At 48.2% G+C, this 72,089-nt stretch overlaps 2 pseudogenes; both read left to right on the plus strand.

Moving 5' to 3' along the window:
- Nucleotides 1-1,462: 1,462 nt before the first annotated feature.
- Nucleotides 1,463-21,304, plus strand: LOC120836246 (annotated as a pseudogene).
- Nucleotides 21,305-45,239: 23,935 nt separating this feature from the next.
- On the plus strand, nucleotides 45,240-59,765 carry LOC115318169 (annotated as a pseudogene).
- The last annotated feature ends 12,324 nt before the right edge of the window (nucleotides 59,766-72,089 follow it).

A 72,089-nucleotide genomic window follows, 5' to 3' on the forward strand; every position in this document is an offset into this window, starting at 1 on the left:
TTTACAGGTGGGGAACAAATCTTTTTATCGCATATCCGTTACTGTCTTGCAGCGCAGACGCTGCTGGCAGTTTTTTGCTCTTCTGCGTTCTTGTCTAGAATGACAGCAGACTTCGCTAAATACTGTGAAGACAATAAAACAGAGTTATGGAAAGAACTAAGATACTTCCGTAGTGCTTTCGAGAGAGATATCCGAAAAGAGCTCAGTGAGATAACGGTCAGCCTCGAAAGTTTCAACCAAGGTTTTTCAGAAAATTAAAATTGAGAAAAAAAAAACATGATGGTTCGGGAATCGAAAACGTTCATCTTCGCGAAGAATGTGCAACCTTAAAAAACAAGCTGAATCGAATGAAAGTCGGCTAGCGCTGCAAGAATACTCTCTAAACCACAACATAGAAATCCAGAACGTTCCGGAGTTGTCAAATGAAAATCGATCGGAAGCTGTGAAGAAAATTGTTAAGTTGATTGACAAACCGACTGCTCCGTGCGATATCGACATATGACATCGCGTAACGGCAGGCAATTTGTCGTCATGCCCGCTTGGCATGACATTGCAAAGAAGAAAACTCGGGTGAAAATTTGTGTGGACTGATCTTCGCCTACGATACCGTATAAACATAAATATAACACATTTACAGTAATGCTAAATGCCTTCGACTAACATTTTAGAGGTCGGAGAAGAACTTGGGTAGTTTGCACCAACATAATTGGGACAGTCATGCTGGTGGTTAACCTTCCAACTATTCTCTTAATGTTTCACGCAACGGCAGTACTAGTACATCGAAAACCAGGAGCCATCAGCTTGTGCTTTTTGAAGTAAAAGTACTCCTTTTGGTCTATACATTGAAAGTGCCATTAAAATAGGCTGCGTGCGAGCCATTAGCGCATGCCGCTTTTGAGCAGGTGTTCACGGTTCACACCACCAACTGCTTCGCTCTCTACATTTTGCTTCTTCAGAAAACTCTGTTTGCTTCACTTTCTAACATGCGAATTTTTCGTCACTATCGTGACTTCCCCTAGAGCCAGTGAATGTTCTCCGAGTACCGCACTCCATCGGCCGTGGCTGGGCGCCTCGGCGCTAGAGGAACTAAGCGAGAAATAGAAAACGTGCGCGCACTAGAACTCTGAAAACTTGGTGAGGTACGTCCGATCAGATTTCGATGAGACTCGGAAAGCGATCGGACAAAAAAAGAAAAAAAAAAAAGAAGGCTATTTAAGGTTTGTCTTTTCTGCTCAATCTGATTGCAGAGTGCCACCACATCGTAGCCTCCGACATTCCAGCACTGCTCCGCCGTTCCGAACCGAAGCATGTGAAGTTGGATCATTGGATCCGACTTCATATGCTCTTGGATTATTCAGTGGCTCTATAGGTTCACCGTCGCCACTTTCGGATGTCTGGTGTGATAAGGGCAGGATGGCCGCCTCAATCTGAAGTGCACTGGAAGTGTCGCTGCTATGTCACTATGCAGGGACCCAGAGAAAACAAACCCGAGCCCGGTAGACCGCAAACAGTAAGTTTATCTCTGCCCTTCGACCACGCTGAGGGAGATCTGAACGCCAAGCTGAAGCCTGAACTACACTCGATCTATGCGTCACTCAAGCTGAACAGCGAAGTCACCGGCACCAATGTTGCCATTCTGAACACCCTGTTGGACGACATCTTCGTTCAGATGAAGCAGACGGATCCTCTTTTCCATCTGCTTTTTAAGAGGTGAGGAAGTTGCTCTCTTTAAGTGGGCTTTAGGTAGACGGTGGAACTAGGCAATTTGATATTCAAAGCCTCCCCATTTGCAACCCACAAATATGTAAAAACAAGTGTCTGCTTCCTCGTGTTGAGAAGGCAGAAGCTTTTTCTTTAGAATAGAAGGATAGAACTTGTTTCCTTCGACTCAATACGGTAGTCTTCATAAAACTGTTTCTCCTTAAATAGGGAAGACTCTGGTTCCCATGCCCTTGAAAACGTTGCGTGCTTTATTGAGGACCTTTAACTTTTTTTTCTTTTAATCCTTTCGCAATTCTTTTCCACAAAATGTTTTTTTTTTCTTTTGTTGGGTTTTGTTTTTCAAGGGGAGGACCAAGAAAGAATCATTGTGCAGGTTTTTTTTATATATAATTTAATGTGAGCACAAACAGCACTTGCAAGCTGTTCCAGTTGAGAAGCATCAAATGCGAATATTGCGGAGGAAATGTCGCCTTTCTTTCATTCGATTTCACTTTGACATGCCAGCGTCTGCGAACCTCTGGGGATCTCTGATTCTGAACCGAAGGTACTTTACAAAGCTTCTTCATCGGCTGATAATCTCTCATCATCTGAACTTATATTTGAATAGTGTGAAAAAATCTTAACCTAAATAGCCCGCGCTCCGATTGCCACTATCGTCCGAACAGTTGACATGAGAAGCGACGATTCCGGGCGTATCAGGTGCGCGAATTATCTCGCTTTGAAACTATAAATAGCCACAGCAAAGCAAAACACCGTTCAAGGGGAGGAAGTGGGCTAACGCGTCTCAGCTCGGAGCGTGGAGCGAAAGCTTGCGCTGGGAACCTCCTGGGTTCGATTCCCCACCATCCTCGCCCGTTTTGATCTGGATGAGTTTCGTAACGGCACCCGTTCGTGTAATCACTACTGCGTGATGCTCGTTAAAAATCCCAGGTTAGCGGTTGTACTGCACTGCCTAAATCTCTCATCTACGGCTAAGAGACCGATTACCCGTCGCGGCGTATCTCCATCAAGGCTGTATAAACATGCAGAGCAAACCAATTTTTTTTATAAACACCGTACACCTCTCGGGTTGCACATGGTATGGCGTTTGCGCGGGAAATGTCAAATATGAAATCACCGCCCCATGTACGGCGACAACTGTCAAAGGATTAAAAACAAGTGGGAACCATTGAGTGAGAGCACACTAACATTCTTGTGGACTCATATTTCTATGTGCTGCTTCCCAGGCTCGAATTCACCGGAAGCTACTATGACGGGCTGCGGATCAAAAAGGCCGATGAGTTTGACATTGACCTTGTGCTAAACCTACCTTTCGAGAAGGACGAATTCACCGTAAGTTTTGCAGCTGCACCGGTGACAACCATCGTTTATTATTAACTAATTGTTTACGTATATTGACGGTATCATGAGATTAAAGCAGCGGGGTTGAAGTCATTCGTGGTCATAAGCAACTAAACAGACGGGTTTTTTAATATATATAAAAAGGGGACAATCACTTACTAGTCTGTTTATTGAGTCAACATATTGGCCATCGGCCTGTCCTTTCAAAGGTTTTTTTCCTGTGTGTACAGTTAGGTGTTAGTGCAGGTTACCCTACAGTAATATTTAACCCGTTGTCTCACATTATTGTACCAGTCTGCAGAAAGATACAACATGGCAGTTGACAAATCAAGTGTCGGCTTCACTAGAATCGGTTGTTTTATTTTGTGCGAGTCAGGTTGCTGTTGAATAACCAAGTCGCCCTTCTGAAAGGCTAATTCGAGATAGAAAAGGCACAAGAAAGAACCCAATTCAAGGGCGAGCTACGTGCTTTTAGAGCGCAGCTCTTAGGCCCCAGGTTCCTGGCGACGCGGTGTCGGCCTAACCGCGCTAAATTTAGCAGGAAAATTAAGTTCACGTGACCTCAACAGCAATTCAATTCACATTTAGCGGGGAATTGAACTGCTGTTGCGGTCACCTGGCATTAACTTTGCAGCTAAATTTATTGGGAAACTGTGGGAGGAGCGAAAGTCATGGAGGAGAAAGAGGGGCATACCCTCCCCCCGTACCCTCCCCTCGTCCTCCTCAAGAGCTGCGCTCTAATTTCGCGTTACAGATTTGTAAACTTCCTTCATTGTGGAGCGCAGCTCTTAGGCGCCCGTTTCCGGCTCGAGCGGCGTAGGCGTCGCCGTCGGCGTAACCGAGGTCACCCCAAGGTTACGTGACCCCCAAGGTCACCCCAAGGTCACGTAACCCCCGAGGTCACGTGACCCTCGCAAGGTCACGTGACCCCCAAGGTCACGTGACCCTCCCAAAGTCGCAACAAGGTCACGTGACCCCCCCGTCACGTGAACCCCCAAGGCCACGTGACCTCCCAAGGTCACGTGAGCCCCGAGGTCACGTGTCCCCCCTCCCCCCGAAGTCACGTGTCAACCCCCCCCCCCCGAGGTCACGTCACTCCCTCCCCCCGAGGTCAGGTGACCCCCCGGAGCATATTAAAGGATGAGGGGAGGATGAGGAGAAGGAGGAGGAGGAGGGGTCTACCCTGCCCTCAGTACCTTCACACTCCTCCTGAAGAGCTGCGCCGCAATTCGATGTTACAGGGAGTTGTAAACGGCTTTCACTTTTTTTTAAAAGGAAAGATTGCTTGCCGCAGGATACGTATGACGTCGCTAGCCCTTCATGAACGCTTTGGTGATGATTATGATATGGTCCCTTACAGAGTGAGAACGGCAGGGCATGTTGTTCGAATGCCCAACCTCCAGCACATGCTCCATGCCTTCCACATTGCTTTGGCTGCACGTGCGCGCAAGAAGTGCACAATACGTTGAAGTATTGTAGAAGGTAGAAAGCAGGCGCTGGAGACGAGACAGGCGAAGCTCATCCTTTCCTTTCTCACCTCGTCAGTGGCCGTACCATGCGGAACTACGTACCAGGTACGTCCTCTGAACGACGTCAATCGCACCTTCCAGGCGTCGGACGGATGTCCCGGACACGTCGGCTACGAAGTCAGTCCGGCAGCCGTGGACAGGCTGCACCGGGAAGGGGACGCCAAGTGGGTTCCGCTCCTACTGGATTTGATGGATGGCGAGAGGAGGCTCGTTCCAGAGAGGGTCACACAATGGCTCGAATCGGTTCTCGGCTCTGTTCTCCGCACCTACGTCGTCTCCTCTGGGCCCTGCTGGGCCATTGAAAAGGTGAGGGCTGTCCGCGGAAGTTGTTGTTGGGCCTTCGGATTTCACAAGGCGCGAGTCGGTTTTTCTATGCGCGTTCTGTTTTGCTTCAGACCTCGAAACTTGGTTTCGACGCACCCAATAGACCGTTGTTGCCTTTGCTAAATTCAGTGTAACAGCTTTGATCACTATCATCATCTCGGTGTACGCCAAACTAATGGCGGACTCATTGAGACCGATGAAGAAAGAAGTTGAACAAAGTACTACCAAGTGGAGGACATACGAGGCCTGTACGTGCGAGATTTCAGTATAACAAAGAACACGAATTAAATAAAGTGGCTGCATAACCCTTTTTTTCGGGGTGTGGTCCCACCACTCTCTTGACACATGTTTAGCTCCCTTTGATGGCATAAATTGAATCGAGGGGCTCAAGGATCAGTTCTTGTGTTCGCATGATGGAAACCGAAACAAATCAAGAAATAATTATTCTCACGTGCCACTGACGTGCAAAAGTGACGCAGTTTTATGACCACCATCAGTATGTCGAAAGGGAAACTGCCACTTCCCACCCCACACGTCGCTGCGTTCCTCTGAAAGGTCGTGTGACGCTCGGACGGCATTGGATTGGCTTCAACGGCTCCTAGCATTCTTTGCAGACATGTACAAATTACTAAAAAAAAATGTAAGCCGTTTACAATTAACTGCAACGCCGGTTAGAGCGCAGCTCTTGAGGAGGAAGATGGAAGCGTACTGAGGGATAGGTGACTCCTTGAGGTCTCGTGACCTAAGGGGGCTCGCGTGACGTCAGGGGGTCACGTGGCCTCAGGGGGTCACGTGATCTCAGGCGGGTCACGTGACCTGAGGGGGGACACGTGACCTGAGGGGGGTCACGTGACCTCAAGGGGGTCACGTGGCCTGAGGGGGTCACGTGACCTCGCGGTTACGCCGACGGCGACGCCGACGCCGCTCAAGCCGGAAACGGGCCCCTAAGAGCTACGCTCTAAAAAGGTAGTTAAGTTAAGTTACTGAGTATCGACACCAAAAGTAATTGGTGTAGAGTAGAAATTACGCATTACACTAGTTAGTAAACTACTAACTACTGTAAAAATGTACCGAGTTACTTTGAAGTTACTTTCCAAGTTACTTATTATGTTTTTGCGGTAACAAAATGAACATCGGTTTTGATCCGTGAAAAACCCTGCGAGCCTAAAATAAATGCAGTCATTTTATGACTTCCGAAATAGTTTATTCAGCGTATTCGCTCGCAGAAGCAATTGTCTTTCAAAGTTCTTATCGGAGAGTTTTCCCTTTTCCTTCTGATGACGTCCTCAGTCAAGCTAAACAGACGTTCTACCGTGGCGCTGGATGCAAAGAGCGTTCAATTTCAGAAACAGGCTGTGCAGGGTCGGGTAAGCGAGTGTCGGCATCTTTGGTGCCCATGAAGAAACGTGTGAGGCATGCCTCGGCTAGCGGGTCTTTTATAACAAACTCTATTCCTTTTTTATTTTTAGAGCGCAGCTCTTAGGCGCCCGTTTCCGGCTTGAGCGGCGTCGGCGTCGCCGTCGCCCTCGCCGTCGGCGTTACCGCGCGGTGCATTATGGGTAAATTTTCCCGAAGGAACACGAGGTCCTCCCGAGGTCCTCCCGAAGGAACACGAGGTCCTCCCGAGCTCCTCCCGAAGGAACACGAGGTCCTCCCGAGGTCCTCCCGAAGGAACCCGAGGTCCTTCGGGAGGACCTCGGGTTCCTTCGGTAGGACCTCGGAAGGACCTCGGGTTTTTTCGGGAGGACCTCAAAAGGACCTCGGGTTCCTTCGGGAGGACCTCGGAAGGACCTCGGGAGGACCTCGGGCTCCTTCGGGAGGACCTCGGGAGGACCTCGGGTTCCTTCGGGAGGACCTAGGGGGGGTCACGTGACCTGGGGGGGTCACGTGACGATGACGTCATCAGTGATGATGACGATGACGATGCGGGTGCCAATGACGTCATCGGCATCCGCATCGGCATCGGCATCATCATTGATGACGTCATCGTCACGTGACCCCCAGGTCACGTCACCCCTCCCCGAGGTCACGTTATCTCCCAGCTCAAGTGACCCCCCCCAGTACCCTTCCCTCCTCCTCCTCCTCAAGAGCTGCGCACAAAATCGGCGTTACAGGGAGTGGTAAACAGCTTTCATTTTTAGAGCGCAGCTCTTAGGGGCCCGTCCCCGGCTTGAGCGGCGTCGGCGTCGCTGTCGGCGTCGGCGTAACCAAGGTCACCCCAAGGTCACGTGACCCGCCAAGGTCACCCCAAGGTCACGTGACCCCCCGAAGTCACGTGACACCCCCCCCCCCCCGAGGTCAAGTGAACCCCCCAGTGTCAAGTGACCCCCCGCCGAGGTCACGTGACCTCCCCGATGACGTCATCGTCACTGATGACGTCACCGGTATCCGCATCGTCATCATCATCACTGATGACGTCACCGGCATCCGCATGGTCATCGGCATCATCACTGATGACGTCATCAGTGACGTCACTGACGACGTCACCGGCATCCGCATCGTCATCGTCATCATCACGGCTGACGTCATCAGTGACGTCACTGATGACGTCACTGACATCCGCATCGTCATCGTCATCATCGCTGATGACGTCATCAGTGACGTCACGGATAACGTCATCGGAATCCGCATTGCCATCGTCACTGATGACGTCATCAGTGATGTCACTGATGGCATCATCGGCATCGTCACGTGACCCCCCCCCCCCCCAAGGTCATGTGACCCCCCCCCCAGGTCACTTGAACCCCCCCCCCCCCCCAGTACCCTTCCCTCCTCCTCCTCATGAGCTGCACTCTAATTCGGTGTAACAGGGAGTTGTAAACGGCTTTCACTTTTTTTCTTCGGAAAGTTGAGATTTTTATGTCTGACCATCTTTATTCTCACGACGTTCGTAGAGTACGCCGAGCGAGTGCACCTGACCGTCAATGGATCAAGTCTCGCGCCACGACGATGAGATTATCCGGACGACTGCGCGTCTCGTTGCAGTGCTAGTGCTACGCCTCTAAAACAAACAAAAAATTGCTTGGGTTTAACAGAAAATGTAACGAAGTATACTTCGATCTCCCAAGGGTGACTCGCAATCCTTGCCGGTGACTGCGGTATCCTGACGCGCCTGACACGCCTGACAAGTTAAACGTTTTCAACAAAGAGGAGGTCTCCCTGGCGTGGAAGGTCAGAAGCACGCGAAGGGTTACGTGAGCAAGCATCGGCGCTTGTACAGTTGCTGCTAGGGTGCCTTCATGAAGGCTCCCTAGTTGCAGCTGAAACCGGGAACCTGCTCCAATGAAGGGATTATCCGTGTCTACGTTTGTGCGCGGGGGAGTCCGGCTTTGCAAGGGAGTATGCGCTGACGACGAGGCGACCATGGGAACAGGCGCCCAGCTGCGAGGTCATTCCAGTGCCGCTTGCCGCGGAACCTACCACTTGAGTCAGAACTCACTAGAGGCAGACAACATGAAAACAACAACAACCCTCGGAGTGTCCCCGTATTTGATGGTTGCAGCTGGAGGCACGACGCCTGCGTGCATTACCGGATTAGGTCAATACCCGACCAAGGCTTGTTAGCCTCTGCCTGCGTTCGTGCGCGCCGGTGTTATGTTTTGGCTGCTCGTCGCCACTTTGGCCCAAGGACGTCTGTGATGCAGTTTCTACGGCTGCCGAGTATAAGTGCGTGGGAACGGAATCTGAGGGGGCCCCTTGTTGGGAAATACCACTTCATCTGCAGCGTCTTATTTATTTCTGCACTGAGACTTTTGTGAGGGCATTAGATTTCGAAAGTAGTTAGTAATTTGAGTAGAAGTTACTTGTAAAACGTAGCTAAATTAAACTACAAATTACCCAAATAAATTTTAATTGAAAGTTACCAAGTTACCCGGAAAAGTAGTTAAACTACAGTAGTTTGAGTACAGTAGTTGAACTACGTCCAAGTCTGATTCTTTGCGGTCTGTCCTATGATGAAACGTGGTACAGTGTAATCCACTTATGACCATACCACATTTAACAATATACCGCAGATAACGATCGGTTTTTAGTCCAGATACAACGATTATAACGATTAAAATTTCGGGTTTTCTCATTATCGTTAAAAGTGGGTTGCATTGCATAGGCCAGTGGTTCTCAAATGGGGGTCCGCGAAGGTTTTCTGGTGGTCCGCGAAGCCCTGCCTCATCAGTCAAGCCCGGATTTAAACGTTGTCGTTTCTTCAGATCGAGAAGGAATTTTTACATTTACGGCCTAGTTTTCTCGTCTGTATGTCAACAAAAGAGGTCTACTTCACACTAGCCCTTAGCTACATTCATTTATAATGTCATTATTATATTTAACTTTTACATCCCCCCTCCCCTCACCGCGAACCTCGACCATCTCAGCTGGTCCACAAGGGGTCCGCGAAACATCAATGTTTGAGAACCACTGGTATAGACGCTTTCAGCGCGCGCCAGATTGAGCCACCATAGCCGACCTTCTATTGTCTTACCGAGATGCCGAGGCACTGAACCGGGCGTTGCGAGCCTCCATAAAGGCCTACGCTGGGGAGAAGGACACAGTAACACTTAAAATGGCAATAACCTGTCCTGCTGTGGTAATGATGAAGTGAAGCGAACGGAATACGACGGAACAAAAACTGAAGGTCGGTTATGGCGGCTCCCAAGCACAGCTACCTGAAAGCGTCTATAGAAATGCTAACTTTACAGACATTTATGTTTTGTTGTGCTTTATGGGAAGGATGCAGAGGTGAAAGTTTGTAAAAGCGTAGTTACAACTTATTCAGATAAGGAAAAAGATTTATAATATTTAGCTCAAGTGGCTTTTAAGATTCGGGGCCAACACACAAAGAAATGGGTATAATGTTTACCGCTTCGCCGAACAAATACGCAGATACATAGAAACAGGCAGTGAGAAGTACATGGCGAATTTGAAATAAGCCGAGTGACGGTGTTTTATTAGCGAGTTTTAGTAGACTGTGTTTCCCGCTCCGCTAAGTAATTTGAAATAAGCCTCCGCTGCCCGGAACTCTACAGCAAAGGCCATCGGCGCGCAGCCGCAGTGGCGGTTTCTTCGAAGTGGAGGTCTAGCGGAGGGGGAAACACGGTCTACGAAAACCTTACGGTGTATCGCAGCGGACGCTACGAGCCATCTCGGCCAATCCAACGCTGCGAACAGGTTACGTGACCTCGTGACCCGTGCGTCACTGAGCCCTTTCAGGAAGTCACCACCGACGTGTGTATTGCTAGTCTGAAGGTTCTGCCGGATATGCGAGATCAAATCTAGGCACTACCTATAAAGCCCGACGATATTCACTGGACGCCGTATCTGAGGTCACCGCTCACATCTCATATTTGGGATACATTTTATTTGTGGTCTCCCAAAGAATGCAATATTGATGGTATATTCAATATGTGTGTTGGAAGCGTTGTGGAAGCTGGCCGTCAGCTCATGCTCAACAGCAGCGAGCTTAGCTATGGCTGTCAGTGAATGCCACCCATAGTCACTGATACCGCAGATTAAGGTCACGGCAAATTCGTGTTTCAAAATGCGATGAGCACGCGGGGATTTGCTACGAACTCTTGTGTCGCGGGAAGGGATACCACAGACTGCGAATGCAACACAATCGTGTTTCACGGCGCGATAAACACGCAGAAACCGGCTGCAAACTCGCGAAGGCCAATATCGTGCCCGCGAATCGCGGGGAAAAAGCGCGAACGCCAATCTTGGGCGTTCAGATCACACGGTTGATGTGATTCACTTGGGACATCAAGTGATGTCCTGTGAAAATCGAGGATAAGGCGATGTTTAGGAATTTTAGAGCACAGCTCTTACCGCTCATTCACACTGGAAGCGGATCCGCGTTCGCAAAGCGGTTGCGAACGCGGTTGTATAAGGATCCAGTACAATTGCACGCGCACTTGATGTCATCAGGTGCGCGTGCAATTGTACTGGATCTTTATACAACCGCGTTCGCAACCGCTTTGCGAACGCGGATCCGCTTCCAGTGTGAATGAGCGGTTAGGCGCCCGTTTCCGGCTTGAGCGCCGTCGCCGTCGGCGTAACCAAGGTCACCCCAAGGTCACGTGACCCCCAAGGTCACGTGACCCCCAGGCCAGGTGACCCCTCCCAAGGTCGCCCCAAGGTCAGGTGACTCCTCCCAAGGTCACCTCAAGGTCATGTGACCCCCCGAGGTCACGTGACAGCCTCCCCGAGGTCACGTGACAGCCTCCCCGAGGTCACGTGACCCCCCCTCCCCCGATGTCACGTGACACCCCCCCCCCCCCGAGGTCAGGTGACCCCCCGGAGCATATTAAAGAATGAGGGGAGAAGGAGAAGGAGGAGGAGGGGTCTACCGTCCCCTCAGTACCCTACCCTCCTCCTCCTCAAAAGCTGCACTCCAATTCGGCGGCAATTCGGCAAAACGGCTTTCACTTTTAGAGCGCAGCTCTTAGGCGCCCGTTTCCGGCTTGAGCGGCGCCGCCGTCGCCGTCGGCGTAACCGCGGTCACTCCAAGGTCACGTGACCCCCCCAGGTCACCCCAAGGTCACGTGACCTCCAAGGTCACTTGACCCCCTAAGGTCACGTGACCCCCAAGGTCACCTGATCACCCCAGGTCACGTGACCTCCCAGGTCACGTGACCCCCCGTGATCACGTGGCCTCGGGTTGACGTGAACCCCTCCCCCCCCCCCCAAAGTCATGCGACCCCCCCCGAGGTCACGTGACCCCCCCCCCCCCCCGAGGTGAGGTCACCCCCCGGAGCATATTAAAGAATGAGGGGGGGAGGAGGAGGAGGAGGAGGAGGGGTCTACCCTCCCCTCAGTACCCTTTCCTCCTCCTCCTCAAGAGCTGCGCTCCAATTCGGTGTTACAGGGAGTTGTAAACGGCTTTCACTTTTTTTTATGCTACGGACATTTAGCCAGTAAAACGGGATGGGCGATCTCTCAGGGCCGGGCGCCCTTAGGCCCGCTTCAGTCAAGGCACCTTTCCCAGCAATTACGGTGTTGCTAGCGAGCACTTCCCCTAGCTTTCCCTAGTGCGACACAAATTGCTCAGATCGCGTCCGGTTAGAAACGGAGGAGCAACTCGGACAACTTGGAGACGTTTGAAGGGACAGCAGCCGATTGGGGACGTATTATTTTCACGTTGCGCCCCATGCCGGCGATGATGACAACTAAAGACTTGGTTCTGGTTTGTAATTGATCGTTTTGGGGAATAAGTTGTTTCAGAAAAATTAATTAGCGTCCTCAACGCCTTTTAAAGCCGAACTAAGACTTTTGCAGCGAATAACGGTGCATCTAAATACTGCAAGAAAAATAAAATTGAATGGTGATGATGGTAAATTGCAGCAATTGGTAGCGGCGAGTGAACGCGGAAGGCCCGTGTTGCCGGCGTTGCGACGTCAAGTCTGGGAGAAATTACGCCGTCTCGAGCGGGCCTTACGGGATTTTACTGTAGGCTTCCGTGTTTTTGGGATGTATTTTTTTTTTTTAATCTGCAAGTGTTTTTTTAGGGTTTACTGTTTCTTCCAACATATGTGTTTATTATAAGATCCGAGTCAGAAATCGGGGCATATCTTCAAATCTCTGTCCCCTCCCAGGGACCATGGAACTTACATCCGCTAACTAAATACTCGAAAAAACGTCAATCCTGTACTGACAGCAGGAGACGGTGGTCCCGGGGCGAGGGACGTGGTTCTCAACAAAAACAACAGTCTTAGGGGACATATATTATGGGTTGTGTTTGGGGTCACGAAAAACGATGCTACAGATCCCAGTTTAAAATTATAATGAATTCCAATTTGAATTTCCCTTTGATACCAGTTTTGCTTTGGGACAACCAATTGGTCACTGCCAATTGGAACCAAAGGAAACAATTTGGAACCCATTCAGGTTCCAACTGGAAAACTTATTCCAATCGGTGAGACCCATTGGTTGGCGCGCTTTTCATTGGAACCCACTAAAACCAATTGGTTCCAATTAAAACCAGTTGAAATCCCAAATGGATATAATTGGAATGTTTAGCTCGGACTTCATTCCCCCAAACCAGGGATTTTCCTATTCAAGGGCAGGTCTGAATCAGGGATTTTCGGTTTTCCCCGTACAAAAAAAAAAAAAAAAAAAAAGTGTTTGCGGATTGTTTGTTGGGGCCTAAAAATATTTACGGTAAACACGAAACGCCACATCTAACATTGTAACAATTATGCTGCTTGAATGTCTACCGAAACCAATAGATGGCGTGGCAGCCTCTTATCTTATCGTAAGTGGTCGCACGCGCTTTTAACGAAGTCTATCACACTTGGACGCACATGAATCAACCAGACTTCGGCCCTGCAGGGTTTTCATAACAAACTTGTCTTTTTTTATTTTTTGTGGCTTTGAAATTTTGGTTGAAGTTATGCATGCATGGCAGTTAAATTTCCAGCTGGAACAGGCTCAAAGATTTATTTTCCGAGCGGAGGGTTGGCAATTGAGGCATTAAGGATTTTCCGTTTGTGAAAAAAAGTTGGAGGAAAAAAATTTCTCTTTTTACCTTTCCTTTTTCAGATACGGCTGAGGCAGCACGGCCCTGCCGTGACACTTTATATCAATCTCAAAGATGGCAACCAGATTGACGTGGACCTTGTGCCTGTGATTGAATTTCGCCACCCTAGTTGGCCCACAGGCGTTCAGAAGGAAGGCTGGCTAGCTAATATGTTACCGGAGGTGAGCATTTGGAGAACATTTTGAGTTTAGTCCTGGATGCGTACAGCTTTGTCATTGCACTCGACTGCCGCCCTTATAATAACAATAAAAAAAAATAATAAAAGAAAACAAACACGCGGGTTTGACATCGGGAAGGCATCAAAACGGTCGAGCAACTCCTCTAGTAATCTTTTTTGGGGAGACAGGTGGGATTGATAATGCAAATGAATATAAGGTGCAAGCGATCTGGTCTAAAATGACGATGCTATGGATATTTAGCCAGAAAAACGGGATGGTCGACCTCCTGGAGCAGGGCGACCTTAGGCCCGCTTGAGACAACACAACTTTTCCAGCAATTACGGCGTTGCTGGGGAGCAGTTCCCTTAGCTTTCCCTATTGCGACACGAATTGCTCAGATCGCATCCGGCTCGAAACGGACGAGCAACTCAGACAACACGGAGATGTTCGAACCAGCAGCAGGCGATTTGGGACAGACTATTTTCACATGTCGCCCCGTGACGAATATGATGACAATCAAAAAATTGGTTCTGGTTTAAAACTGATCGTTTCTGGAAATAAGCTGTTTCAGAACGATGAGTTAGTATTCTCAACGCTCTTTAAAGGTATAAAAACACTTTTGTAGCTCATAACTATGTATTGCATTCTGTACTCTTGTCCAGCTCGCTTGCACATTTCCATGTAATTCCATATCGATTACAACCTTAAAAATGCAAGTTGTTCGACCTTCTTGGTGTCAGACAAGTGGCAGTTGATAAAACCTGTTTGCTCTGCTGACGTCTAACTTCTGGTTAGCTCGGTTGGTAGACTGCTTCATTGGAAATGGAGAGGTCCCTGGTGCGATCCAGGAGCTGACGGATTTCTTCGGTCGCGCGCCAGTCACCTAGCTTTGTTTGGAGATTCGTGTTCGTCCTTTGTCCCTCTTGGTTTCTTCCTCGTGGGAATTACTTTCATCATACAGGTGGGAAGCAGCTGCATGTGTGACCAAAACATTAGTCACAGTTCATGCCCATGCATAACCTACCGTTTTCAGAAGTCGCCGGTTTAAAAGTTTTGGTAGAAAGTGTGCGTGATCATGGCATGAGCAAGCTTGAGCTCATTTCTTGAGCGATGAAGCTATATATTGTTGGATCTCGTTGGCAGGAACCTAGATTCACTTTTAAAATAGTCCTTTCGGTGCACATTGTGGCTTATCTTTTGTTCGCAAGTTCGTACAAAGAGGCTGCTTTCTTACCCCTTTAATCTTGCCCTTTTTTATCTAGGAATCCTCAAAGCAAGTCTCCATAAGTTCACCTTTTATAACAAAAGGCCACAGTGCTTTTGAAAATGGTGAATTTCACCCAAAATATTTTTACTTCGCCTTCACAATTCGACTACATCACCATAGCAGTGGTCATGGGTGTTGGAGCGCCGCAAGCTACAAACCTCTTGATGTTCCTAGGTTTTGGATTTTTGGCTGCTGCAAAGCCCCTCTTGTACATATAACTCAATGAAAATCTGTGGGAAAATGCCATCCCGAAATATCCATAACATTCTGGCTTGGAATTCACTTCTATATTCCTTTAACAACCAATCAATCGAATCTGCCTGCATGCACAGGAAAAGAAAAGTGGGAACAGGAGGTCATGCTTGGCAAACCTCCTTGTCATTTTGATAGATCAATCTTCTTACCCGTAGGAGCCAACCTTCCCTGAGATTATGAGTCACACAGAGTCGCACAGAAATGACCAGGGGGCATGAAAGATGGCGCCATGACTAGAGATGATAAGAACATATGACACACGCCATGAAAATGGAACTGTGGAGCTTGTCACTGGCTGAGATTGCAATAGGCCAGCGACCAGTTTACCTAACTTTTCTTTTTAAACGAAACCGACTCTGACATTCTAAGTTCTCTCAGTCTTGATTAAAACGGACGCTTTGTTGTTTTCTCTCATTAACTTTTTTTACCTAAAGTTCCTTGTTATCGCGGTGTTTACTTTTCTATTTTCTTCCCTACGGAAGGATTGCAACTGGTTCCTGATTCCCAAGCCTCCCATGTCCATGCCCAAGTCCCACCTATGGCGGCTGCACTTCCCGAACATAGAAAGGAGGCTCATCGAAGACAAGGGTTGTGTGAAGCCCATAATTCGCTTACTTAAGGTACCGTGAACATTCTGAGATGTATGTGAGAGGACCTCTGTAGACGAAAACTTAGCTGCATGGCCTTGGCAAGGGGACGCCGCCCCCTTTACGGAAAGGCGTTGTCATCTGTTTGGTTTGTATTAGCACTATAACGGGAATAATCACCATTTGAGTAAAGAAATATCCCTATAGAAATGAGAGGCTAAGTGGATCTCGATGTTGTTTTTTTTTGTTTTTGTTGTTGTTGCTGTTGTTGTTTTTGGGGGGTGGGGCATGGGCAAAAAACATTATTTTTCTTTTTTTCGTTTTTGTACACTCTGGATCTTATTTTGCCTAAAGAATGAAGTCGGCGGTCAATCGTTATGCCGCAGTGGTGAACTCGAGACAGTCTGTTGTCTCGAGTCGGCACTTTTAAAATTACGCCTTTATTTGGGAACCCTCCGCGGATCTTTCTGGGTCGTGTTGGTCCGACAGCACAATGTCACGTGGCGTCGCACGGTGTCGCAAGACATCACAGTGCCATGCGACCTTTTGGTGTCACGTGGTACAAAAGGTGTCACATGATATGGTGTGACATGTCATCGGCGTGTCAGTGTCGCATGACACGATGTCACAATCTTCCCGTCAAATTTAGCGGGGAATAGCGCCGTCTCCCATTCATCGCGTTCAACTGCATGTCTAAGCGAGCCGATTTTCAATTGTCAGATCGCAGTGCCAGACTGGCGAACGAAAGTGTGACTGTCAAATTTTTCTCCAGGCCATGAGGGACTCGTACGGCTGGAATCTCTCGTCGTATTCCCTCAAGATGTTTGTCATGAGCCAGGTCGTGGCAAATGACGACGCGCAATATTGGCACCCTGACAACCAAGGGATGCTTTTCGTCAGGGTGAGTGGGCTGTTTCTTTGTAATTCTCCTGAGCGGCTGGTGTCGGCGTGCACAAACGTGCACGGCAACACTGGGCGCATTTTGTTTGGCTCCCTTTCGAATGTTTGACGTCAAGGACGGGGTCTTTGCTTTCCGTCGTGCTTTCGCTGCGCATGCACGCGTGAGGCTCGCGAAATGCCGAAGCACAGTTGAAGACAGAAAGCTCCGCTGGAAAAAAAAGAAAAGAAACTTGATTTACACCAGTGTTGCGGAATGGGAACCTCGCCCCCATCCCATTCCAACCCCATTCCAGAGATTTTCATTCCTCTAATTCCCAAACGTAAGGAAAACGGCCAGCCACTGACAGCCACACTGCCTTACTGGAAAAAAAGGATCATAAAGCTGTTGACATTATCGAACGCCGAGACGAGTGAAAAAGCGTACGAATGGTTCCTCAAAGCGCTGTTTCTACAAAGCCTAAGGGTAATTGCACAAAGCACTTTGGGGCACTTGGTGTCAATGCAAGCATCCATCGCGCAATCTAGCGAAAAAGGCTTGTGAGTGGCAACAAACGCCAAACATTAAAAAACACTCTTTTTTTGCAAGTGTTTTTATACTTTACAGATACATATTTACCGTTTTGTTTGTCTGATAAGACCTTAAAAATGTCTAGTTTGTCCAGGGCTTCGAATACTTGCCCAACAGTACCACTCGTTCGTTCTTCCAAGCCACGCCGCGTATCTGCCAAGAAACTGAGGAAGATGAGAGAAGAGCGCGTGGTGACTTTAGAACGCCGAGTTCTGATTGAAATGATTTGTGATTAGACCTAAAGCTAGCTGCCTGTGTCTTCACTACACTCGTGGAACGCGTCAGAACGCGGAATGCCGACGTCTGGCTTTTAACTTTCGCATTCACACGCGTTCGACGACTGCAGTGAAGACAAGGGCAGCTACAGCTCTTGGTCTACCCACTAATCTCTCCAATCAGAGCTCGGTTTTCAGACGTCCGCGCGCGCTCTCGTCTTCTCCGCTCCCTCAGTTTCAGGGCGCATACCTTTCCCAAATCTCCATGCACTGCGGCAAGAAAAGAAAACCGCTGACAAAGTGCGATCGGTACACAGCGCCAGCACAGGAGAGCGTAGCACCCTATTATGAAGCCTGCCTGAAAACGTGAACGCTTACGTTTGCTGCACGATGCTGGCTATTTCCTAACATATTCCGTCCAATCTTTATTTGTGTTCCATGCAAACACTAGAAGTTCGGATGGGTTAAAAAGCTGAGAGTTCAGTAGCTTTGCATTTTGTTCCGGTTCCGTTCTGATTCAGTGATGCTTTTGAAATAATGGTTCGGTTACCGGTTCAACCCAGCGAAAAAGCGATTCAGACAGGTTCAAGAAACAAAAAAAGTCAACTTCCAGTCAGTGAGAAGAAAAGGTGAATTCAACACCGCGTCGTCTGCATCAAAAAAAAAGTTATTCAGAAGATCAGCTGCAGAAACGACGGAAGGAAAACAAATGTTTGCTTAATTTAGTTTTGTGGTCTTTACATTTTATTGGAAATGCCGTTATTTGAAAATTACGTCATTGTACAGGCATTTGGAAACTCTATTGAAGTACAGTACTCGCATGTGAAGTCAATCATCCAGCACGCACTGTGACACCGTGCGTCGTGACGGTAGTATGCACCGTACTCGCAAACTACCCTGAAAAACAAATTAGTCGTTATAGTTGTTTAAACAACAGGAGTTTCGTCCGTCATACTATCGCGACATTGTTACCCACTGTAGACGAGAAATGTCGAAATGTAGCCAACGCAGTACGATTGCTGAATGTAGGTCTTTAACGGGCATCACGCAGTCGATACACGACCGCACGCCGGCGATGTTCGTCCAGGTTACAACGGCAAATTATATCCACACCGTAGGCTCGAACGACTTGCTCGAACGACTGAGTTGAGCAGAAAGACAGCGAGGTCCAGTCGAGAGACTGTGAAAACAAAAAGGAACATAAACGACAACAGGCGGCTTGTTGTTTCTGGAAAAGCACACAGAAAAAAAACTTTCTTCAAGCAGCGTCCAGGACTTTGGGCGACGTCCCGGCCATCGGCGCCGCAGTAATGCGGCTTCGCCTCTCGGCGCCTACAGATTTTGCCACCGCAGACCGAACGCGCTGAAAGCCGTCAATTTTTTGTTTTATTTTCATGTTGAGACTCGCCTTCTTCTTCCTTGAGGAATATTGCTTAGCAGAAAGTTGTGCACAGGCGCGCACTCCAAAATAATGGCACTTTAACCTCTCGTCAGTCAGATGTACTCACCTCACGATGTACTGCGATGGAAGCTACGAGCTCCACTAGCCAATCAACAGTTTCTAGTTTCGTGACTTAGCGATCCCCACGTCGATCCTCCCAACTATAGTAGGACACGAGACACCCTCCGAGCTATTAATTGGCTCTGGTTACTTGTAGCTACCTTTGCGGCCCGTCCTAAAACAAAGCATAGAAGTGTACGCCACCACATACACTTGCCCAGGCGAGTTCGTGATGCACAAAGAAATGAAATATGCTTATTTTGTTTCATTATTATTGAGCTCTCACCATTTCATTGCTGCCGTTTGTTTTCTCAAACTAAGCCGCTGATGCCACCGTCAGGAATATTTAATTGACTTCGCGTCGCCACCCGCAAGAAGGCGCGGATCACACTTTATTAAGCCAAACCGTTTCCAATGAACCGGTAACTGCCACTTGAGATTACGGTTCCGTTCTATTTATGGTTTAATATCAATTGTTCGATTTCATTTGCAGCTTTGTTCGGGTTCAGTTAAAAGTAACGGTTTTTCTCCGGTTTTTGGTTCGACCCCTTCGTTAAAAGCGACATGAGAATCGCGCGACTACAACAGGCGCTTTGTCGCGTCTCGCGGCACCATAAACGACATATTGTCCGTCTACAACTATTCAGTTTTGTTTGCTCTACTGAGGGTGCTGCCATTTTTATTCTCGAATGATCATTAAACCAGTGAGACAATCAAGCCGTCGGTCACCTCCAATGCAATAACGCTGTTTCAAGAGCCATTCACTATGCGCTAGCAAACTGCGCCATCAGCCGAACCTATTTAATTTCTATTCAGTCCCAGGCAAAATGCATCTAATTGCATTCCCATTCCATTCCCCCCAGTGCTGGCTCCACTTCATTCCTTTCCGTGGTCGCGAAAGTGCGGAATCATTCCAACTCTGGAGTGGCGATTCCGCAGCACTGATTTACACTGCCCATGTCCGGGCAGTAAGGACTGGAATGCGAGATCCCTCAGTGGCTGTATTCGGGGGGCGTCGACGGTCCCAGCTGGAGCCTGGTGGGATGTTGTGCAGGCCTGGTAATCCCGCACGTGGAGACGTGCGGACGCGCTGGGGGGGGGGGGGGGGGGGGGGGGGGTAACTGAAGGACCACCTGCCGTTCTCAACATGTATGTCATTATAGTCTGCACTGACTTAGGGGGCAGTCTATATTAAAATGCATGCTGGAAGAGACTAAAACGGAGTCAAAAGTTAGTAGGATTAGCATGGTGATAGTAATGTTACAAGAAGTGCAAAAACATACTCGGGAGCTAGAACATGCAGTCTCCTATACCCGTTAAGGATTGAACCGAGCACTGGACGAGCTATATGGGTTGGTTCAGCAAGTCCCAGCTGCCGTAAACTTTAAAAGAGACACGGAACAATTTTGTTTTGTTTTGTTTTACTTTTGCCAAACGCAGGTTAAAACGAATCCTTGACATTCATAAGTGGGGTTCAACGTTTTCGATGTACCATAGAAATTAAGATGAAAAAGCAACCGCCGGGTTGATTTTGTCAAAATAGTGACAAAGGCAAAAAAGTTCAAAATTTTCTTGATTAAGTAAAAACACAAGCTTCATGGAGGAAAAAAATTTATTATTTCTTTCGCGTTGAAATGCGCTTATCTCGACGCACTACGGCACTCGACCAAAGAGCCGAAGAAAAAAACTAGATACATTCGATCCCCTCGGCTCGCACCTGGGAGAGGCGACCGTGGGATCTGCTTGAACTCTGGACTCTTGTTTCTTTGTCCCGCTCAAGGTCCTGGATTGCCTGGGACACGCCCTGGCACAACCGGGGCCCGCCATTTCGTTTCTCTTCCACCCGGAAGTGGACCTCACCGAAACGGTCACCAGAGAGACCAGGGATAACATCAGTGGCCAAATCAAAGACATCGTGCGCAAGCTGTGGCTCTTCCCTGACCAGTGCTACGAGCTCGTCTTGATGAACCAGCGAAAGGGCCGGGCTTCGTCAGACATTGTCGTGGGAGACGTCGTGTGAAACAACATTAAAAATGTTGCGTCGAACCATGTCTCACGACATTGTTCGACCCAACTGTTGATGTCTGCTGGTGATGTAGAAACAGACCTAGACCATGATAAGCTTAATGAAACGCTAGTAGCTGTGAAGGAATCTGAGGAATCAAACAAACAGTATATAAAAAAAACATTGGACAAACTAAGGGAAATAAATGCAGGCATAAGGAATATCAACAGCCGAATGGCAAAACTTGAATCTATCAATGAGGTTGCAAAAATAAAAGACCCTCTTGAGGTGAATGCAGACATTCGCGAGGTGAAATCTGAAGTAAACATTATATCTCGTCGAATACGTAAGAGCGTAGGAATACGCAATAGGCGTAAGAGCACGCTTATTCGGTTCATCTTGTGAAATGAACCGAATAAGCGAATGCAACGCAATAACATTGTACGGTCAAATGTTATAAGGAACGTCTCTACTACACTGTTAGCAAAAATAACAAGCCCAGACGTGTAAACCGTTGTCCCATAGCGGACACGTCGAAACGTGTTCGTTTTACACGGAGCCATCTGTGTTTTTCGTCTAGACATGAGGTGCTGTGTAAAGTTAACACGCTACACCGTGTTTGCCTTCCGAGAAGCACGGTTCAACGTGTTCCTTATGAAACATGGCGGCCAGCAGCCGAGAACAGGCGAGGGCCGAGCCCAGCCAGCCGCGCCTTTCAGCCGAACTGAAAGCATACAGGACGCGTTCGTTCTCGTTCGATGTCTTTTATGCACAGTAAACAGTCTCCGAGCGGCGGACGTAGCTACGTGCAAAAGTACCTACGTGCATCGTCGGCGGTCGATGGCGTCGGCAGCTACGACAAAACCGCTAGACAAAAACAAAAACAAAAACGAATATTGAACTTACATGGATAAATAGCTCAAGTAAACTCTTGTAATCGGGCGGTAACTTGCGCCACCTAGTGCGATTTCTAGCAACCAATAAAAAAAAAGCAGAAGTCGGTTAATACGCTGGGAACTATCACGAGTAGACTGCTACTCTCATACATCACAGACAACACGAGCACCACGTAGGACACAGCAGCGACACATACAGAAACACAACACCGACACTCCGCCCGACACTTCCTACTAACAACGGACTCTCCCCGCGGCGTATATATGCTTGACATGTACGGGTGAGCTCTTTGGTCGCTGATCGTTACCGATTTATAGAAGAAGACACAAAACACGGCACAATGGACAGCCGTATGTAAGAACTGTTTGCATTTAAAAAGTATGGAGGCAAAATCTGTAAAATTAGTCCTTTGCGAAAAACAACGATGTACTAACAATAAATCTTAAACCAGCCATGAAAAAGTTCAAATTTTTGTTATTTTCATGCTCGACCAGTGTTATGAGCAGTCCGACTCGCTTGAATCAGATAGAAAAACAAATGATTGGGATTTTATCAGTACGTATTCAATAATCAATGGAAATTATACTTGCGCAAGGCATTTTTTATATATATTATTGTGAAGGACATCCGCCCAACACTTCACTTCCGCTAGTTGTACGCGTACGGGAGCAGACGCCTTCACTTTTGGGGCGTTTTGATGCAGATTGTTGTCGTATGTCGTGTTGGTGCCGAGCGAAGCGGTGAGGCTTGGGAGTTTGTGACCGGTGTTATTCGTGAATATTAATGTGGCGCTGATGCGTTTTTTTTTTTTTTTTATATTTTTATATAGCCACATTGAAAATTCACGAGCCCGTGGCACTGCATTATGCTAAAATCGCGAGCTCCTTCTCTGTTGACGTCGTTTTTCTGGTAGCACTCGTGGATACTGCAAGTGTTTAAACAGTGCACAGTCTCGCCTACATCCGCGGTGACGTAATCGACCTGTTGAAACTTATTGCTTGCGTCATTTTGAAGTACGCAAGGCAATTATCTCGCTGCTCTGGTTTCGGTTATAAAAGCAAGGAAAAACGCTCGTAGTTCCCGCCCTCAGTACACGTTGGACATCTTCCACACTTTGACACTGGATAACTGGATGAACGAGGATTTACATTTACTTCAGAGGTCACACTCGCCGCTTCCTCACCGTCGAGCAGCAGGATCAGCTGGCGACAAGTCGCGTATGAAAGGCTCGAGCATCAACAGCCCAAGTGCACTCGGTGCCGATGCGGGCGATGCGGGTTTCTGTCAACCACTAGCCCAGCACAGACCGTGACCGTTCCAGCTCTTCGTCATGACGCGGTGTTGCAGAAAGCAGCGTATAATACCACTACACGGACCACCGAAGCGAACGCACTGTTATCGTAAATCTTGGCTTGTGATTGCGCCTAAATTTGTAAATAATCTTATTCTTTTTTCTGGAGACGCAAACGAAGGGCATAACAAAATCGTTTGCATATTCCGCATACCTCGCAAAAGCATCAGTCACCTTGCGAGAAGCGCAAAACACGGTTTCCGCACCGTCCTGACTTCCCAGTCTTTTACCTGCTTTAGAGCAGTTTGTACCTGTTAGTAGGTATGTCTACTGAAACTGCAACTTGAAACTTGGGGCAGTGCCAGAGGGAAAAGAGACTAATTCGGGCCTCTTCCCAATGTAAAGAAAAACCACTATGTTCTCTACGTAAAAAATTGGTCTCAGTTCATGCATCTGTGGGCAGGTAGAAAATCTTGCCCTAGTTTATTCACACGGCATGATGAGTGCAACAAACTCTCACGAGTCACACGAGATTTACAGGAAAACATCGGTGGTGACTTAAGTTTCCCTGAAATTCTGTATAACCGGTCGTTTGCGGGACCGAATCATCTACTCGAGCGGTGTCCGTCGCTGTGCGAACACGTCGCTGTGCAAATGCAGTCTAACGACACGAAGCATAGAAACGGCAGATTTAGGGAAACTATCCGAAGTCCCTTGTTCAATTAAAACGACGTAATTTTGTTGAAAACGTCCGCAGCATTTTACTCACGGTATGCGTCGGGAATCTTCCACATTTTGAAACGGAACGAAGGAAGATTTACTTTTAAGAACTTTCGCTGCGTCCTCCCCGACCAGCTGGACCGGATCAGCTGACGACGACGGGGCTAAACCCGTCAAACGCAACCCCACAACAACCAATATGAGCTCCGCGTTAGTGCGGGTTTCTACCTACAAGCACCGCACCACACACCACGAACGTTTCGGCCCTTTCTCGCATCGCCGTGTTGCCCCAAACAGAACGAGATCGCCGAAGAACGCAGCGCTGTCGTGAACCTTGGCTTGTGGTTCCGCACTCGTGGACCCTGTGACTCCCCTCGCTTTCAAAGCACACACGACGAATGGTACTTTCCGTCTTCCGGGAACATCACAGGGGCACTTCTCCGGTCACGTCTTCACTATGTGCTCGCAAACTGCGAAGCTCTATGCGAAGCTTCTCGCGTCCCGTCAAACCAAAACTATAGCGGCTGCCAGAAATTTCTCCGGTCAAACAAAAAGAACGAAAGCCAACCGGCTCTTGCTTCCACCGTACATCGACGTTGCGCTTGCGCCATGGCCAGATCGGCCAGATCGCTTGCAGTTGAAGCAAAAACGAAACCAACTGCAATGTCACGTGTTCACATCGAAGACACGCTTTTTATATCCATTTTAACTGTTTTGAACGAATAATTGGACCCATGACTTTATTTTTGGTGTGTAAGAAACTATTATCAAGAGCCCTAAACTAAATGCAAACATGGGCGACATGAGGGAAGCCGCATTGCCATCGACCAGAAAATGGCGGCAAGCCACGGTAAGCTCGGGTTTCGCCAACGTCCCGCGACATGGCGTAATTGCTTTTGGTGCTTATCTGTTTCCGAGACATGTTTCTTTCCGCGGCATTTGTCTCGACGGTCCTTTCTAAGTGTGTCCCCAAGCATTCCGGTGCTTCGATAGCCGGCAATGCCGCGGTCGTCGTCGGAGGCGATGCGTGTTATCGAGGTCGGCTACACGGTTTTGCGTGTATGACCGAACGAAAACACGTTTTTTACAACCTCGCATGATATCTGAACGTATTATCCGTTACTCATCGTGTAAATTTATGGTAATTTGTGTAAATAGCGTGTTTTTCACCCCTAATATTCACCAAATACACGGCACTTGCTAACAGTGTACGAAAACGCCTATTTAACGTGTGTTCATTATATGTTATTTTTTTTAAATTAAAACAGAACAAAGGACGAGGGACCATATCAAGAAAGGCAGACACAGCGCAGACTCACAACCAAATTTGATTGATATAAACGTTCCATTTTTAATGACTGTTTTCCCTGATCATACTGGAATTGCCCGAGGCAAAAGTGTTGGAGCTTATGGATCTCACATTGTTGCAAAGATGAGTCTCCAGGAACCAATCATGTAAGATTGTAAGCCTATTGTGCAGATTTGAAGATTTTTTTTAGATGGGTTAGTTGTTTGAGTCTGCAGCTACAGTGCCTTAAGCTGTCCACATCTTTCTTAAGATAGTGCCAAAGCCTCAAGAGAAATAGCAACTGTATGATTCTCAGACACTAAGTCGCTGTGTCGAGAATATGGCAACATCTGCCTCCCCTGTCGAAGGTCGACTTGGCCAGCGCAGCAATGACTCCTCACTCATTAGTGATCACAATAATGCCTATCCTTATACAACGACTGAATACCTTGAAACCAGTGGAAGAGAGGTGTATATTTGAATGTGCATTTACTTTTCTTGTTACAACCTGTTGTGTTTCCCGCACTTGCAGGGTCTCTCACTGAAGGACCAGCAGACACCTCTGAATAAGCTTAAAAAAAAAGAGGTACAACTTATGACTACGACGCTAACTTTCTTCAAGTATCATTGCCATGCCGCGGCGTTGTTCTTAACATATGCATACATTGATCCCCGTTCTATAACTAAGGAGATGACAGCTCACCCAAGGCCAGATGACAATTGTTATCCTCTGTATGCATCTACACATATTGCTCAATTTCGTGTCATGGTGTTTCTTTTTTGTTTTGTCTTTTTCTACAGTGTTTCATAGTGAAACAAAAAGTTTTGTTAAGTGATTCTCATTCTGTGCCATCTACAGTTCTCCACATCTACGTGTACAAACGGTTTAAAAGGGAATAAAGAGCGTGAAAGCTTTCAATTGTCATTTCCTTGTTGCACTGTGGCCTGCCATGCTGAACCGGTGTGCTAAACGGCCACAGTCTTGGCTGCAGGGAAAGAGTTCACGGTGTCGCTAACCGCACATAAACTTACGGTACGCCGTTCCAGCTAAAGCCAACCTGTTCGTTGCTTGTCTTGTTGGTGTTTGCTAAAAGGTTAGAGCGTGGATTGCATCCGGGCCCGCCTTGCCCACCGTGAAAAGGGAAAACCGGATGCTGTCGGACCACAATTGCTTGGGCAGGAAGCACTTTGGATTGACTTCACGGATACATGTGGTCATGTTTTTTGTTTTGTTCCAGCATGAACGCGGGAAAAAGTGGCAAGTTGTACGAACCACCTGCGGACTACGTTCAGTGCGTCTTCAACTTCAAACGGCCGCCTGATCGTTCGAACTGCCGTAAGCTCTTTTAAACGGTTCTGCTCGTCGTCTGCTCTTCCTGATGACACCGGCCCGTTGACCAAATGTTGGCCGGGTAATTGCTATGAGAAGTGCAGACCTCGAAAGACTGTTAAGTTTGAAGGTTGGTTGGGGTAAGCAGGCTCGGTGTAAACATTAGATACAAGATGTTTATCATTGTTTCCGGTGGCCACCCGACTTGTTAGGACTGATTCACTTGGTCCGATTTTGCTGGCGATTTTCAGCATCGACCAGACTTGTACCGTACGCATTACAAGTAATCAAATTACTTGTAATCGATTACTTTTTGGAGTAATCTTGTAATCAGTTGATTACTTTTATTAGGCAGAAATCACAAGAGTAATCTGATTACTTTTTGACGTAATAAAAATGACTTCTAACCGTTACTATTTTTCCACAGGACCACCCCCCCCCCTTGCACACACCTTTTTTTTCTGAAATGACAAAAATAAAATTTGCTTCTTTCTTCGAACTGAAAAAAGAAATTTTTTTGCGGAGCAGTAGGAAACAAGGTCAACCCTTTTGCATGTACAGTTTCTGTGGAATGTCCGTTCTTTTTTTGTGAGCTGGGACCGGGGGTGGGAAGCCCCAGGGTAGCCCCAGGGTAGCCCCAGGAAAGCCCCAGTGCGTCACAAAGGCAATTCAGAGCGAAGTTTGAGGGAGCAGAATGTAGCTTTGTAAGTCCTTCGTTCAAACTAGCGCCCTCATGAACACCCACACAGAAATAAAAAAAAAAAAAAAAAAAAAAAACAATCCTGGTTACGCCACCTACTCGCAGCCCATAGGAGAACCAGAACCGAAGAATGTCTAAAGCGGATGCAAAAGATAATAAAGCCAGTTCAAATATTTCCCTATGTCCCCTACGTGGTCTTTGTGACAAACAAGGTTTCGTGTTGAGAAGTGGTTGGGGCGATCTCTTCCGCTAATGGATACTACACATGATGCGTTTCAAATCCTGGAGCTGCTGCTCTTTTGTAAAACATACGAGTTCATCCACATGTGAATAATGAAATGAGCGACGCAAACTTTGAGCGACAACCCTTGCTTGAGCGTAACAAGAACTAGAACCTCCTCCGCTCCCACTCACCCCCCCCCCCCCCCCCCCCCCCCCCCACCAACTGGCGAACGCCCAAACCTTAAAACTTCTCCAAACGAAATCTACGCTTGCGTTCCGCATTGTGAAGGTCCAACGACCATGAAGAGGGAACCCGCTTTTTCTTCTTCAATACTTGTGAAGATGTGAAATTTAGGCTGGAAGTAGTTCATTGTTATGAGCGCTAAAGATGTAAGTCTTCACACAACAAAGTAATCGGAGAAGTAACGGTTACTTCTTAAAGTAATGTCCAATTACTTTTGCTGTCGAGTAATGAAGTAATCTAATCGAATACGTTTTAGCCAAGAGTAATAGTAATTGTAATCGATTACTTTTTTTTAGTAACGTGTACAAGACTGGTATCGACTGGGCGCGTACGTCCTCGCTCCTTTACTCCTACTCTGACGGTCTGAGTTTCATACTCCGAGTGCAGCAACTAAACGGCGCATGGCGTGCGCTACACACCGAAACCATGGACGAGCCGAAGGAGCTCCTCCGACCGCACGGGTATGACGAACGCGGCATCTCGTGGACGCGGGTGCCAGAAGCCGAAATTATTTGGGAGACATATTATTTAGGCCCCCGCGTGGAGCGGCAAAGTCTAAAACAAAAAGACGGCGACGTCATCAAGTTTCTACCAACGTTTTAGAACACCTGGAAGTTTTGAAGACTACCTTCGACCACATATGTGGAATGTTACTCTGTGCCGATCTATTTATTAACCATGTATACCGTTCAGATTTAAAGTAAAGGCAACATTCTAAAACCCTCTTGTCGACGCAGAAAACTCTCAAACCTGTCAGATATTTCGTGCTTCCGTCTTGCAGTGCCAGACAGAAGCCGTCTATGTCCTAGGCCGATACCGGCACACCGTCGTTCAATCGATTGCACGTCAATTCGTTTTCAGGCGAGATGCACGAACAAAACTGATGCTTCGGCTTTCTAATCTAACCTCCCCTTCACCTGCAAATAGCGAGCATTCGGCCCGCGCTCGCCGAGCGGATTCTCGTTCTCCTCGCGAGATATGAGCAATCTCTCCGTGTGCCGCATGGAGATCTGGAGCCGGTTGGGCGTCGGCGAGAGGCTTCGAACAATCCGTAAGAAAGTAGCGGAGCGCGTCGAGCGGACCGAAGTAGTTCTCCGGGCAACTTTTTTCGGGAGGAGGACGATCTGTCTGTCTCTGCTAGATCGCAAACTCAACGATGAAGTTAACTCAATCGGTCGCTGATTGGCTGCCCTTTTGGTCACGTGGTGTGACGTTGGGATTGCGTTTTTCCCTACGGATTTCGATGGACTTCGAGCTGTGCTGTTGAAATATTAAAGTTAGCGGTGACGTCAAAATGTTGTCACGATTCAGTTTGGCGATTGAGATAACTTTGGAGTAGTATGGCAGGCAAAATTCTGCTCCGTGGGACCAGCTTCGAATCAACGAACGGAAGATGGGCTCGCATTCTTGGAGCGACCAACCGACCCGGGCCAGACGGTCGGCCGTTAGAAATGGCCGCAGCTCGAACTTGAGAAGCCGACCGACGCCTCAGCCGATTCATCTTTCCGACGACCGGTGACAACTGCCACTGCTTAGCTGCAGAAATAACACGCGACGCGGGCCGGGCGAAATTATGCGTACCACGGAGCCCATGGCAGAGAACACGACCGCGTTCGGCAACCGTCACCTTGCGGCCGCCTCGAAACGACGGAGCACGCGCACAGCGATTGCCATCGGTAGAGCTGAGATTGCTGATACGACTTTAATAAACACAAAAAGGAAACTAACCATCACTTGCACAGTCGTTGCCTAATCTGTTCTTGCTTTATTTCACGTAAAAACGCCGGCTGCGAGCAGTGTAAAAAAGTAAACAATCAGTGGCGGCAAAATGAACAGGCCTAACCTTGCGTCTGTGTCCTTTTTGCTGTCTGTCGTTCTTCTTCTCGTTCTTCCTCTCACGATGACAGAGGTCAGCGCTTGCAATTTGCCACGCTCCAGTCCCGGCGTTGCATCCCTTATCTACGCGAGATACAAGCGTTCGAGCCGTCACAATCCCGCGATAACAACCGACGCATCCGAACAGATCCAACTTGACGGCCCGGCCGATATGGCCAATACGGCGACCTTGCCAACCTCGTTTATTTCGCCTTGCCTATTTTCGCTTCAACACGAAAATTACAACACGCGGCATACCAGAAAAAGCAAGAGCCAAAGCCCCACCGACCGCTGCCGGAGCGCTGCGGTAGCGCTCCCGTATAGATCCGCGATCCCACCGCTGACACCAGCTGTTGCGTTCGGCCGAGCGGGACTCCAGGCCACGGCAAGACGACGACTCCGGAAGGAGAGCAGACGGAGTCGTCGTCTTGCAAGCAGGCTCACCGAGAGACGAACTCCGAAGTACGGTACAAACCCGGCGGAGGCGCGACCGACTTTTATCGGCTGCTGCCAAGAACAACGAAAGAAAAATTGCCCTGCCGAAGATAGCGTTTCGGCGCGGCAGCTATCAACAGTTCTGGGCCTGCGTGCGCTTCGCCAATGTGTCAAGAAGCGGACACATGAGATATGAAAACGGCCGTTTTCATCGGCTTAGTTTGGATTCGGTGCTGCGTGCATCTCAAATGCTCTCGTGATAACGTTCTAGTGGTTTGCGAAATGATTCGAACTTCCGAGGTGACACGGAAGGTGTTGTGAAATCACCATCTCAACTAGCAACAGCCGGGTCTTCACGAACAACAACGACGGTGCCGAGAAGCGGCAGTATGACTCCGAGCGAGATTGGTTTGGTCTTGGTGGTTTGAGTTCAGGGTGGGGAATCCGTTTGCCGGAATGTTACTGCCACAGCTGATGAGGGGAGTTAACACGAGGGGAGTAGAAAATATGCCGAGACGGTGCACTTTGTACCGGACAGACCTTTGGCGTCGTCAGGTTTGTCGAGCCAGCCATTCGATGCCGCCGAGAGACGAAAAAACGTGTTGTGTGTTTCGGAATTGCTTGCAAAACGGTATGCACTGATCGCAACTGCAACGACAATCAAATAACAACACGCGCATAAACGAAGAAAGAGCAGTTTATTTAGCAGTCTCACTCGCCACTCAGCGGATCGCGCGCGTTTGAAGCGCATCTGGCAAGCGGAAAAAAAAGGCGTTTAGCTACTCGAACTACGTCGAAAAAGGTTACTGTTTCTCCTTACAAACTGAGTTGTCAGAATTTCTTACCTTGATAAGTGATCATTAAAATGTGCGCAAACAAGTTATGATAGCAGAGCAAGCCCACTAACAAAAACAAAAATAGCGAGAAATATGACCGTGCAAACGCTTTCTAAACTTTGCAGGAAAGATTGGGTCTCCATCCCAAACGAAAATAAAAAGAAATGGGGAACAGTCACGAACAGCGGCAAATAAAACAGTTAGCAGACGATACAACCGATCACCCAGCAAAGAAACTCCTTCAACGACGACGATCGTTGCGCAGGTGGTGGACGCCGTCGGTGTTGATTCCACAACAAAGAGGAAGCAACACGACGAAAGTAATAATAAAAAAAGGCTAACATTTTTTTTTAGCCGTTCGTGACGCGTTCGTTTATTTTCTTTCGCTGCGTTGCCAGGAATTTAAAACAAAACAGGGGAAAGAAATAACGTAGTCCAGCTGACACTGCACGGTAATTAAGAATCGCACGCTGCAATCTGGTACGTGCAACCAATATGTGACCTTTTTTGCTTTCGCATTTCTTTTCCCAGTGACTTTGACAGGTTTTTCGTTTGCTCGCTTGACGAAGCAATTCAAAAGTACATTCAAGTACTTTTTGGCTTACGTGTCCAGGCAATCTTAGCACCCCGTGCCTTTGTTTCGAGTGTCGATCAGTGACCTCAAGTCCGCCTTCAACTGAACTCTTGTCTGGTGCAATAAATCAGTGAAATCTGTGTCGAAGGCACGGCAGCTGTTACCGGCAAGATGACGAGCTAAGTCGGAAAATGGTGTCCTTTTCGCATGCGAATATTTCGACAGAATGTCTTTCGAGGTGTTCAAAGTTTCTGATCGCAACTGGAGTTGGCAAGCATGATGACAGATGTGACTGGCTGCCTGCTCGGCTGCATGAAAATTGGCCGCACCCCCCCCCCCCCCCCCCGCAAATCTCCCATATAGCTGGAACCTCCCCTCTCCTCTCCTCTCCTCTCCTCTCCTCTCCTCATACAGCATTTTGTCATGGGCGTCCCCCTTCCCCTCTCGCTGAGGCCGTTGCTGCTCTTGGGCAGAGCTGGGCAAATTACTCATATTTTGTAATTAAATTACATTACTAATTACTTTGCTGAAAATTGCTGAAATGTAATTAAATTACATTACAAATTACCACAGCCAGAAAGTAATTAATTACCATTACAAATTACTTTTAAAAGTAATGACATTACTTTCGCATTACTTTTGTATACTTTTAAATATAAAGGAGCTATTGATAACTTCCTTTTACAGATAACTTTATTTACATGATTTACACAGTTCATGGCACGTAGCTAGAACTCTCTGTTGCATGTTTACCGATGGACAGAGGAACGCACGCGACTGATCCGTTTCCCACCCCAACCCGGACAACTATTTTTGGAAATGACTGAGGACCCTACGCGGATTATCTCTGGGAGGGGGGAGAACAATTGTCATTGTTCGCAAAATCGCGTCGAGGGCCGTTCCACCAGGGGCCTTAGTTCGATATACTTCCCCTCCTTCGTTTCCCGAGAATGTCCAGCAGAAAAGCTCGAATGGAAGGCACTTACCAGCCCTATTTCTCACAGTGGAAGATAACACAGAGAGGCTGCGCAGTATGCGTCAGAAAATGTAAGCGGAAACTTTCAAGAGGGGCCAGAAAACGTCGAATGCAAAACCGCAAAACATAGGTAGAGAATCGCACTGAGCGGGTTTTCACAGTTCAAGAAAGTGGCAGAAAATGTCTAGCTGATAGCGGGCGCGAGAGTCGCACCAGCCGCATTAGCATCAGCAACATAGCGGCGGCCAAAGAGCGTTTTTTGGAAAGGTGTAGAGGAAAAAGAAAAAGTAAAATAAAAAGAAAAGCGCTCTTGTGTATTGTGGACACAAAAAATATGCCTGGTGCGAAAAAGTAACTAGGTAATTTAATTACAATTACCGTCGCTGGAGTAATTCATTATATTACTAAATTACCTGCTACAAAAAGTAATGAATTACATTACTAATTACTAGAAAATGTAATTAAATTACTGTAATTTCATTACTGTAATTACATTACTGCCAGCTCTGCTCTTGAATGACCCCGTCCTTCAGGGCGAACGGCAGCGGGCGCGGCTGGAAGAACCGAGGCCGGGCTCCCTCGGGTACGTGGATGGCGACCGTCGGGCCGGCGAAGGTGCCCACCCCCGGCTGGAACAGGGACTGGAAGTCGGTCAGGAGGCTCGGGTTGTCTTTCACGACGTGCAGGGCAGCTTCTTGGTACTCCGGCAGTCGAACACCTAGCGCGTGAATCCAGTTCTGGCCTAGCAGCGTCGGCGCCGTAGATCCGCGATCCCACCAGCTGTTGCGTTCGGCCGAGCGGGGCTCCATGCCACGGCAAGAAGACGACCCCGGAAGCAGAGCAGACGGACTTTTTAACCCCAAGCAGGCTCGCCTAGAGACGAACTCCGAAGTGCAAAACCGGCGGCCGCGCGGCCGACTTTTACGGGCTGCTGCCAAGGACAACGAAAGAAAAAGTGCCATGCCGAAGATACCGCTTTCGGCGCGGCAGCTATCAACAGTTGTGCGCCTGCTTGCGCTTCGACAGTGTATCAAGAAGGGGATACGTGATATAAAAACGACCGTTTTCATCGGTTTAGTTTGTGTTCGGTGCAGTGTGCGTTTCAAACGTTCTCGTGACAACGTTCTAGTTGTTTGCGAAATTATTCGAACTCCCAGTGGTGACACGGCAGGTATTGTAAAATCACCATCTCAACTAACAACAGCCGGGTCGTCACGAAAAACAACGACGGTGCCGAGAAGCGGCGGTATGACTCCGAGCGAGATTGGTTTGGTCTTGGTGGTTTGAGTTCAGGGTGGGGAATCTGTTTGCAGGAATGTTACTGCCACAGCTCATGAGGGGCGTTAACGCGAGTTAACTCCCCTCATCAAGTAAGGTGGCACAGATGGTGAAATTTTATTGGTGTGCCACGCGTCGCAAATCTGCGGCTCCTCGGCCACGACGTGGACCCGGGCGAATCACGACGTGGAAGAGGGACACGTTGTTCTATCTATCCAGGCTGGGATGGGCGTCAAGTAACCACGAAACGCCAGACGATGTGCCCAGAAGTCGTGGCGGCAAGCCCGCCGCTCGAGAAGACCAACGCGACGCTGAACAAACAAGCGCGCCGAACAGGAGGCCTCGAGCGCCGATGCTCTGCGCCTGTGCTATCGCGTCGAAGACCGAAGAACAAAGAGTGGACGGGAGTCGGCACGCGGGCCGCAGGGCGCAGAGCGTAATCACGTAATCAACACGTGATCTGGGAGAGGAGTTCTGTGAAGTAAAGGCGGTGGAGGGCGAGCAAGGCGATAACGCGCTTTTGCAGCGCCCAGGGCAACCGAAAGAGGGGAGTGAAGCCTCTCGATGTGTTCGCGTTGGTATTGCAAGTAGCGTCGAATGCGCCAGTGCGCGAGGCCCGTGTCTCGAGCGGTACTTGGAAGTACAATGTTCTTGGAAGCGAATGGCGGTGGAGCACCCGCCCATGGCACGTGTCTCGCGCGTTTCCATGAGAACAATTGGCTTGCTTGATGGTGGTACGCCTCAACCAGTGATCGGTGTCTTCGCGGTAGATGGAAAGTTTAGCCAATGCAGTACAACCGCTAACCTGGAGTTTTTAGCGTGCATCACGCAGTAGTGATTACACGAACGCGTGCCGGTACGAAACTCATACAGATCTAAGCGGGCGGGGGCGGCGGAGATCGAACCCAGGAAGTTCCCAGCGCAAGTTTTCGCTCCACGCTTCGAGCTGAGACTTCAGCCCGCTCGGCCACTTCCTCCCCAACGCGTTTCCACCGACAATGGTTGTCGGTACTTGTAAAAAAACGCGTCAAGGGGCAACTGGAGGGGAGCGACCGTGCAGCCACCTGGCGAGCGACAGGAACACCACTCGCCCCGCCACCGCGACAGCGTGTCAGTGCAAATAGCGGAGCGTCAGAGGCGCGGAAAGAAAAAACGCTGTGTTATGTTCGTCCCCTTCTGTGTTCCTGTTTCTCGGGTCGGGCTACTAAAACAGACCGTTCAGTCACTCCCGCTGCGCTATCCGCTACCAGCTCCGCTATATGTAACGTAGCGGAAACACCATTTTAAGTTTTAGTAAACGTTCGCAACCCGCTGCGGATTCCAGCGGTGCGAGAGCTAACACAATGCCACTAGCAGCTCTTTCGGACACCAAGGCCTGCATACAACAGATCTGTAAAGCAATTCTTCGCAATTTGTTTATTGAAGTCGTTATCTTAATAGAATATTTTTCTTCTTATTTGAAAAACGGGCTAATTGTTGCTTGTTTTGTAAGTAAATGACTATTATGTTTGCAACTGAATACAACTGACGGCCAATCTGTCCAAGCCAATACGGGGGCGGATCCAAGGGGGGAGCGACTGGGACGCACCCCCCCCCCCCCCCCCAGAAAAAAAAAAAACAAAAAAAAAACGGAGTTCTGGATCCGCCCCTGAGCCAATCTGATATGAGTGAAGCGCCAAAGCCAGCTGTTGAGTCGTTGTTCACCGAACGCCACGGAAATCCCTCATATCCGCCGACTTGCTCGCTTCCTTGGTCGATCTTGTCCTCACCACAAAGCGCCCGAGCAGGCCGCACCCTTCGCTCGCAACACCACAAAGTGCAAATATTTTTTTTTTTTTTTTTTTTTGTAGCGTGAGCTACACACTTTGGCCGAGGTTGAGCACTTTCGCGTGGCTAGCATAATGAGCCGTGCTCCGTGCTGCGCATGCGCGAGGAGCAGTGACGTCATACGGCGCAGAGCTGGCGCGCCGGAGCCGCCGCCGCCGCGACCGCCTCGCAGGTCTGCGCATTCCAGAGGAGGGACGGCAGACGTACCTGCGCCGCCGCGTGCCCAGCTGTGCGCCTCCGTTGCGCAGTAGCCAAGTCTGACGGTGCACCGGAGCCGCTTGATAGCGCCCCTAATATTCTGCGCTTTAGCTCACGCTACGTATATCCTGGCATAACCGAGCTAAGCCACCGCTATTTTTTTTCCGTTCCCGTATTTAGCATGTCCGCCATAAATCGCTACCTGTTGCAGTCGTGGAACGTTTTTGTCGCGGCTACGTCTCGCAGCAGCACGATATTGAGGAGTTTAAGCGAATATAGAGGACGCTCCGATCGATCCAACATGGCGGACAAGAGGAGGATAGATTTGCGACGCCCGTAGACCGGTAGCGTCTAAATAGAACAAAGCGTGTCGTTCTCTGTTTGTTGCCGTGTGCGAGACGATCATCATTTCAACCAAGACCTACCTTGATGCTACAGATATAGGGTGGTGGGGCCTCGTCAGGTAAATCTGTTTACCTTTTGCCCCTCCACCTGAGACTCAAGGAGTCCAAATGAAGATTATTATTAAGACGAAAAAAAAAAAGTGTTCAAGCCAGTCGAAGGCAAGAAATCTTGCCATAATCAAAATATCTGTGCAAGTGTTCGACATGAGCTCTCACGCTGGTCCGGCTGTCATCAAGTTGAACCGAATGTACGCGGGTCCAAAGAAAGATACATATCAACAATGTTCGCGCGTTGAAACTATGACGCCTACTTTACCTAATACTCAACTTATCGGTCTGCGGCTACGAACATTTCCGTTGACGTTGCTCAGATGATGTAACCGTTCAGGCCTCACATTAAAAGGTGTTGCGAACTCTTCGGTTGTTCTAATTAATTGGGCTAAAAAGTGGTCGGATGGAAAGTATGACAACTACAGCATACAAGGGACGATTGAGGTCTTTATCCTGCGTTCTATCTATCGAAACATCGGTATCCTTGGTGTTATATTGCGATCAGCTGGTCGCCGACCGTCCTGTTTTTACGCATAATGTAAACAAGCCCCGGAAGCGCAAATCTCATTTTGATGTGCTTGTGCACCCCTACAAGCCTCGTTTTGGCTCTTGCGGAAACCTTTATTGTAATAGCAATAGTCTCATCGGTCATTCGAGTTGTATGTGCCACGGTGATATCTGCTCTGTGTGATCTGCTGACAAGCAAGTCTGTATTAAATGCGAGGAGGAGAACGAAGGTAAAGCTTTTTTAACTGTTTTCTTTTTACAAAACAGGGCAAAGCTTCTAAAACAAGAGCAACCTAAGCTGATATTTGAGTGTGCTCAAGAATGAATTGCACAAGGTGCTTATGCTAAGTGGTAGATGTATGCAGGGGATTTTCTGTTTGTTTTTGCATTGTAAATTGGAAGATATGTATCAGCAGAAGACATGTGTCCTTTTCAAAATGTCTTTTATTAGGGCAAATAGGTTTTCATACACAACCGAAGAGTTCGCAACACCATTTAACTCGAGGCCTGAATGGTTACATCATCTAAGCAACGTCAACGAAAAAGTTTGTAGCCGCAGATCGATAAATTTAGGTTTAGATAAGTATGCGTCATAGTTTCAGCCTCAAACACGCAAACATTGTTGACATGTACCTTTCTTGATGACAACTGCACCAACGTGAGAGAGCCCACGTCGTCGAACACTAGCACACATATCTTGACTATGGTATGGCAAGATTTCTTGCTTGAAGTGAAGATTATCTCGCTACGACTAGCTACGACTACCCACCGCAGCGATGCAGGCATCGAAGGGACGCAACGCAGTCAGTCGCCGTCACCGGACGCTGCTCGTTTGGCATTCACGGCTTTCCGCCCAGGTGCTTCGTTTGTATTTGGCACCGAGTGTTATTTTCTGTGCTTGTGTGTGCTCAGTGGCTGGATATGGGCCTCCAAGAGCAGTTCTTCAGGCTCAATACCGTTCGCCGAAGAACTTCTAAAGAAAATGCTACCCAGAAAAAAAAGCACGAAGACGCAACGCACCAGCTTGGCGGACTATGCACTGGGCGCGGAAATCGGGCCCTGCGAATTATACACCAAATGCAAACTATCCAAACAAAACAAAAACATTTTTAGGCTCAAATTGGCTTCTGCGGACTATACGCCTCGACACTGCTGCCTGTTATTATGCATTGTATATTCACTGCTGTTTGTTGTGGCTTGAGACTGCCTTCGTGTAATGATGCAGAAGGGTTCACTGAACCTTGAAACAAAGATATTTAAGCACATCTAGGTGCAATGTCCCTTGAAGCCAGATGGTCAGGGAAAAGGTGTGCCATTACCTAATTTGCCAACAGCACACCAATGGTCACGATAAAAACTCGCCGAGTTAATGGGCAGTTTTCCACCACAATATTTATTGCCGTGTAATCACCAATTTGGTCCCTTAAAAGTCTTGAGCCTGTAGCCTATAGCACATCCATTCTGGATCTGCAAAGGTTATGCTGTTGACATGCATCATCACATGAGCAAGTTTCTTACGAATCTTAAACGTAAAACGCTAGTTATGCAACGACATTCCCATATCATCACATGTTTAGCAAATTGAATGGTCCCACCTTTCATAGTGTTAGCTTTGGAAGTAAACCAATTCACAATACCATCAGTAGCATACATCGTGCCATGCATTAGTGCCACATGGGGCACAAAAATGCCAAAACTAGGGAAGCAAACTTAATCGATCGTGTTGATTAAAGCACTCAAGTACGGGCGAAATTATCAATCAAAGAAGGTCACTCGAAAGGGAAGTTTTCTCGCTGAACGAATATGACTTTTTATTGGGCGTTCCGCAATGTAAGACCGAAGACATTCACTCCCTGATCGGTACAGAAGCATTTTCAATCGGTCGTGCGTGCTAAAAACAACAAAAAAAACAAAGGTTGATTAGAAACACGATAGATTCGCCTTTGCACGGAGTACTTACACTCAAAATCGTGTCAACATAAAGCGACTATGCCCCACCTGGCTAGCAGCAACCTTAAAATTGATACGTGTAGTCGTCGCACCCGTGCACCAACCGAAAGCGTTGCTGCAAGCCCCTCCGCCGTCAACTTTGAGTCGCTGTCGAGTCTGAAGAACTCTGCTCTATGAGGTCCATATCCGGCCACTGAGCACATACACAAGCACAGGGAATAATACTCGGTGCCAAGTACAAGCGAAGAACCGGGGGCAGAAAGCCCTGAATGCCAAACGACCTACGTCGGGCGACGGCGACAGACTGCGTAATACACAGGTGGCGCTCCTTCGACGCCTGCATCGCTGCGGCGGGTGGTCGTAGCTAGTCGTAGCAGTTCATGTCATCTCTGTTGCTCGTACAGGAACACTAGAGCCGCGTAATATTCTTGCTCCCGAAGTTTACAAGCCTACGTTCGCGGCCAACGCATTTACACAAAGCCAACGCCCAGCCAACCTATCCCCCTCGTTCTCTTTCGGTGACCGGCCGCCAGGGCGGTGACATCGAGGCTGAAACTCCTATATAATCCACCCCTCAGAACCACGACGATAGCGAAGCACCTCCGAAGTCACTTCCCCTGACGACTGGAACCCGATACGTGTGCGTCTCACTCGACTCACTCGGTCATGACAGCAGCGGCGCAACGCCTGCTCGCTCGCTTCACTCGCCTCGCCTCGCTCGCCTGCTCGCTCGCCCTCCCGCTCGCCCCCCCTCGCTTCGCTCGCTCGCTCGCCCAACCGCTCGCCCCGTCTCGCTTCGCTCGCTCGCTCGCTCGACACGGCCGGCATGGCTCCGCCCGCTGCGCAGCTACGTTCGGCCCCTCGCTCGCACGCTCGCTCGCCCGCTCGCTCGCTCGACACGGCCGGCATAACTCCGCCAGCTACGCAGCTACGCTCGCTCGCTCGACACGGCCGGCATGGCTTCGCCAGCCACGCAGCTACGCTCGCTCGCTCGCTCGACACGGCCGGCACGGCTCCGCCAGCTCCGCAGCTACGCTCGCTACCTCGCTCGCTCGCCCGCCCGCTCGCTCGACACGGCCGGCATTGCTCCGCCAGCTACGCAGCTACGCTCACTCGCTCGCTCGACATGGCCGGCATTAGGGAGTTTTCGTAGATCGTTTTCGCCGTCCCGCAAGGCCCTCCGCAACCCGCTACGATAGCGGGATCTCCACAGTCTAGGCTATCGGCGCGCCGGCGCAGTAGCAACTTCTTCGTTGCGGAAGGCTTAGCGGAGGGGGCAACGCGGTCTACGAAAACTCCCTATTGCTCCGTCAGCTACGCAGCTACGCTCGCTCGCTCGCCCGCCCGCTCCCTCGATATGGCCGGCATGGCTCCGCCAGCTACGCAGCAGGAGACAAGGCTTAGCGGACAGCCGCTCGACAGCCCACCCCCCCACACGTCCCTCCCGTCGCCGCCTCCACTCGACTTTGCGAGCTCCAGCACTTGGGAACATTGGATTACAGTCTTCGAAGACATCCGCTTCACTTCGGGACTACACCACGCCGCCGACGAAGTCCATGTACGGACTCTTCTCCACCTCACGGGCTCCCACGAGACTCGGCGCGTACTCGAGACATTCGGCCTGTCTTCGGAAGTGCTACTGTCCTTCGACGCCGTCAAAGAAGCTTTCACACGCCACTTCGTGCATCCTACCAACGAGGTATACGCAGGCGTCGTGTTTCATCGTCGCATCCAAAAACCCGGCGAAAGCGTGGACGCGTTTTTCACGGGGCTCCGGTCCCTCGTCAAGAAATGCGGTTACGCGTCGACAGTAGTTGAAGACCGACTCGCAAGGGACCGCTTCGTCGTGGGGCTTCGCGAGAAGGGCAATCGTCGACAAACTTTGCCGAAATCCCAAGCTATCGCTGGACGAAGCCCGCCTCCAGGCTCGTGTCTTCAAGGACGCCGGGCGTGCACGTGACACGCTCTTCGCAGAGTGTGTTCCCGTCCACGTGGTCGCCGAGACACGCAAGCACGACTCCGACGGTCGACAACGCTCCGGGGAAAAAAAAAGCGCAAGAACACACGCACTGGCAAGCAAGCGGCCCGCGACAAGCACGGCAGCGACAACCCCTGCCGTTACTGCGACCGCACCGCTCACCCCCGTGCGAACTGCCCGGCACGGGACGCCATATGGAACCGCCGCAACCGGAAAGGTCACTACGCAGCCGTTTGCGAACAGCGGGACCGACTTGGCTCTCTTCAGCTGCATGCGGTGATGCCGCGCCCCTTAGCCAAGTTCACGCAAGTCTCCGTCGACGGTCACTCCGTGAACGTCAAGATCGACACCGGCGCCGAAGTAACAGCCGGACCCGAGACTTTTCCAGGCCTCCCTCCACAACTTCAACTGGCAGAAGGCCAGCTCACGGGACCTTTGGATTACGGCCCGAAAACTGTCGACGGGCCCCACGAGGTCCTTCCGACCGCACGGGTATGACGAACACGGCTTCTCCTGGATACGGGTGGCAGAAGCCGAAATTATTTCGAAGATAAATTAATTAGGCCCGTGTGGAGCGGCAGAGCATAAAGCAAAAGAGACGGCGACGTTGTAAAGTCGCTTCGAACGTTTTAATATTTCCAAAAGGTTTGAAGGCTCGCTTCGGGCGCACATATGGAAAGCTAACTGCGCCGATCTATTTATTGACTATGCATGCTTGTCCGACTGAAATTAAAGACGACATTCTTGAACCCGCTTGTCGACGCAGGAAATTCTCAAATTTGTCAGAAATTCCGTGGTTCCGACTCGCAGCGCGAAACGGAAGCTTCGCCGATACCGGCACACTGTCATTCGATAGCACGTCAGTTCGTTTTGAGGCGGTATGCACAAACAAAGCTTTCCCGCAACACTTCACTCCTATGTTTCGGCTTTCCAATCAAAGTATCTTGATTCGCTGGGCTAAGCAGCAGCGTTCCGACTGTCTTCTCATCTGAACAAATTTTCTGTCCTTGTGCGGTCGGCACGCTACCGTTCGATGGATGAATTTGTTTTCAGCCGAGATAAATGAACAAAGCTTTCCCGCAACGCCAACTGATGCTTCGGCTTTCCAATCTCTGGTTCAGACATCTGCAACGAGCGCGTTATCTACGACTGCCCGACCGTTTCGGATCGGCGCCCTCGGGCGCCTTCGCGTTTGCGCCTCCTTTATGCGGCTGCGCGATGCTGCGATTAGCGTCGCGGAAAAGGTTTGTTCATGCTTCTCGCCTGAAAACGAACTGCCGTACTGTGTATTGAATGACGATGTGCCGGTATCGGCCACATCGACAGCTTCCGTCTCGTGCTTTTAGACGGAACTACGAAATACCCGACAAGTCTGAGGATTTCCTCCGTAGACAAGCGGGTTCAAATATGTTGATATCTTAAATTTATATCTGAACAGCATGCACGGTCACTAGGTAGGTCGGCCGAGGTAACTTTTCACCAATGTGCTGGAAGAGAGTCCTGAAACGTTTCAGAAATATTAAAACGTTCGTAGAAACTTCATAACGTCACCGTCTCTTACTCTGCCGCTCCACACAGGCCTAATTAATTTTTCGCTTCGAAATCATTTCGGCTTCTGCCAGCCGCATCCACGAGATGGCGGGTTCGCCATAACCGTGCGGTCGGCAGGAGCTCGTTCGGCTCGTCCCTAGTTTCGTTATTTTGCGCTCCTGTACGCCATGCGTCGTGTAGTTGCAGCGCTCGGAATGTGAAACTCGGAGCGGTCAGATAAAGGTAAAGGAGGGCCGAATTCACGCGCCTAAGGATTGCGCTTTTCCCGCTGAACGATGAGCTTCCACTACGCCGACCACGTCGACGATCACCACCGACGCTATGTGTGCCGATAACAGGAAAAGCGACCGGCACCACCGGCATGCAACGCGCTGACCTGTGATTAGGGAGTTTTCGTAGACCGCGTTGCCCCCTCCGCTAAGCGTTCCGTAACGAAGAAGTTGCTACTGCGCCTGCGCGCCGATAGCCTTGACTGTGGAGTTCCCGCTATCGTAGCGGGTTGCGGAGGGCCTTGCGGGACGGCGAAAACGATCTACGAAAACTCCCTATTGTCTGTCGGTGTGGTCGCTCCCTTCGTTCCCGAACCCGCCTGTGTTACGTCACGGCGCGGTGGTGGCGCGTCGGACGCACTTCCGGTCTGAGGCTGTGGGCGGAAGCGGCCATGGGGCGCGTGCATTATTGCGTTACTTCGGAAGAAACCGGACAAAACTTGCCTTCTTGTCAAAACGCCGCGACTGAGCCTTTACCAAAAGAGTCGGGAAAGGTTTGAAGGTCAGTTTTCATGCGTTTTCTGCCTGCTCGGTTCGTCCGAAAACGTGAACAGGGGCCGCGAAAAAGGAAAAACAGACGCCGTCGGACCACGATTGCTTGGGCGGAAAGCACTTAGGATTGAATTCACGGATACTTGTGATCGTCAGATTTATTTGTATTGTTCCAGAATGAACGCGGGAAAACCGCCAACTTGCACCGTAGTGCTGCTTGGTTGCCATTAATGCAGGGACTGTGGGCTCGTCAAACTGCTAAACGCAGCGTTTTTTTTTTTTTTTTTCCACAGCCCCTCCATTTGTATTTTTACAAGGTGGAAAAATAAACACATAAACACAAACGGCCGCCTCATCGTTCGAGCTGTCGTCTACTCACTCAAACATTTCTGCTTGTCGTCTGCTCGTCCAAACGACAGCGGCCCGTAGACCAAGCGTTGAACCGGTAATTCCGATAAGAAGTGCAGACCTCAAAAAACGTTTAAGTTTGAAGGTTGCTTCGGGTAAGTAGGTCCGGTGTAAACTGTAGTTAAAGGGATATCTTGATAATTGTTACCAGTGGCCGTCACCGATTGTTATGCCTGATTTAATCTGTCTGATTCTGCTTGCAATTTTTAGTATCGACGTCGACATCTCAGTTACGGTTCAGCCTTTTGCAGCCCGAGCGACGTTATGACTGAAAATAACGAGCAGAACCTCACCATGTGAATAAGGCTGTATCGTCCATTCTGCGGCGTCCAAGCGGAATGAATTGCCGCATGTTACAATATTCACGCCATGTTTTGCGGTGTAACGAGACTCGTTATTTTCGCTTGGGCCGCTCAAGTAGTCAGACATTGCCAGGAAGACGCAAAACCAACAATTCCAACGCGAAAAAGAGCGCGGGGACTCACACCGACGCCGACAACATCCTATTCTAGTGGTTTGTTTATGGGCGACAGCGAGCTTCTTGCCAACACTCCCATCGTGCATGCGCGGCGCCGGAGGCGTCCGCCAGGGGCGCTCCGGTTCGCTTGTGAACATGAGTTAGGAAAACATTCAGCCCGGCTCAACTCCTTGCGTTGCGAACGAACACGAACGAAACGGCAGTTTGGCACTTCGCTGGTATGGAAACTCGTCGTTCCAACCGGTCGCATTCGTTCCTAAGCGTAGTGGTCGCTCCGAACGCCAGTGTGTGAACGGGCCCACTCCTGTCCGTTGAGTGAAAGGAGCGCCAAACTCTGGCGCTCTGGAGCACGGACTTAACGCGCCTATTATTCACGCGAAGTTCTGCTGTGTAACGAGCCTCGGTAATTTCGCTGAGGCCGCTCAACTAGTCAGACATTGCCAGGAACATCTGGAATCAACAGTTCGAACGCGAAGAAGAGCACGGGGACTCACACCCACGTCGACACAAGCGTCGCTATTCACCTCCTGTAGAAGATCGTAGTAGATTAACCCGTCCTTCAAAATTCTTACAAGGACAGCTTCCCTCTCCTCCTCTTACATTGTGGTCAAAGGTATGAGATGTGACGTCAGTGCAAGCCATGTATATAAAGGGCACCGCCACGGTACAGACATTGGGATTTATTCAGCATCCATCCATCTATCTGAGCCCATGGCGCGCTTTTTCCATTTCGCTGCTCCTCTATTTCGCGCCCTCTTTGACCGCGGCTACGCTAAAAATCGTCTAGCACTTCAAGATTTCTGCCATCAACGGTTGTTCAACTGGCATATGAACGATCGACGACGAGCGGGAGCGACGTAAGTACAGTTTTATTCTTTATTGCGCTGCCTATGAGTCGAGATCTGTGAGGTCCCTTTTCGAGCTCGTACTTTTGAAGCAATAAGCACTACTCCATGCACGTGATTGGCTTTTCACTGAATTTGTTTCGTCTTTACAGCATACATTTCCTTAAGTTGTCGCACGGTGATCAGCCAATGTCTCGCATCTGACCTCTAAATTTGGTGACGGCTTCTTGGCGCTCTGTCATGATATATTTAGGAAGGTTAGCGGCAGGTAGATGTTGGACACCACTTGATGAAGCAGTGTGCACAATGGAGTGCACATTTTACACTAAAAGCTTACTGGGCATGATTAGATACAAGATTTCTTTGGCAGCGGCGGCAGCGGAAGGTTGCAGAAGACTCCCGTTCTCCTGTTTACAGACTCATCTACAATCCTGTCCCGAACGAACCGTCATCTTTTTGGGATAAGCTGCCATGGATTAAACCAAGACAGGCTGGCAGAAAAATGTCAGCACCACAAGCAGCTGAAGGGAGCCTTCGAGAGGCGACACTTTCTTTGTCAGCGGCGGCAGCGAAAAGTTGCAGGAAACTCGTGCCGTACTCCTGTTTACAGGTTGGGAACAAATCTTTTTATCGCATATCCGTTTGTCTCTTGTAGCGCGGACGCTGCTGCCACTTAGTGTTTTGCTCTTCTGCGTTCTTGTTTAGTAAGTTGTACAATGACAGCAGACTTCGCTAAATTCTGTGAAAACATTAAAACAGAGTTATGGCAAGAACTAAGAGGCTTTCGTTGTGCTTTCGAGAGAGAAATGCGAAAAGAACTCGGAGTGATAAAGGTCAGTCTCCAAAGTTTCAACCAAGTTTTTTTTCAGAAAATACGGGTTAAGAAGAAAAAAGAAAAAAAAAACATGATAGTTTGGGAACCGAAAACGCTCATCTTCGCGAAGAATGTGCAACCTTAAAAAACAAGCTAAACCGAATGCAAGTCGGCTAGCGCTGCAAGCAATACTCTCTAAACCACAACATAGAAATCCAGAACGTTCCGCCGGTGACGAATGAAAATCGATCGGAAGCTGCGAAGAAAATTGATAAGTTGGTTGACGAACCGACTGCTCCGTGCGATATCGACATATGTAATCGCGTAACGGCAGGCAATTCGTCGTCATGCCCGCTTGGCATGACACTTGCAAAGAAGAAAACTCGGGTGAAAATTTGTGTGGACAGAGCTTCGCCTATGGTACCATATAAACATAGATATGACACGTTTACAGCAAACCTAAATGCCTTCGACTAATATTTTAGAGGTTGGAAAAGAACTTGGGTAAGTTTGTTCCAACATAGTTGGGAAAGCCACGCTTGTGGTCAACCCCACTATTCTCTTGATGTTTCAGGCAACGGAAGTGCTAGTACTTCCAAAAACCACGAGCCATTAGCTGGTGGTTTTTGAAGTAAGAGTACTCCTTTTTGTCTATACATTGAAAGCGCCATTGAAATAGGCTGCGTGCGAGCCATTAGCGCATGCCGTTTTTGAGCAGGTGTTCACGGTTCACGCCACCCAACTGCTTCGCCCTCTACATTTTGCTTCTTCAGAAAACTCTGTTTGCTTCACTTTCTAACATGCGGAGTTTTCGTCCCTCACGTGACTTCCCCTAGAGCCAGTGAATGTTCTCCGAGTTCCGCACGACATCGGCCGTGGCTGGGCGCCTCGGCGCTCTAGAGGAACTAAGCGAGATATAAAGAAACGTGCGCGTACTAGAACTCTGGAAACGTGGTGAGGTACAGTACATTTATTCAGAGTTCGACGAAACTCGGAAGGCGATCGGACAAAAAAGAAGAAGGCTATTTATGGTTTGTCTGCCCTACTGAATCTGATTGCAGAGTGCCACCACACCGTAGCCGTCGATATTCAAGCACTGCTCCGCCGTTCCGAACAGAAGCATGTGAGGTTCTTCTACTCTTGGATCATTCAGTGGCTCTAGGTTTACCGTGGCCAATTTCGGATGTCTGGTGCGCCAAGGGCAGGATGGCCGCCTCAATTTGAAGTGCGCTGAAATTGTCTCTGCTATGTCACTGTGCAGGGAACCAGAGAAAACGAACCCAATTCTGGTAGACCGCTAACAGTAAGTTTATCTCTGCCATTCGACCACGCTGAGAGCGATCTGAACGCCAAGCTGAAGCCTCAGCTTCAGTCGATCTATGCGTCGCTCAAGCTGAACAGCGAAGTCACCGCCACCAATGTTACCATTCTGAACAGCCTGTTGGACGACATCTTAGTTCAGATGAAGCGGAAGGATCCTCTCTTCCATCTGCTTTTCAAGACGTGAGGGAATTGCTCTTCTTTAGTGGGCTTTAAATTGGCGGTGGAACTAGGCAATTTTATAATCAAAGCCTCCTCATTTGCAAGCTAAAATATGCAAAAATAAGTGTCTGCTTTCTCGTGTTGAGAAGGCAGAAGCATTCTCTTTAGAAGAGAAGGATAGAACTTCTTTCCTTCGACTCAATACGGTAGTCTTCATAAAACTGCTTGTCCTTAAATAGGGAACACTCTGGTTCCCATGCCCTTGAAAACGTTGCGTGCGTTATTGAGGACCTTTTAACTTTTTATTTTTCTTAAATTCCTTTCGCGATTCTTTTCTACAAGATTTTGTAGAAATCTTGTAGAAAAGATTTTTGTTTTTCAAGGGGAGGACCAAGAAAGAATCAATGTGCAGGATTTTTTTATATCTTATTTTATGGGAGCACAAACAGCACTTGCAAGCTGTTCCAGTTGAGAAGCATCAAATGCGAATATTGAGGAGGAAATGTCGCCTTTCTTTCATTCGATTTCACTTTGACATGTCAGCGTCTGCGACCCTCTGGGGATCTCTGATTCTGAACCGAAGGTACTCTACAAATCTTCTTCATCGGCTGATAATCTCTCATCATCTGAACTTATATTTGAATAGTGTGAAAAAATCTTAACCTAAATAGCCGGCGCTCCGATTGCCACTATCGTCCGAACAGTTGACATGAGAAGCGACAATTCCGGGCGTATCAGGTGCGCGAATTATTTTGCTTTGAAACTATAAATAGCCACAGCAAAGCAAAACACCGTACAAGGGGATCAAGTGGGATAACGCGTCTTAGCTCGGAGTGTGAAGCGAACGCTTGCGCTGGGAACCTCCTGGGTTCGATTCCCCACCGCCCCCGCCCGTTTCGATCTGGATGAGTTTCGTACCGGTACGCGTTCATGTAATCACTAGTGCGTGATGCACGTTAAAAATCCCAGGTTAGCGGTTGTACCGCACTGGCTAAATTTCTCATCTACAGCTAAGAGACCGATTACCCGTCGTGGCGTATCTCCATCAAGGCTGTATAAACATACAGAGCAAACCAATCTTTTTTTTTTTTTTTTAACACCGTACACCTGTCGGGTTGCACATTGTATGGCGTTTGTGCGGGAAATTTCAAGTATGAAATCACCGCCTCATGTACGGCGACAACTGTAAAAGGACTAAAATCAAGTGGGAACCATTGATTGAGAGCACACAAACATTCGTAAGGACTCATACTTCTATGTGCTGCTTCCCAGGCTCGAATTCACCGGAAGCTACAATGACGGGCTGTGGATCAAAAAGGCAGACGAGTTTGACATTGACCTTGTGCTGAACCTACCTTTCGAGAAGGACGAATTCACCGTAAGTTTTGCAGCTGCACCGGTGACAACCATCGTTTATTATTAACTAATTTTTTACGTATATTGACGGTATCATCGGATTAAAGCAGCGGGGTGAAGTCATTCGTGGTCATACGCAAATAAACAGACGGGTTTTTTAATATATATGTGAGGGGACAATCACTTACTAGCGTGTTTATTGAGTCAACATATTGACCATAGGCCTGTCCTTTCAAAGTTTTTTTTTTGTGTGTGCAGTTAGGTGTTAGTGCAGGTTACCCTACAGTAATATTTAACCCGTTGTCTCACATTATTGTACTAGTCTGCAGAAAGATACAACATGGCAGTTGACAAATCAAGTGTCGGCTTCACTAGAATCGGTTGTCTCATTTTGTGCGAGTCAGGTTGCTGTTGAATGACCAAGTCGCCTTTCTGAAAGGCTATTTCGAGATAGGAAAGGCACAAGAAAGAACCCAATTCAAGGGCGAGCTACGTGCTTTTAGAGCGCAGCTCTTAGGCGCCAGGTTCCGGGCGACGCGGTGTCGGCCTAACCGCGCTAAATTTAGCAGGAAAATTAAGTTCACGTGACCTCAACAGCAATTCAATTCACATTTAGCGGGGAATTGAATTGCTGTTGCGGTCACCTGGCATCAACTTTTCAGCTAAATTTGGCGGGGAAACTGTGGGAGGAGGGAAAGTCATCGAGGAGAAAGAGGGGCATACCCTCCCCCCCGTACCCTCCCCCCTCCTCCTCAAGAGCTGCGCTCTAATTTCGCGTTACAGAGATTTGTAAACGTCCTTCAATTTAGAGCGCAGCTCTTAGGCGCCCGTTTCCGGCTTGAGCGGCGTCGGCGTCGCCGTCGCCGTCGTCGTAACCAAGGTCACCCCAAGTTCACGCGACCCCCCGAGGTCACCTCAAGGTCACGTGACCCCCACGCCACGTGACCTCCCAAGGTCACGTGACCCCCGAAGTCACGTGACAATCCCCCCCCCCCCCCCCCGAGGTCACGTCACCCCCCTCCCCCCGAGGTCAGGTGACCTCCCGGAGCATATTAAAGAATGAGGGGAGGAGGAGGAGAAGGAGGAGCAGGAGGAGTCTACCCTTCCCTCAGTACCTTCCTCCCCTCCTCAAGAGCTGCACCGCAATTCGGCGTTACAGGGAGTCGTAAACGGCTTTCACTTTTTTTAACGGAAAGATTGCATACCGCAGGATACGTATGACGCCGCTAGTCCTTCACGAGCGCTTTGGTGATGATTATGATTGAGTCCCTTACAAAGCGAGAACGGCAGGCCATGTCGTTCGAATGCCCAGCCTCCAGCACATGCTCCATGTCTTCCACAGTGCTTTGGCTGCGCGTGCGCGCTCGAAGTGCACAATACGTTGAAGCATTGTTGAAGGTAGGAAGCAGGCACTGGAGACGAGACAGGCGAAGCTCATCCCTTCTTTTCTCACCTCGTCAGTGGCCGTACCCTGCGGAACTACGTACCAGGTACGTCCTCTGAACGACGTCAATCGCACCTTCCAGGCGTCGCACGGATGTCCCGGCCACGTCGGCTACGAAGTCAGTCCGGCAGCCGTGGACAGGCTGCACCGGGAGGGGGACGCCAAGTGGGTTCCGCTCCTGCTGGATTGGATGGATGGCGAGAGGAGGCTCGTTCCAGACAGGGTCACGCGGTGGCTCGAATCGGTTCTCGGCTCTGTTCTCGGGACCTACGTCGTCTCCTCTGGGCCCTGCTCGGCCATTGAAAAGGTGAGGGCTGTCCGCGGTAGTTGTGGTTGGGCATTCGAATTCCACCATTCGCGAGTCGGTTTTTCTATGCGCGTTCTGTTTTGCTTCGGAGCTCGAAACTTGGTTTCGACGCACCCAATAGACCCTTTTTGCCTTTGCTAAATTCAGTGTAGCAACTTTGATCACTATCACCATCTCGGTGTATGCCAGCCCCTAATGGCGGACTCATTGAGACCGACGAAGAAAGAAGTTGAAGAAAGTACTACCAAGTGTAGGACATACGAGGCCTGTACGTGCGAGATATCAGTATAACAAAAAGCACGAATTGAATAAAATGACTGCTTAAGTGTTTCTTTCGGGGTCTGGTCCTACCAATCTCTCGGCACAAGTTTGGTCTCCTTTGATGACATAAATTGAATCGAGGGGCTCATGGATCAGTTCTTGTGTTTGCATAATGGAAACCGAAACAAATCAAGAATGGATTATTCTCGCGTGCTACTGACGTGCGAAGGTGACGGTGCCCGATAAACTGCAGTTTTATGACCACCATCAGTATGTCGAAAGTGAAACTGCTTTCTAAACCCCCAGATGGCACTGAATTTCGAAAAGATTCTATTTAACGAAACTTTACCTCATTCCGAGACTTCGCACCCCACACGTCACTGCGTTCCTCTGAAAGGTCGTGTGACGCTCGCACGCCATTGGATTGCCTTCAACGGCTTGCAGCATTCGTTGCGGTCTGTCCTAAGATGAAACGTGGTACAGTGCAATCCATTTATGACCTTACCACATTTAACGATATACCGCCGATAACGATCAGTTTCTAGTCCAGATACAACGATTACGACGATTAAAATTTCGGGTTTTCTCATTATCGTTACAAGTGGGTTGCATTGTATAGACGCTCTCAGCGCGCGCCAGATTGAGCCGCCATAGCCGACCTTCTCTTGTCTTACCGAGATGCCGAGGCACTCAAGCGGGAGTTGCGAGCCTCCACAAAGGCCTACGCCGGGGAGAAGGACACAGTAAAACTTACAATGGCAATGACCTGAAATATTGGCTGAAGTTGTGCATGTTTAAATTAAGTTAAATTTCCAGCTGGGACAGGCTCAAAGTTTTATTTCCCGAGAGGAAGGTGGTCTATTGAGCCATTAAGGACTTTCCGTTTGTGAAAAAAAAAAAAAAAAGATGGAGGGAGAGGATTGTTTTTTACGTTTTTCTTTTTTTTTCAGATACGGCTGAGGCAGCACGGCCCTGCCGTGACACTTCATATCAAACTCAAAAATGGCAACCAGATTGACGTAGACCTCGTGCCTGTGATAGAATTTCGCCACCCTAGTTGGCCCACAGGCGTCCAGAAGAAAGGCTGGATGGCTAATATGTTACCAGAGGTGAGCATTTGTAGAGCATTCGGAGTTTAGTCTTGGATGCGTACAGCTTTGTCATTGCTCTCGACTGCCGCCCTTATAATAATAATAACATAATAATAATAATCAAAAAACAGACATGCGAGCTTGACATCGGAAAGGCGTCAAAACGGTCGAGCGACTCTTGTAGTAAACTTCTTTGGGGAGACAGGTGGTATTGATAATGCAAATGAATGTAAGGTGCAAGCGATCTGGTCTAAAGTGACGATGCTATGAATATTTACCAAGAGAAACGGGATGGGTGACCTCCGGGGCAGGGCGCCCTTAGGCCCGCTTCAGACAAGAAAACTTTCCCAGCAATTCCGGCGTTGCTGGCGAGCAGTTCCTCTGGCTATCCCATGTACAAGACGAATTGCTCAGATCGCGTCCGGCTCGAAACGGACGAGCAACTCAGACAACTCGGAGATGTTTGAACCAGCAGCAGGCGATTAAGGACACAACATTTTCACGTGACACCCCGTGCCGGTGATGATGACGATCAAAGAATTGGTTCTGGTTTAAAATTGATCGGTTTTGGGAATAAGCTCTTTCAGAAATATGAGTTAGGATTCTCAACGCTCTTTAGAGGTATAAAAACACTTTTGTAGCTCATAACTATGTATTGCATTCTGCACTATTGTCCAGCTCGCTTGCACCTTTCCATTTAATTGCATATTAATTAATACCTTAAAAATGCAAGTCGTTCGCCCTGATTGGTGTTAGTCTAGTGGCAGTTGATAAAACCCGTTTGCTCTGCTGACGTCTAACTTCTGGTTAGCTCGGCTGGCAGACTGCTTCATTGGAAATGGAGAGGTCCCTGGTGCGATCCAGGAGCTGGCGGATTTCTTCGGTCGCGCGCCAGTCACCTAGCTTTGTTTGGAGATTCGTGTTCGTCCTTTGTCCCTCTTGTTTTCTTCCTCGTGGGAATTACTTTCATCATACTGGTGGGAAGCAGCTGCATGTGTGACCAAAACATAAGTCACAGTTCATGCCCATACATAAGCTACCATTTTCAGAAGTCGCCGGTTTAAAAGTTTTGGTAGAAAGTGTGCGTGATCATGGCATGAGCAAGCTTGAGCTCATCTCTTGAGCGATGAAGCTATATATTGTTGGATCTCGTTGGCAGGAACCTAGATTCACTTCTAAAATAGTCCTTCCTGTGCACAATGTGGCTTATCTTTTGTTCCCAAGTTCGTTCAAAGATGCTGGTTTCTTACCCCTTTAATCTTGCCCTTTTTATCTAGGAATCCTCAAAGCAAGTCCCCATAAGTTCACCCTTTCTAACAAAAGGCCACAGTTCTTTTGAAAATCGTGAATTTCACCCAAAATATTTTTACTTCGCCTTCACAATTTGACTACATCGCCATAGCAGTGGTCATGGGTGTTGGAGCGCCGCAAGCTACAAACTTCTTGATGTTCCTAGGTTTTGGATTTTTGGCTGCTGCAAAGCCCCTCTTGTACATATAACTCAATGAAAATCTGTGGGAAAATGCAATCCCAAAATATCTATTACATTCTGGCTTGGAATTCACTTCAATGTTCCTTTAACGACCAATCAATCGAATCTGGCTACATGCACAGGAAAACAAAAGTGGGAAAAGGGGCCGCGTACACAACTAGCAGGGAGGTCATGCTTGCTTAGCCTCCTTGTCATTTTGATAAATCAATCTTCTTACCTGTAGGAGCCAACCTTCCCTGAGATTACGAGTCACACAGAATCACACAGAAATGACCAGGGGTATGGAAGATGACGCCATGACTAGAGATGATAAGAATATATGACACACGCCATGCAATTGGAACTGTGGAGCTTATCACTGGCTGAGACTGCAAGAGCCCAGCGACCAGATTACCTAACTCACTCTTGATTAGGTATGAAGTTGACTAACGTGGAAGTTTCGGGCTAGTTGGTATTTCATGACTAAAAATTAAAACAGCGCGAGGACACGGAGGAGAACAAGAAGGTAGATGAACAAGGCGCTTGTTCGTCTACAAGAACAATAAGGTAGACGAACAACGCGCCTTGTTCGCCTACCTTCTTGTGCTTGTCCGTGTCCTCGCGCTGTTTTAATTTTTAATCTTGATTAGGACTGACGGTTTGTTGTTTTCTCTTATTAAATTTTAGAGCGCAGCTCTTAGGCGCCCGTTTCCGGCTTGAGCGGCGTCGGCGTCGCCGTCGCCGTCGGCGTAACCGCGAGGTCCCGTGACCCCACCCCCCCCCAAGGCCACCCCAAGGCCACGGGACCCACCAAGGTCACGTGACCCCTAAGTTCACGTGACCCCCAGCGACCCTCCAAGGTCACCCCAAGGTCATGTAACCCCAAGGTCACGTGACCCCCAAGGTCACGGCTCCCCAAGTCACGTGACCCCCTCCCCGAGGTCACGTAACCCCCCTCCCCCCGGTCACGTGACACCCCTCCCCCGAGGTCACGTGACCCCTCCCCCCGAAGTAAGGTGAACCCCCGGAGCATATTCAAGAATGAGGGGACGAGGTGGAGAAGGAGGAGGAGGAGGAGGGGTCTACTCTCCCCTTAGTACCCTTCCCTCCTCCTCCTCAAGAGCTGCGCTCCAATTCGGCGTTGCAGGGAGTTGTAAACGGCTTTCCTTTTTTTTTTATCTAGAGCTCCTTGTTATTGCAGTGTTTACTTTTCTATCTTCTTTCCTACTGAAGGACTGCAACTGGTTCCTGATTCCCAAGCCTCCCATGTCCATGCCCAAGTCCCACCTATGGCGGCTGCACTTCCCGAATATGGAAAAGAGGCTCATCGAAGACAAGGGTTGTGTGAAGCCCATCATTCGCTTACTCAAGGTACCGTGAACATTCCGAGATGTACATGAGAGGACCTCCGTAGACGAAAACGTAGCTGCCATGGTTTTGGCAAGGGGACGCTGCCCCCTCTATTGAAAGGCGTTGCCATCTGTTTGGTGTGTATTAACACTATAAGGGGAATCAGCACCATTTGAGTAAAGAAATATCCCTATAAAAATGAAAGGCTAAATAAACCTAGATTGTGTTTTGTTTCCTTTTTTTTTCGGGGGGGGGGGGGGGGGGTTCATGGACAAAAAACATTATTTTTTTTTTCTTTTTACACTTTAGATTATAGTTTGCCTAAAGAATGAAGTCGGCGGTCAATCGTTATGTCGCAGTGGTGAACTCGAGACAGTCTGTTGTCTCGAGTCGGCTTTTTTAAAATTACGCCTGTATTTGGGAACCCTTCGCGGATCTTTCTGGGTCGTGTTGGTCCGACAGCACATTCTCACGTGGCGTCGCACGGTGTCGCAAGACATCACAGTGCCATGCGACCTTTTGGTGTCACGTGGCACAAAGGTGTCACATGATATGGTGTGACATGTCATCGGGGTGTCTGTACCGCACGACACGATGTCACAATTTTCCCGTAAAATTTGGCGGGGAATAGCGCCATCTCCCATTCTTCGCGTTCGACTGCACGTCTAAGCGAGCCAATTTTCAACTGTCAGATCGCAGTGCCAGACTGGCGAACGAAAGTGTGACTGCCGAATTTTTCTCCAGGCCATGAGGGACTCGTACGGCTGGAATCTCTCGTCGTATTCCCTCAAGACGTTTGTCATGAGCCAGGTCCTGGAAAATGACGACGCGCAATATTGGCACCCTGACAACCAAGGGATGCTTTTCGTCAGGGTGAGCGGGCTGTTTCTTTGTACTTCCCCCGAGCGGCTGGTGTCGGCGCGCACAAACGTGCACGGCAACACTGGGTGCATTTCGTTTGGTTCCCTTCCGAATGTTCGACCTCCAGGACGGGCCCTCTGCTTTCCGTCGTGCTTTGGCTGCGCAAGCACGCGTGAGGCTCGCGAAATGCCGAAGCACTGTTGAAGACAAAAAACTTCCGCTGGAGAGAGAAAAAAAAAGTTTATTTACACCGGTGTTGCGGAATGGAAACCTCCCCATTTTATTCCAACTCCATTCCAGAGAGTTTCATTCCTCTGATCCCCAAACGTAAGGAAAACGGCAAGCCACTGACAGCCACCGTGCGTTTCTGGAAAAAAAGGATCATAAAGCTGTTAACGTTAGAGAACGCGGAGACGAGTGAAAAAGCGTACGAATGCTTCCTCAAAGCGCTATTTCTACAAAGCCGAAGGGTTGTCGCACAAAGCACTTTGGGGCACTTCGTGTCACTGCAAACATCGATCGCGCGATCTAGCGCAAAAGGCTTGTGAGTGGCAACAAACGCCAAACATAAAAAAAACACTTTTTTTACGAGCGTTAGTTATACTTTACAGATACATATTTAGCGTTTTGTTTGTCTGATAAGGCCTTAAAAATGTCTGTAGTTTGTCCAGGGCTTCGAATACTTGCACAACAGTACCGCTCGTTCGTTCTTAGAATCGACGCCGCTTACCTGCCGAGAAACTGAGGAAGATGAGAGAAGAGCGCGTGGTGACTTTAGAACGCCAAGTTCTGGTTGAAATGATTTGTGATTAGACCTAAAGCTAGCTGCCTGTGTCTTAACTACACTCGTGGAATGCATCAGAACGCAGAATGCCGGCGTCTGGCTTTTAGCTTTCGCATTCAGACGGGTTCGACGACTGCAGTGAAGACGAGGGCAGCAGCTCTAGGTCTACCCTCTAATCTCTCCAATCAGAGCTCGGTGTTCAGACGTCCCCCCGCGCTCTCGTCTTCTCCGCTCCCTCAGTTTCAGGGCGCATACCTTTCCCAAATCTCCATGCACTGCGGCCAGAACAGACAACCGCTGACAAAGTGCAATCGGTAGAGGGCGCCAGCACAGGAGACTGTAGCACCCTATTATGAAGCGCGCCTGAAAACGTGAACGTTTACGTTTGCTGCACGGTGCTTGCTATTTCCTAACATATTCCGTCCAATTCTTTATTTGTGTTCCATACAAACACTAGAAGATAGGATGGGTTAAAAAAAGCGGGGAGTCGAAACGGTCATTAGTCTGGTTCGGTTTGCGTTCCAGTTCAGTAGCTTTGCATTTTGTTCCGGTTCCGTTCTGGTTCAGTGATGCTTTTCAAATAATGGTTCGGTTACCGGTTCCACCCAGCGCGAACCAATTCAAACCGGTTCAAGAAACAAAAAAAGTAAACTTTCAGTCAGTGAGAAGAAAAGGTGAATTCAACACCGCGTCATCTGCATTAAAAAAAAATAGTTCATCGGAAGATCTGCTGCAGAAACGAGGGAAGGAAAAAAAATGTGTGCTTAATTTAGTTTTGTGGTCTTTACCTTTTAATGGAAATGCCGTTATATGAAAATTACGTCATTGTACAGGCACTTGGAAACCCTATCAAAGTACAGTACTCGCATGTGATGTCAATCATCCAGCACGCACTGTGACACCGTGAGTCGTGACGGTAGCATGCACCGTACTCGCAAACTACCCTGAAAAACAAATTAGTCGTATAGTTGTTTAAACAACAGGAGTTTCGTCCGTCATACTATGGCGACATTGTTACCCACTGTAGACGAGAACTTTAGCCAACGCAGTACGATTGCTGAGTGTAGGTCTTTTAACGGGCATCACGCAGTCGATACACTACCGCACGCCGGCGATATTCGTTCAGGTTTAAACGGCAAACTATACCCACACCGTACGCCCGAAAGACTTGCTCGAACGACTGAGTTGAAGAGCAGAAAGACAGCGAGGTCCGGTCGAGAGACTGTGAAAACAAAAAGGAACATAAACGACAACAGGCCGCTTGTTGTTTCTGGAAACGCACACAGAAAAAACCTTTCTTCAAGCAGCGTCCAGGGCTTTGGACGACGTCCCGGCCATCGGCGCCGCAGTAATGCGGCTTCGCCTCTCGGCGCCTACAGATTTTGCCACCGCAGACCAAACGCGCTGACAGCCGCCAATTTTTTGTTTTATTTTCATGTTGAGGCTCGCCTTCTTCTTCCTTGAGAAATATTGCTTAGCAGAAAGTTGTGCACACGCGCGCACTCCAAAATAATGGCACTTTAGCCCCTCGTCAGTCAGATGTACTGTTTCATCTAACGATGTACTGCGATGGACGCTGCGAGCTACACTAGCCAATTAACACTTTCTAGTGTCGTGACTTGGCGATCCCCACGTCGATCCTCTCACCTATTTGGACACGATACACCCTCCGAGCTATGAATTGGCTCTGTTGACTTGTAGCATCCTTTGCGGTCCGTCCTAGAACAAAGCATAAAGTGTACGCCACCACTTATACTAACTAGCCCAGGTGAGTTCGTGATGCACATTGAAATGAAATATGCTTATTTTGTTTCATTATTATTGAGCTCTCACCATTGCTGCCGTTTGTTTTGTCAAACTAAGCCGCTGATGCCACCGTCAGGAATATTTAATTGACTTCGCGTCGCCACCCGCAAGAAGGCGTGGATCACACTTTATTAAACCAAACCGTTTCCAATGAACCGGTAACTGCCACATGAGATTACGGTTCCGTTCTATTTGTGGTTTAATATCAAATGTTCGATTTCATTTGCAGTTTTGTTCTGGTTCAGTTAAAAGTAACGGTTTTTCTCCGGTTTTTGGTTCGACCCCTTCGCTAAAAGCGACATGAGAATCGCGCGACTACAACAGGCGCTTTGTCGCGTCTCGCGGCACCAGGAACGACATATTCTCCGTCTACAACTATTCAGTTTTGTTTGCTCTACTGAGGGCGCTGCCATTTTCATCCTCGAATGATCATTAAACCAGTGAGACAATCAAGCCGTCGTTCACTTCCAATGCAATAATGCTGTTTCAAGAGCCATTTCTATGAGCTAGCAAACTGTGCCATCAGCCGAACCTATTCAATTTCTATTCAGTCCCGGGCAAAATGCATCTAATTGCATTCCCATTCCATTCCCCCCAGTGCTGCCCCCACTTCATTCCTTTCCGTGGTCGCGAATGTGCGGAATCATTCCAAATCTGGAGTGGCGATTCCGCAGCACTGATTTACACTGCCCATGTCCGGGCAGTAAGGACTGGAATGTGAGATCCCTCAGGGCTGTATCCGGGGAGTGTCGATGGTCAAAGCTGGAGCCTGGTGGGATGTTGTGCAGGCCCGGGAATACCGCACGTGGAGACGTGCAGACGCGCTGGGTGGGGGTAACTGAAGGACCACCTGCCGTTCTCAACATGTCAGTCATTATAGTCTGCACTGACTTAGGGGGCAGTCTATATTAAAATGCATGCTGGAAGAGACTAAAACGGCGTCAAAAGTTAGTAGGATTAACATGGTGATAGTAATGTTACAAGTAGTGTAAAAACATACTCGGAAGCTAGAACATGCAGTCTCCTATACCCGTTAAGGATTGTACCGAGGACTGGACGAGCTATATGGGTTGGTTCAGCGAGTCCCAGCTGCCGTAAACTTTAAAAGAGACACGGAACAATTTTGTTCTGTTTTGTTTTTACTTTTGCCAAACGCAGGTTAAAACGAATCCTTGACATTCATAAGTGGGGTTCAACGTTTTCAATGTACCATAGAGATTAAGCTGAAATAGCAACCGCCGGGTTGATTTTGTCAAAATAGGGACAAAGGCGAAAAAGTTCAAAATTTCCTTGATTAAGTAAAAACGCAAGCTTCAAGCAGAAAAAATAACATTATTTCTTTCGCGTTGAAATGCGCTTATCTCGACGGACTGCGACACTCGACGAAAAAGCCGAAGAAAAAAACTAGATACATTCGATCCCCTCGGCTCGCACCTGGGAGAGGCGACCGTGGGATCTGCTTGAACTCTGGACTCTTGTTTCTTTGTCCCGCCCAAGGCCCCGGATTGCCTGGGACACGCCCCACAACCGGGGCCCGCCATTTCGTTCATCTTCCACCCGGAAATGGACCTCACCGAGACGGTCACCAGAAAGACCAGAGATAACATCAGTGGCCAAATCAAAGGCATCGTGCTCAAGCTTTGGCTCTTCCCTGACCAGTGCTACGAGCTCGTCTTGGTGAACCAGCGAAAGGGCCGGGCTTTGTCAGACATTGTCGTGGGAGACGTCGTGTGGAACAACATTAAAAATGTTGCGTCGAACGATGTCTCACGACATTGTTCGACCCAACTGTTGATGTCTGCTGGTGATGTAGAAACAGACCTAGGCCCTAAGAAGCTTAATGAAATACTAGTAGCTGTGAAGGAATCTGGGGAATCAAGCAAACAGTATATAAAAAAAAACAATGGACAAACTAAGGGAAATAAATGCAGGCATAATGAATATCAACAGCCGAGTGGCAAAACTTGAATCTATCAATGAGGTTGTAAAAATAAAAGAAGACCCTCTTGGGGCATATGCAGCTATTCCCGATGTAAAAACTAAAGGAAACATTTTATGTCGTCAAATACTTAAGTGCGTAGGAATACGTAATAAGCGTAAGAATAAGCTTATTCGGTCCATCTTCTCACATGAACCGAATAAACGAATGCGACGGAATAACATTGTATGGTCAAATGTTATAACGAACGTCTCTACTACGAAAACGCCGCTTTAACATGTGTTCAATCTGCTTTTTTTTAAATTAAAACAGGGCAAAGGACGAGGGACCAGATCAAGAAAGGCAGACGCAGCGCCGACTCAGCTAAATTTTATTGATCTAAATCTTCTATTTTTAATGCCTGTTTTCCTGACCATGCTGCATGTGTTAGTTTGGCATGTAAATTGTTTGAGGCAAAGTTGTTAGAGATTATGCATTCCACATTGCTGCAAACATGTCTATTGACCCCAGAAATCAATAATGTAAGATTGCAAAGCCGTTTGTGCAGATTTTGAATTTTTGTTTTCTAGACGAGTCGTTGAGGCTGCAGTGCCAAAGCGTCAAGTAAAATAGCAACTGTATAGTTCTTACACACTAGGTTGCTGTCTCGAGAATATTGCAACTTCTGTCTCCCCTGTCGAAGGTCCACTTGACCAGCGTAGCAATGACTTCTCAGTAGTGATCAATATAATTCCTGTCCTTATACAACGATTGGTCATATTGAAATCAGTGAAAGTGACGTGTACCTTTGAATGTGCATTTAGTTTTCTTGTTACAACCTGTTGTATTTGCCACACTTGCAAAGACTCTCACCGAAGGACCAGCAGACACCTCTGAATAAGCTTTTAAAAAAGGTGTAACTTATGACTACAGTGAAAACTTTCCCTCTGTATCATTTCCATGCCGTGGCGTTGTTCTTGAAAATGTTAACACATGCATACCTTGATCCCCGTTCTATAACTGCAATAACAAGGAGATGATAGGTTATGTACGGCCAGGTGACAAATCTTATCCTCTGGAGGCCTCTACACATATTGCTAAATTTTGTGTCATGGTGTTTTTGTGTTTTTTTTCTGTGGTGTTACATAGTGAAACAAATGCTTTGTTCAGTGATTATCATTCTGTGCCATTTTCAATTGTCCACATGTACGTGTACAAACGGTTTAAAAGGGAGTAAAGAGCGTGAGAGCTTTCAATGGTCATTTCCTTCTTGCACTGTTGGCCTTCCATGCTGAACCGGTGCTGAACGGCCATGTGTCTTGGCTGCAGAAAAAGAGTTCACGCTGTCGCTAACCACACATAAACTTACCGAACGCCGTTCCAGCTAAAGCCAACCTTTTCGTTGCTGGCCCTGTTGACTAAAAAGTTAACAGGTCTTGGCCAATAAAAGAGGACTGAATATTTGATGATTCATTTAAAATACATTGAATCTAGAAAAGCTGAGTCAACTTTCTAAGGGGAGAGGGGGCCGGTCGGTCAGGATGGTGACGACCGATGATGATGTTCACCCGATGCAAGTCCCCCGGGAAGTCAAAAAAGAAAAAAAAAACACTAAAAGTTGTTTGATCCCGCTGGACACATTACGATGTTGGTTGGTTTACGATGGCCAGTGTGGCCACGTTTATTTCAGAACAAAACGACAACAAGTCAACAGTTATTTACAGGACAAAACTCCCAAAATTAAAACCCATACTTTAGTCCCCCAGTCTCAAGAGCCGAATCTGCCTGATCTCAAAAGACGAATCCCCGAGAATCCTCCCGGCAGACCTTCTCTAGACTCGTAGGGGACTCCTTTCCCTCCAGAGACGGACCAATCACTTCAAATGTACCCGTTGTCACGTGGTACACTCATACCCAATGATCAGCGAGCTGTAAACGTGACCCCCTTCCGACACCTCAACGGTCAAACCCAAATTCTTTGTAGAGTCACTGCATGCTTTCTTCGCTGTCTGACTGGCGCCACCAAGTTAAGTTATTGCGTCGATTAAAAGCGAAGTTTCAACACTAAGCGGCGAAATACGCCGGACACAATCACACCCACTTAAAAGCCACAAGTGCGAACAGAAGCCTAAAAAAGGGGGGTTCCGGCGCTCCAAACTGAAACCCAATCCGTTTGTTAACGACCGGGGTCCGACTCTTCTCAACCGAGCCCCGCGGCTGCTTCAAGCCCCCCGCGCCACTCTAAGAAAAGAGGGGAGTTTGAAGGAGTTAGACGGCGTGACAACACCCACAGCGTGCGCTAGCACCCCTTCGGAAGGAATATCCTCTCTCAAATAGAAGGAGCGAGCAAGGGAAAAGAGAATGGGGTGCTACATGAGTCCCCTGGGGATTCGAAAGGATTATGGGAAGGGGAAGCCTGCCCTCGGGCCAGGCTTCCTTTGCGAAGGGGTAAGTGGATGTCTGGCCTTGTGAAAGTTAAATCCGACCCTGGAGTTTATGCTTTTAATTTACTTCTTTTTTCTTTTTTGCTTCACGGATTCTTTGAAACTGCTGACGTTCCATTTGCTCTCGTGTTCTTCTTTACGTGTTCTTAATAGACCCTTTTCAAAAGTCAGAGTCCTCTTGTGGCAGTCCGAAAAGCTCCAATATTGCCGCTCTAAGGGCTCATTCACACTGGAAGCGGATCCGCGTTCGCAAAGCGGTTGCGAACGCGGTTGTATAAGGATTCAGTACAATTGCACGCGCACACGATGACATCAAATGCGCGTGCAATTGCACTGGATATTTATACAACCGCTTTCGCAACCGCTTCGCGAACGCGGATCCGCTTCCAGTGTGAATGGGGGGTAATGGCGGTGATAGGAGATCATGCGCGGCTAAATCAAGCACCCTCGATTTCGTGCATCGAAGGGGACGTGAAACGACCAACATCTTTTCCTTTTTCTGCTGTATGCTTTCGAAGCCGTTCGATTTTTCTGGTGTGGAGAAACAGTGTAGTTCCGCCATTAGAGCGTCGGGTCTGGCTCTGCACAAGGTGGTTAGACTGACTTTCGCAAAGGGTCTATTACTTCCAAGTTCGAGAAGTTACCTTACTGTTTCATGGAGGGCGCTGGAAGGCAGGTCGACACAGAGCCGTATATTGGGAGAGTTTGGCCTGTGGGTGTGGCGACGAAGGCGCCGTAGAGGAGAAAAGTAAATGAAAGGGAGGAGAGCGCCGAAGGAGCGAGAGAGAAAGAAGGGAGCAGAGAGGAGACGACCGCCATTTTTGAGCAACGCTGTCGGAGACTGGTCGGAGAAGAGCGCTGCTGAGGCTACGCGTCGTCTGCTACGGGCCGGCTTCTTTTTCGCCTGAATAAAAGTTTGTGGCCATAGGCCGAAAAATCTTCATTTATTAGCTTGTTAACCCACCGAGGAATAACAGAATGTCATTTTCTTGCCAGAGCAAGCGATATAAAAGGCAATAATCGAGATTTAGATGCCGATCCCACGCATTCCGCCGGGAGAATGATCGAAGATGGCGGCCCTCCCCACTCAGCTGCGAGCAGCCGGGAGTTCGCGCGCATGCGCTCATGCCTCTCGCTCTGCGCCGCGTGCTGATTGGCTCGCTCGGGAGGAGAGCGTTACGGCGGCGAGATCATAGACTGACCAAACTCTCCCCATATACGGCTCTGGGTCGACAGACCGACACACCATGCCGTGGCTTACATTTTGCGAGATCGAGTTTTTACAAGCTTACAGTTGAGCATGTAACCTTCAAAGGAGGTTCGGATCGGTCTTGTTTACGCTTCTGATACAAATGTCATTGTCGCAGGTCTGATCTGGTCAAATAGCGGACCCAAACCAATGTGCGACAATCTGGGTAGCTAAAATGATAATAAAAATATCTCGCCATTAATTTGTTTAGCGGTGGGAGACACTGAAAGGTGCATTCCGGTGACAACCAATTTAGTCAGCTGCTCGCGCTGGCGACTGAAAAACTTTTAGCTTAGGCAATATGTAGCAAAAAGATAAAAGCGTGGAGAAAGCGTGAAAACAGCATTTATTGTAGATTTGAAGTTCCGTGGGGACGACGTTTTTGCGAACTCTCAAAGCTTACCCAATATTAAATTTATGCCGCGTTTTATATATCTTACAAATAAATTGCGAAATAAAAAGCCCGTGAACATACTAATTCAGGGCACAACTTTTCATAAAGTTTTTGTTACTCAGCGCCCTAACTCGCCCAACCGAAGTTATTAGTCCTGAGGAGTCAGGACGTCGTCGGAATTTTTCACTTGGTATGATGACCCTCTCTGTTCGCGTTTGGATATTTTAGGGTCAAAACTTCTGGGAGCCATTTTTTTTTTTTTTTTTTTTTCATTTTGTCAGTTTGAGAAGTTCCTTGACTGCTTCATGTACGGCGCTGACGCACTGCCAGATGGGCCGAGACGCCATTCCGTAAATTACATTTTGTGTGTTCCAGTTACGACAAGCTTACGGCCCTGGCGTAAACTGCGAGCGGAGTTTAGGTCGTTTTACTTTATTATGTCCCTGTTATACGGGAGATCCGACCGAATAGAGGTAACAATACAACGTGAGACGGGCTGGGTGGTGGATCGAAAACAATAATATTTAAAGGGGCGGTGCAACAATTTGCGGACTTTGGCTAATTAATTGCGGGAATTGATCCCGGCCACATATAAAACGAAGGACCGAAAACTATTCTTTCCTGCTTGCCCTAGTTTTTATTAAAAAAATAAAAGAAATTGGTATCTCTGGCACCCCTTAACTCAACATTGAAGCGGCACCAGCTTCGCCTGTGACGTCATTCGGAGTGGCGTTGGTTTCCGGTTGAGTGTTTCCGGCTTCAGTTTCCCCAGCGCTCGCCGGCTGGTCAGGCTCGCCGCTCTCCCGTCGATTCCCGGCCAACATGGCGGCATGGGCGGACGGCCTGAGCGACGTCGAGCGCAAGATGCTTGTGTATAGTAAGTCAGTTGGACTTGTGCGGCGGGCAGTCGACGCGGCCGGCAGCTGAAGTCGAGGTCGAGACACCAGGAACAATAACGATACCACGATACTACGGACCACGACCAACGCACTCCGTCGAGCGAGGGAAAGACAAAACGTCCGGATTGCTCGTGTAGCCGCCGTAGGCGCCTCGGGCGTCGACGGATGACGGCGACGGAAGGTTTGGTTGACTTGCGGTAGATGGCGCCACAAATCTTTTAGCGGCAATATTAGACTTTTGAAGCGTTTCTGCATGCCTAAACAACAATATTTTTTTTTAAACTTAACCTTAAATCAAGCTTACAATTGCCTAACACTGTCACTTACAAAAAACACTCCGAATGACGTCACACCACAGGTTCCATTTGCGGCCACCATGTGGCCGCAGGTTGTGAAAAAAAAGCGTTTTTTATTTGGCGATTACGCAGCGAAATAGAGGTATTTTGGGGTGTTATGGCACTTTTTCTCTTACTTATGCCGAAGTAAACAATTTAAAAAATACAAGCTGCACATTCGTTCAGTGTTAAAATCATTGCACCGCCCCTTGAAAGGGGCGATGCAATGATTTTAATGCTCAAGGAATTTGCAGCTTGTACTTTTTGTATCGTTTATCTTAAAAAAAAAGGTAGAAATCACCTCTATTTTTTATCCTTCTGTGTGACGGATATTTGAGTAAATCTGGGTGAGTTTTCGTGACGCCATCTGCATGAGGCGCACAAAACCGTTCCCTATGATGCTGTGGTGAAAGAATGCGAACACACACACGTTCAGACACAAAAAGGAAGATGAAAGGGGGCTTGACCCTAAAAAGACTATTTACAGAACCCAGACACACAGGTTAAACCTGTGCTCCTGTTTTTATGCGAATGACATTGGTGTAGATACCTGTGTCTATTGCGGTTTTCAAGTAAAACAGGATGACGCCATTCCACGCGGGTACGAACGAGCGCAAAAGGCTCATCTTGAAACGTCAGTTTGCTGGAACAGTGTCGTGTAATGTAGCTTGTGGGTCTACGCATGTAGGTCAAACATAAAGACGCATTAACGACAGAATAAATGAGCATAAAAGGAATGTCAAGACCAATACAACGACCTCTGAAATAGCTCCACGTTTTCACGAGCAACTCTGAAGTTGTGGTTGGGGCTTTTTTTTTTTTAGAGAATAAAATGTCCAAAATGCAAAACATTACTTTTTTTTTCTGCAGGGTTGTTTTTACGTTTTGCTTCACAATTCTGGGGTCTGTTAGGGCTTGTCTCTCTAAGTTTTCGATGTGTCTCGGCTAGTAAATAGGCTTACAACGTGTTGTACTAGGTTTAGGGTTTAATGACGCAAGTTATCGAGAAGGGGCGCGGCATGCAGCACAGGGAGGGCGCTCCTCAACGATAGAAGGTGGCCTGCGGGCGAACAATCGCCAAGAAAAACAAAGGGCCCGAGCCCCGCAAGTTCACTTTTCCCCGCTTCTCTGGCGTTCATGTCCGCCCACCGTCTTTTCTGCCTCCCGTTCAATATTATAGCGTTAACAGAACGCCCTTCCTCATCGATACGGGGAGCAAGCTGCTCATGAATAATCCCCAAGTGATATTAACTAGGAACCCATTACTAAGTTTGGCCTCGACCACGGGCAACCTCTTTGCTGTGGTGCTGCAACCAAGATAAGAAATATGATTATTTTTAATTATTAATTGCAATGGTTTCAACAGCGTTGGACGTATTCCACAATAGACCATTTTATAAAATCGCCGGTTCAAGAGATAAATATGTAAGTACGTGTTCAAGCGAGCGCGGGCACTCCTTCAATTATGAAAGCTAGATCCAATTGGCTCCATTGAGCTGCTGTGACCCCCAACATCCCTTGGTGCTTATTGTTGGCTATCTTTGACCCCCGAGGTCGTTCTAAGACGCTTCTTTCTTCTCCTTCCTAATAGGAGTATTGTTTCGTCCTGAAAATCCCCGAACCTCGTTTTCGGTCATGGAGGATTTGTGCACAGATAACATTTGTCTGAATTGCTCAAACTCTAAAGCGATGTTGCTTTTGCGCCATAAAACCCCAATCTACTACAACCACTCAAGCGAAAGCATCTTCCCGAAGCAAAAAAACTGTTTTACATGTTGTATTTACCGGGATTTGGTGTCTCGCGTAAAAAAAATGTCGACACAGAATACAGAGTATTCTGACTTTTGCCATAAAAGACTTCAAACCTCATGAGAGCACATGCAAATGTGCTCCCTGGACGTCGTTCCGCTTTGCGTACGCACCAGCGGAGAGCAAAAAAAAATAAAAAATACTGACGGAAGTTGAAGATTGTCCTGTTCAGTGAGGACACCTCTTGACTCAGATAAGGTATTTCTAGGTCATATGTGTTTATAACCACGACATAATGACCGTGTGGGCAAATACTAATGCGGGTATTTTCCCAAGTCGCTTACTTTAGAACTACACCGATAAGGACAACAAAAATGACGCAGCGCTCGGCTGACATACCCGACCGCTGAGTGAGTGTTCGGCTCAGACTTGTATTCTCCCGTCACCTGGGAAGAACGCGCGAGGGGCCCTCCAGCCTGTATGAACAATGCAGCAGGCACTGTGCATCTGTCCAGCACCTGCTCAGCATTAAGGCCGAAGTGGGTCAAGCTCACATTTTTTGACAACTGCTTTCGAGAGAAATGCAGCCTGTAGCGGCCGATCAATGTCACTCCGTCCATTATGGGCACCGCTTGTGGGCAATATATTGATTGTTAGTTCATTTGAGGTACTGGGCCGTCCCATGCTTTCTTTTTGCTACTCAAAGGACCCCATAAACAACCATGTTAAAATACAAATAAAATCACCTAATTTTGTGCGACTTGTGAGTTTCATACACTGTCTCTACTACTTTAGCTTCGCTATTATTTCTGATGGCATACGCTGTCAAAAGAGATGGGAAATATCAGAATATTTACATGGCCCTCATTATAAGAAACAAGGCTCCTGATGTTTCCGCTGAAAGGGAACAATTTGGATGACGTAATGTTTTCGGCGTGCATTACGCCTTTATTTTTAAAACATTTCGCTTTAGTGCGATGACCGGCTATTCAGATGCTTGTTTTGCAGAAATCTAGGAATCCCACGCATTCATCGAAAGTTCGAAACACATGCTCTAAAAACAAAACAAAAACAACACCGTGATTAAGTTTAAAAAATTATGTTTATGTTTTCGGGTGTTTGCTGCAATGCACTCTATTTGACATGTCACAAACTCAAAGGTACATATTTTCTGTGAGGAGGTCTAGGCAGTGAAAAGTTGTTCTGGTTTGAAACTGTCCCTACTGTAGGCGGATAGTTTTGCCACCACAATGCGGAAGCTAACGTGGGATCTTAACGTTCATCATGCAATAATATAAATTTTTCCATGAAACGGTACTGAATTTAAAGATTAGGCACTTCAAAACAGAATACTGACAGAAGTATGTGAACTTTACGCTCACATACAATACCTCTGAATTGTGCGAATTTTTTTTCTTATAGTTTTAAAAGCACAAGCGAACTCCTCTTACAGTCGCTCCTACGCAAAGAAAATGGTGAGTTGGGCGCCAGTTGGTTCATAATGGGAAAAGACAAGCGCCGAAAGACTAGGACAAGGTAAGAAGACGACGACACAAGCCGCCTTGTGTCGTCGTCTTTTTACCTTGTCCTAGTTTTTCGGCGCTTGTCTTTTCCCTACGCAAAGCTTGCTGACGCAGTTTCGGGAAACCACGATGTTGATATACCACGGGTATACCTTCTGAACCGTCGTGACTGATATTTGAATGGGGTTCATGTGTTGGACTCGAGCACTGCGTTGGCACTGCACTTGGGCTTAGCCGCAGTCGATGCCTTGCGGGACATTCAAATTTTGGCTCGAGCTCAATCACTGCAGTGACGGCCGGAACAGCCAAATGTACGGAGTGGGGAGTGCGTGTGGAGTGCGGAGTGCGGCGCGTGCACCGTTCATTGACAACCGCGGCGCATTGCTGTAATGATCATTCGCGGCACATTATCTGCAAAAAATACATAGGGCAGGCGAGCTGATTGGAAAAGAACATACTGTATTTGTAAACCCAGGGATGGAGAGAATAGAAAAAAAAACAGACAACACAGCTCATAGTCTCAAACTCGTAGCCGCTTTTTCTGTTCAAAGTGCAAGAGCAAGTTGTTTTTATTCAACATTTTTTGCGACTGCTCGTGCGTGGCCAGAAACGCTAATAAGTAACTGGAGGTATTTGACGACATTAGGAGAACAGTTTTATTGTCCTTTTATCGCACTCCTGTACGACGATAATCTGAATCCAATCGGGCAGTGGCCGGGATCTAACTCAGTAATTCTACAAATATTCATAACCTTTTTTCCCATTATATAAGCAATATTACGACTTAAAGTGAGAAACTGAAAATAATTTTAAAAACTTCCGTAAATACTCGTTTCTCGAAACAGGAGTTTTTTTTTTTTTTTTTTTCCTTTTTTATACACAAGACGTGGTTCAATATACAGGACGTCAGGACAAGTCTGGTTAATATTTTATTAATTGCTCTGCTCTCCCATAAAATCACGATAAAGAATACAGAGCACGGCCTAAAGAAGACGAAGTAATTATGAAAACTAATGTCAAGGTGATTTTTCCCGAGGCTCTAAAATGTTTTCGCTGAAGCTTTCCCAGGGTACGTTCACAATGGAGGCAGTTGCGCCAGCACCCGACCGCTCCTCTATAATCCCTTGCGTCCCCCAACCCGATTTCGCTAAGCTAGGGGAAGGACGGACTCGACAGGTTTGTTGTTCCCTTCTGCCCTTGGATGAGCATTGACTTTCCTCTAAACTCCGGTTCACATCCCGTACCCGCATGGCGTCACCGACGACGAGGTACCGCTACGGGTGTTGTAAAAAAAAAAAATAGGTTATAAAAAACAACAACAACAACAACAACAACTAGAGGTTCAGGGCGAGGGAAAAGTATGCTGGGGAGGGGGAAGCAGGCGGAATGGTGGAGAGAGGGGATGTTCCCTCCTCTTCTTTCCAGCAATCCGTCTGCTTCCTCCTCCCGTCCTACCTAGGGTGCCTACATGTTTCCGCTCCGCTTTAGGGTGGCGACAACTTCTTGTTACCCTTTCCCAGATCCTCTCCCACCGCCATTTTGACCCACTTCTTATTTGGCTAAACGTACACAACGTTGAGTTTTCGTAGTTTCGACACACCGGCAACGCCGTGAGGCCACTTCCGTTTCCGTTCATAAGAGGAGTCGGACGAGCCGGAGCCTCAGCGGGATGGCGGTCGTCGTGGCTGTTGCTCTCTTTATTCGGGTGTTTCATACTTTGAAGTTGCGAGCAGGAAGTATGCGTTGCGTTAGTCCCCTCGATCGAAACGTTAGTCCCCTCGACGAAATGGAACGCAACAGACCGGCATCGCACGCCGGAACCTCGCCGTCGGAACGAGAGCGGTGGGCGCTCCCTAGCCCTAACGAGGATTAGCGGAGTAGCGCGAGCGCACGACTGGCGAGTGGGACAAAACGGTCGACGAAACAGCGGAGGCTGCCATGGTAACGAGGTAGGCAACACTGGTTTGTCGGCAACAGGTATCACAAACGTTGTCGCCACCCTAAACAGCGGAGCGGCGGAAACATGTAGGCACCCTAGTCCTACCTTCAACGGCGTGCGCCAGTGCCACTTGTTCGTGACTTACAAGACATCTACAAAAATTATCGTTGTTGGTGGCAGTCGAACAGAGAAAGGAGTACGCCAAGCGTTTTTAGAATCGGCCCTCAAGGAGCTCGTCAACGAAACTGATGATTCAGGTAAGATGTGGCGCTTCATATTTCTCTTAGTGAAAATCGCTAAAAGCGTACTGTTTCCGTCAAATTATATTTAAGGCCATCGGAATAGTATGTGTTATAGTCGAATAACTCGTGTTCGAAAACAGAAGTCGCAAAGTAAACGGCTTGCCGAAATGAGCGAGCTCATGTTGCAAGCAGGAATATTCCCGAAATATTTATTTAAGTTGACAAATGTTAATTACTGAAATATCGACATAGATATTGGCCTGTCTAGAAAATTCTTGCTTACAAAAAAACAACTACAAAATGATAGAGCTCTCAGGGGAAATTCAGTAAACCATTCATGTATTAGTCTTTCAAAACACCTCAATCGCTTGGTTACTAGTAGGTCTAAACGTAATTAAAAAAATGTTAGCACGATTAAATATTTTGTCTTATTCTATTAATTAATTTATTAATCAGTATCGTTTATTATCATGAATAACATATTAAAAAGTCAAAATGATATATTTCGCTTTCGCTGAATATTGTTATAAACGGCGCAATATACAAGTCAGGATTTTAAATTAACCTTGATGTCTAGTTGAGATCAGCCAAAAGGCATTCACACTCCCAATTTATTACTCCAGCCGCGGAGGCAAAGAGGTTCCTTCATATTCCCCGGCAATAGCGACCTGCTTTGATTATGCGCTAAACGGACTCTCGCCAGGCGCTGAACGTTACTGAGACACGTATAACTTCACTTGCATTATGGCAAAGTAGTGTCTATCATTGTTGATCTCTTCAGGACTTTGAAGGAATGCGAAGAGGTTATTGTTTTATTCACTAGGGTGCTTGTTTTTTCTATGCTTAACATCTACTCTATTCAACCTTTTACGCTTCTTCAAATTTATACTAATTATTTCTGAGAACAATATTAATTTCAGACAATCATTTTTGTTTCCACAGATTCTCAACAAATTTGAGCAGCGCAGCGAGAAGATGCCCTATGAAAGCCTCACTGTATTTTTCGAGCCAAAATCATAGCAGATCCTCAAACTGCACATGGAAAAGGTGGGCTCACGAAGGACGCCTCGCTATTCCTCAAACATGCGCGGCTGGAGCAGAGTAGCTAAAGCGACCGATCAAGAAAACCTACCCATCAAAAAAAAAATGCAGCGAAACTCGTGTCGACGTCCTCACAGAATACGTGGTGGGTTAATCACTTTGATCTACAGAGCTCTCCAAGCGAATGACGCAGCTCCTAACACTGTTAAAATCGAAAACGCGACCTGCGCAGGACAATATTTCCTTTTCCTGCGCGTGCCTGGCGAGGTTCCTTATGAGCCCTGACAAATTACGAAGTTAAACTGGCCCAGTTTTCTAGCTTAGTACTGTGGGAGACAACGAGCCACGCTGAACGTGGATGGACGGCCCCGTGAGCGGCGAGGAAGAGGAGAAAGGGACGCTCGTGAGAGGTGCGCGTGGACAGAGTTCGAAGGGCCGTGACGAACGAAAGAGGCGGTGCTGAACGAGCCCAGGCAAGACCCGGACCCCAGGGCAACCGTGGCCTTCCACAGCATCGACGGCACAATTTGAGTATTTATAAAGTGTTTCTATGATAGCGCTCTTTGTGTGACTTCCTCGGAGCGAGTAGAACTAGGCCTGATCGGGAATTGACAGGCGACCCACATAATTGGCGCTTCCAACGTGGGGCCCGATCAGTCTGCCGTTGTTTTTTTTCGCTCCCGGGGAGTCCCACGAATCGCGATTTCTAAGTTTAGGTTTGTTTTGTTTCCCCATTTGAATTTTTTTGTTACTCCGCTGGACATCAGTGTTTAACGTTCTGCCGCCATGTCCAGGTTACGGAATAA

Source organism: Ixodes scapularis, unplaced genomic scaffold, assembly GCF_016920785.2.
Source record: "Ixodes scapularis isolate PalLabHiFi unplaced genomic scaffold, ASM1692078v2 PGA_scaffold8__174_contigs__length_109621045, whole genome shotgun sequence".
Lineage (NCBI taxonomy): Eukaryota > Metazoa > Arthropoda > Arachnida > Ixodida > Ixodidae > Ixodes > Ixodes scapularis.